Source organism: Pelmatolapia mariae, linkage group LG7, assembly GCF_036321145.2.
Source record: "Pelmatolapia mariae isolate MD_Pm_ZW linkage group LG7, Pm_UMD_F_2, whole genome shotgun sequence".
NCBI lineage: Eukaryota > Metazoa > Chordata > Actinopteri > Cichliformes > Cichlidae > Pelmatolapia > Pelmatolapia mariae.
This window is the reverse complement of record NC_086233.1, coordinates 31,402,391-31,474,479: the sequence shown is the minus strand read 5'-3', so window position 1 is coordinate 31,474,479 and position 72,089 is coordinate 31,402,391. Positions and strand designations below refer to the sequence as shown.

At 37.1% G+C, this 72,089-nt stretch overlaps 3 protein-coding genes across 3 annotated transcripts in view; 2 read left to right on the top strand and 1 right to left on the bottom strand.

Annotated features, from left to right (window-relative positions):
* lpar1 (lysophosphatidic acid receptor 1) overlaps window positions 1-23,459 on the top strand; it is a 33,763-nt gene extending 10,304 nt beyond the window's left edge. Inside the window, exons 2-3 of the mRNA XM_063478811.1 lie at window positions 7,653-8,408; window positions 20,250-23,459. Of these exons, the coding sequence (XP_063334881.1) occupies window positions 7,670-8,408; window positions 20,250-20,572 (1,062 nt within the window). The 5' untranslated portion in view covers window positions 7,653-7,669 and the 3' untranslated portion in view covers window positions 20,573-23,459. The remainder of the gene's footprint in view (window positions 1-7,652; window positions 8,409-20,249) is intronic.
* A 6,428-nt stretch (window positions 23,460-29,887) lies between these two features.
* Window positions 29,888-57,883, bottom strand: musk (muscle, skeletal, receptor tyrosine kinase). Its single transcript, XM_063480291.1, has 17 exons — window positions 57,814-57,883; window positions 51,739-51,865; window positions 51,047-51,198; window positions 50,765-50,892; window positions 50,316-50,457; window positions 50,106-50,230; window positions 47,167-47,326; window positions 46,615-46,621; window positions 44,603-44,866; window positions 42,934-43,127; window positions 42,402-42,425; window positions 42,157-42,245; window positions 37,130-37,304; window positions 36,731-36,917; window positions 36,440-36,634; window positions 34,161-34,309; window positions 29,888-30,594 (listed from the first exon to the last, which is right to left on the bottom strand). The coding sequence occupies exons 1-17, from the start codon at window positions 57,881-57,883 to the stop codon at window positions 29,888-29,890; spliced, it is 2,895 nt and encodes a 964-aa protein (XP_063336361.1).
* Window positions 57,884-60,590: 2,707 nt separating this feature from the next.
* rassf6 (Ras association domain family member 6) lies at window positions 60,591-70,937 on the top strand. The gene is made up of 12 exons (XM_063480837.1): window positions 60,591-60,711; window positions 63,652-63,778; window positions 64,538-64,612; window positions 64,791-64,869; window positions 67,018-67,178; window positions 67,618-67,709; window positions 67,963-68,162; window positions 68,247-68,348; window positions 69,890-69,941; window positions 70,031-70,149; window positions 70,293-70,390; window positions 70,751-70,937. Exons 3-12 carry the CDS (start codon window positions 64,554-64,556, stop codon window positions 70,824-70,826), a joined length of 1,038 nt encoding a protein of 345 aa, XP_063336907.1. The 5' UTR covers window positions 60,591-60,711; window positions 63,652-63,778; window positions 64,538-64,553; the 3' UTR covers window positions 70,827-70,937.
* Window positions 70,938-72,089: the final 1,152 nt, after the last annotated feature.

The following is a 72,089-nucleotide window of genomic DNA, read 5'->3' as shown; positions in this document are numbered from 1 at the left end:
TCACCCCAGCTGTGCACTAAATGACTCCCTTTTCTTTGTCTGATAATTTATGCTTCTCTGTAATCATTCTTACATGTTTCGTGACTTTTTATGAAAATAAATAATTCTTCTTCTCAAAGTTAAAAACCTCAGAGCCAAGAGCTCACTCTGGAGTACAACACTGATAAACTGCAGGGATCCTGTTTGGAACATTAGCTTTTTTGTGTGTGACCTCACATATAAACAAGCTTCAAATGGTCATATTTTTGTCTGAACTCCAAAGCTAGAAGATGTATCCTTTTCTCCATAAAAAGAGAAGAGAAGTTTCCCGGTGAAATGCTACATCAGTGAGACTCATTCAAGAAAGAGACAATTTGTAGACTACAATACTTCATATACAGCCTTTAATGCACATGTGAGTTATAGATCACTATGGGTGAAACAATGTATGATACATAAAATTTTTCTTCTCTTTCATGAGTTCCACGAGGGCTATATGTTCCTTAGCATGGAATCCCAGATCAGTGATTGGTCTCAACGTGTGTCTAAATAAATATTAGTTAAAACAGACTAAATTCTTGTTCTGTGTAAGAATAACATCATATCTGAGGGTGATTTTCTTAAAGGTACTTCTCTCAGGGGTGCATTTCAATAACAGCAGCCAGAAGGCTGGATGATGCATTATCAAGAGAGTGGGAACAGACTCTACTGTTAAGTGTTTAGTGGACTTCTTGTCTGGCAGTGACTGAAGTTGGTTTATCTCGGCACTTGTCAGAACAGTGGTTAAAAAAGTGCAAAATACATTCACAAGCAACATTTGTTTTGGAGCCAATTAAAAACAACAACAACAACAAAGCAAAAAAAAACCCAACAAAACAAAGTATCAAATTTGCTCAGCTGTTCAGATGAGCATGAGGCAGTGATGCATAAGAACTCAATTTACAGTGGATAGCTCTTCAGATAATCCAATCATAATATGCTCATCTATGAACTCGCAGCCACTTTAGTTCAATAATTATCAGCGCAATTAACCAAGTATAACACAAACAAATGGGTAGCAAAAGGATGAGAAACAAGATGATTTTTGCATATTTGTTATTTGACAAGCTGATATATGCATAGGTTTCAGGCAAGTATTTCTCTCAGGAAATATCAGAGTGAACCACGTATGGTCGGAGAGGACATGTAAAATTTCCATTTTCTGATACAAGAAAAAAATTCTTACTTTAGAAAATGAGTACGTTCTTCAGCTGATGCAGCTCAGATGGAGTTTAGCATTAGGACTGCATTATTATTCTGCTGTATAAATCTCAAATCTGTGTGTCACATGTGAAGACAGCACAAAGCAGCAATATTTAGAATCAGATCCTGACCAGTCTGCTGTTATTAAACTTATAATTTTGTAAGTGGATGCTTTTTTCTGTGCGTGCTATGTGAAGCTGCGGATATTTATTAAAGTCAAAGGAAAGAATTTGACACAGCCAGCTGTTTGCAACAAGCAAGACTAGACACTAAAATAACAAGTATTGAGGAGCTCAAATATGGAGGATTGCATTTAAACATGAAGTGCAAAGTGCAAATGACTTTATGTATTTTTTTTGGTAACAATGGTAACAACCTGATAACAACCTTTATTTAATTTACATTTTCCTGCAAATGTAAATATAAAAGGCCAGTAGAAAAATCGCTAAATTGACTAAATCTTAAGTGCATCTTCTTTTATCTTGACAGAAAAGAGCCGTGTTAGCACAAACTGTTAAAGAAAATCAACACCCAAGAATTATTTCTTTATAGTCCTCATGTAGTTCAAAAGCAAAAGCAAAGGCCGAGTGCTTGATGTGTCTGCCAGGAAACTGTGGTTTGCTTCCTGTTTGGAAGCTTTGACTTTCTGAACTTTGTTTTGCTTGGTTTTCACTTGCTGATTTGTTTGATTTGAACTCACTTTTTTCACTTCAGACACTAAAAGCTACTTAGATTTAGTAAAAGATTGTGGTTTGAGCTCACAGCATTAAGTCAACACATTGAAATATGGCATTTGCCTAGTGTATCTGACAGATGTAACAGATCTGCGTGACTATTACCTAAACCCGGTCCACAGCCACTCGTGTGAAAAGACGCCCTGTGTGTAATTTAGAGAAAATGACAGATTTAATGTCCTTGCAATGAGAATGGGCTGGATAAACAATTTCCTATGTAGCACATGCTGACATAGCAGTCCTGATTCAGTGCTTTTCTACTAATACCATAAAGTGTGTTAACAGATTTAAATGCCATGAGCCCGTTTCTATTACAGCTAACCTAAAGCAAAGTGTTGAAGATTTCCATAAATCTTTTAATAGTAATAAAAAAAAAATCTATGGTCCTTTGTTTACCTCATTTCAAGCTATAGCATCCATTGTATGTGGTAATGAATGCATATTCTAGGAACCGTGTGGTTTTGTGATTGAGTATTAGTAGCTCAATTTTTCAAAGGTGAAAAATTATCTCACCCTGCAAGGCTGCATCATTTATTGTCAATTTAGCACTTTATTGCAGCGTGAATAAGTAATGGTGAAGAACAACTAGCCCCTATGCATGTGTCAGTTAGGCGTACATTGACAATATACGGATGTAGCCTTGCTGTTGATCCTTGAGTAATGACCTCACATCTATGGATTCCAGGGTGGTCCTTTCATAGCCTGTTAGACACTTACACACACAAAACACACACTGAGTCTCTCACTCCGCACAGCCAGACTTTATCACACATTACTAACAAGCATGAAGAGTGTGTCGACACACACTTGGGCACAGTGAGCATTTTGTTCTCTTCTACACACTTCCCAAACGTTCCTCTCTTGCTCTCAAACACATTTAAATTCTTGAAAAATAAGTCACTGCACTGTTCTTTGTTTACATACTTTTTGTTCAGGAACAAAAAACGAAATTCCCCTCATTCGATGTCCTTTTTCTTACACAGTCTTGTACAATATTCAGCTATCAACTGTTGTATGCAAATACATACACATACACAATGACAGGATCTCCCTCCACAGGCTCCGAAGGTCTGATGAAAGTGTTGGGAATGTGTACTGAGAGGTCACTGACACTTCCTCCACTTTCTTTTGATAATGACTTGTCTCAGGCATCTAATGCCCTGTTGATTGCTCCCTCCAGACATTTAATGGCCATAAACTGCAGACGACGACATGGGCATCCGCTGTGGTCATTGTAAATGGAGACTCGATACCTGTGACTTTCTTTTAAATTAGTGTTGCTGCTGTCATTTAGTTATTCCTCATAATGCCTCTTCTTATTGCTGACTGACTGCCTTACATGAGCAATGAATAAAATCTTAATAATTAGATGCAGGAATGATACTGTCACTTCTTTAAGAAAAAAAAAAAAACTTCCATAGACACCAAAAGGAAATAACACACCCATTACAAACAGGAAAGGGGATAGTATTGCAAATTTAGCAGTTTGCTTCAAAAACAGATGTGTTCTTTATTTTCACATGTCGTAATAACACTCTTTTGCAATGAGGCCATACAGCTTTCTGTTTAACCCTCTGGGGTCCAGGGTAAAATTGGCCGTTTTTGACTACTTTTGATTTGACCTCTACATTTCACCTTTTAAAACTGTTTATCTTGCCTTGTTTGGTATCATTCTTTTCAGCACAACCTCACATATCTGAATTTGGAGTTATGTTTTCATTTTGACATAGTGTATTAGCACAATTGATCTAAATTCAGACAAAAAACTTAAAATCAGAGTAGAAAAAAGTTATATTTCTTACTGTAAGAACCACAAATATGTTTAACGAATCATTTTCAAAACTTGAAATGCAAATACAAATTGTACATTTTTTAAAAATTATGCACAAGTTTTGCAAACAACGAAGTTATATAGTACTATTTACCTAAAAATGCAGCAAATGCCTCAGGTTTTTTTTATATAACCATTTAAAACTATTTACAGAACAATCAGGTGTGCTGCATCAAATAAGATGCCACATAAATTATTTGTGCCACTCCCCCCAAAAAAACAAAACACTCAGAAAAAAACATTGCATGTATTTTTTTTATCATAACTCCGGTTTTACATGGCCTATCAACATAATTTAAAAACTGGTATATAGTTTGAAGTCCGCACTTTCTACCCAAGTTGGAGACTCTGGTTTGCTGCATCTTGTTGCTGTGTCGTCTTAAATTGGTCACGTGATTTTGACCCCAGATGGTTAAATGAATCCTGGTTTAAAAAAACATAAACATAAAAAAACAAAAAAAACAAAAACAATGCACTTTCCTTACAGGGCTGGACACTGCGCATTATTACATTGAAAATGATTTGCTCGCTGGACTCCGTATACTATAAACCTCTGCAAGTTATCTCCTGTTGTCAGTCATTTTAAAATGTTGGTCTTTGTATGATTTCCTTATATTATTTCTTTTAAAATTTTTATATTTTAATTTTTGTATGGAAGAACTATGCAGGTTAATTAGAAAACCCTCTTTATTAACAATAATATATTTATTTAAAGAGTGCTTTCCATCATAGTCCTTTAGAAAACACAGACCAGAGCTAACAGAGCTAACCACAACTTAATCCAAGCTGGCAGCAGTGAATGTAAAGAGTAGTAAAACTGGAAAACTTGTAATCTATACTGCCATTGTTGTGTATTTGGAACTTCCTAAATAAGCCATATGTAGTGCACTGACCAGGCTCTGTCCATGACTGCGCTGCAGCAAACAAGCACTGCACTATAGTAATCATGAATGAATGGCTCTACCTTGCTAAGGGGCAAAATAAATCCTGTTTTTTTCTGGCTTTTTCAACTTCCAAGAAGAATGTAATGCAGATATAAAGTCTGCTCTTGCATAAATAGGAAGCCAATTAAGAGAGGCAAAGCGCAGAAGTATAATGATCATATTTAGATGAACCAGTAAGAATGCAAGCTGCTGCATTCTAAACCACGTTCAGACCTCTAACATACCTCTTCTTTGGGTATCCTAATAGTAAAACAATACAATAATCCAAACTAGATGCCACAAAGGCATAAAATAGATCCTCATCATATTTGAACGACAAAATACGTCTGATTTTAGCAAAACTTCTCAGGTGAAAGAAAGCTATTTGAATGAATAAAAAGGGTTTTCTTGAACAATAAATAAATAAAAATAAATAAATGCTTTCCTGTCCATCCAAGTTTTAGTTCAGTAATACTTAAGATTTAAAACCATCTTTTCACCAAAATTAACAGGCATATCCATTTCCAGAAATATAACTTTTTTCCAGAAATTGGTGTAAATAATTGTAGATCATCAGCATAACAATGGAACACAATCTCAAAGGACCACATGAGTTTACATATTGGTGGTTAATGTAGTGAAAACAGCTGTGAACCAAGGTCCAAGGGTTCCATAGTTAATCAGTTGCGAAAGAGTTTCATAAGCCTCTCCACAAGTGTATTAAATGACCTGTATTAACACAGGGAATGATCGTTGCTTACACATAGACAAAACCATTAAAAAAAGCAAAACAAAACATTGGTAAATAAGCATAAGCATGTCTGAAAAAGGAGGCCCTACTTTCAAACGCGGTCTGGTTAGTGTTTAGAAATTAAGAAGCAGATACATCCCGTAGGCCTGGAACAGTCCAGTACTAGCTATAATTCAATACTGCTAATACAATGTACCACTGCTATTTTAGTAAACAAAATAACATTTTACTGGTGCTTCAGGCAAATATGGCTGCAGCTGGAGTCTTTAAGAAAATAAAGATAAATAAATAAAATGGAATCTAAATAAAATCCAGAAAAGCATTTGCTTAACTGATTTCAACTTCCTTTAAGTTGCCATTGGTGCACTCCAACGTCTAATACACACCTAAGCAATGTAGGTATATCACACACTGCTCATTTTGCTGCCGTCATTCTGCTGTTAATACCAAACTTATACTTTAACGCATGAGTCACTATGGAACAATTGCACAGTCTTGAGCAAAATTATTGGTTAGACCTGCAGGTTTTCGCTCTCCATTATATAACATTCAGAAATGCAAATTACCAAGTTGAGTTGCAGAATTTGAACAAATAGCTTTGGCAAGCTTAAGTTTTCAATGCTTTCAACATTGCTTCATTTCCCAGGATGATTTTTGATTGTTCATGTGGGGGGGGGGGGCTTCTTCATGTTTGCACTTAGGTTTTGGCAGAGTGCGTCACTGCAAAAGGAAAAGGGTTTCAAAGAATTTGGATGATTACAGAAGAAGATAAAGAAAAGAAAATTTAAAAGATAGACAAAAAAGAAAGCACCAGCCTTTGACCCAAAACTTCCAATACTTGTTCTTTCAGTCATTGTCCCCTCATCTTTCTCCAGTCCTCCTTGTGTCTGTATCTCTAGCACACACACACAAACAGACTACTCATGCCCTGAGGTCCTGTTTCCGGTCTTAGGTGCATGAGAGAGACTAGCCAGCATCCGTGTGGGACTTGAGCTTTATTACAAACACATATACTCATGTGAGTATTGTTTGTGTGTGTGTGTGTGTGTGTGTGTGTGTGTGTGTGTGTGTGTGTGTGTGTGTGTGTTTGTGTGTGTGTGTGTGTGTGTGTGTGTGTGTGTGTGTGTGTGTGTGTGTGTGTGTGTGCGAGAGAGAGAGAGAGAGAGAGAGAGAGAGAGAGATGATGCTGTTGTTTCTACGTATTTTCTCAGTAAATGGTAAAATGGTAAATGGCCTGTATTTGTATAGTGGTGTACTTAGTCACTAAGGACCCCAAAGCGCTTTACACTACATTCAGTCATCCACCCATTCACACACACATTCACTCAGTCTCCTCCTCATGCATTTTTTTAAGCATAAATACTCGTAAACCTCAACCAGATGAAAAAAAAAAAAACATGTTTGAGGCTTTTTCACACAGGACAGGACATACAAACACACACGTCTTCTCACACATATCAGGCAAGCCTGCAGGCACAAAAACACAGCACCTTTGTGTAATGTTTCTGTAAACTTGTAAACTTCTGTGACTTGTAGGCAACACAAGCTTCATTTTGCACATGGTTGTATAATTGACACTGTATGTTTTCTATGAGATAATAGTGACTGCTAGAGATGACAACTAACATGGAGCATGCTTATGATGTAGATTAATATACTAGATTGCTTCACATCAAAATAGTAATGAATAATCCCAGATTCTCACATTTAAAGCACACAAAGGCGTTTTAATCACACTGCATCTACTGTTTTGTAACAATTTCTAGCAAAACCTCTGTAAGTATCAGCCTGTCAAGATAAAATCTGAGAAAAGGATTTATGTTTCACTCACACAGCAGTGCAATCAGATAATCAAATAAGGTGAAATACTCACATATGCCACATGCTTTTGAACCTACCTACTTGAACATTCAGTGGAAGTGTTTCTTTGTTTAGTTTAATGCTCCTTCTGTGATGATTTAACATCACAGGTGTGATTTACACGAGGTGATCAAGTAAAGGAAACAATAAAAAATTTAAACAGCACTAACTTCATAATGCAGATTTTGATTTGAGGTGGTGCATGTTGTTTCAGCTCCATGGATGTGAAAAATAAACCTCCCTTTTGAAATTAAATCTATGGTATTCAAATATACATCAAAAGACTGTGTTATATGAAAATTTTATGTATTTCATGTCTTTTCTCATTTTAGTAAACACCACTACAACCATGGATGAGGAACAATGCTACTATAATGAGAGCATCACCTTTTTCTACAACCGCAGCGACAAGCCTCTTTATAACGACTGGGACACCTACAGCCGGTTGGTGATGGGCCTTGGCATCACTGTGTGCATTTTCATCATGCTCGCCAACCTTCTGGTAATGATCGCCATCTACGTCAACAGGAGATTCCACTTCCCCATTTACTACCTGATGGCCAACCTGGCAGCTGCTGACTTCTTTGCTGGATTGGCGTACTTCTACTTGATGTTCAACACGGGACCAAACACAAAACGTCTGACTGTTTCGACATGGCTGCTGCGTCAGGGCTTGATTGACACCAGCCTTACTGCATCTGTAGCCAACCTGCTTGCCATCGCCATTGAACGCCACATCACCGTGTTCCGCATGCAGTTACACACACGCATGAGCAACCGGCGCGTGGTGGTTGTGATTGTCATTATCTGGACTATGTCCATAGTCATGGGGGCGATACCCAGCGTAGGTTGGAACTGTATCTGTAGCATTAAGTCTTGCTCCAACATGGCACCTCTCTACAGCAACTCTTACTTGGTCTTCTGGGCAGTGTTTAATCTTGTGACTTTTGTTGTCATGGTGACACTATATGCCCACATCTTTGTGTATGTGAGGCAGAGAACCATGAGGATGTCACGGCACAGCTCTGGACCACGTCGCAACCGAGATACCATGATGTCTCTTCTGAAGACTGTGGTCATTGTGTTGGGTAAGAGCATTCACTTTCAGTCTATGTACTGTAGCTGTTGATCTCTTGATAGTCACTAACCTAGACTTTCTAGCAGGATGCCACTGCCTATATATGTATTTGTCTTTGTAGCAATGACCCAACATCTGAAGTCGTCAGCAGCAGCAAAACAATGCATGTGTTAATCAGTTTAACTATGAGGCTGTTACATTCAACACTGAATCCAAGCACAATGTCCTCCTAGCACTACTGCAGACCTCATATATAGTAAATCATATTGGTCAGTGGTGCTCCCCATGATCATTATTAAAATGCTCAGATTTTTAGTTATGAAGTCACCTTTAAATTTATGATGGCAAATAGCCTAATGCAGATGAAAATAATTAAATATATGCAAGCAAAATATATATAAACATAGTGCTTTGAATAATGTGGTTTTGTTGATTTAAAGTATAGTAGATTATGTCTCTTTTAGAAGATGCATATACCAAAAGTACCAAGGCACATGTCCATGCAAGTGCCTTTAAGGCTTTATGCTTCACTACAATTGTGCACAAAACAAAAGAACTTTTCTGGTAGTCTGTAAGCAACAGCATCTGTACTACCAACAGATTATGAGGAAATTTGATTAATCCCACATCCCATCTTTTATAGTTCTGAAGAATTTTTGTAGTGCTAACGTGTCCTGTTTTCTTGGTAAGAATTGTGAAATACCCTCAATTACTCTCCAGCTGTACTTTCATTTTCACCTATAAAGAACACTAACGGATGTCTGAGGTATCTAGGCTGTGCTTAAAAAAACAGATTACAGTTCTCTTACAGATACAGCAGGCCTCAGTCCAGCTTTCCAAACTAAAACTAAAAACACAGTTGCAATGAACAGCAGCAGTTTTTTGTTTTTTTACTGTAATGCTGCAGTGTGGTCAACTTTTTTGGTGTCTGTTTATATGCTGCAGATGAAACTCGGCCTGTTTAACCTATCACCCAAGCTGCGTGTGCAGTCTTGACAGTTTTATGTGTGAGCATTAAGCACAGATATGTTTCATACTTTGCAGGACTCTGTAATAATCAGACTCTACGCCTTCTTCTTCTTCTTTTTTCATTTAAAACTAGAACAAATTAGCAGACCAACTCAGTTATGTTTATAGTATGTTAAAAATTGTGGGGGAAAAGGCTTCTTAGTGCCTGGAAGCAGGATGTGTTGCATCCTAGACAAAACATACCACAGGATTGCAAGTGATCTCTCTCCTATGTGCTCTGCTATCTCATCCTGTTGTTGTCTTTACTCCAAACTTAACTCAAAGTAGTGGACAGGAGACTATGATCTGGAGCCTATAGTATGGGCTAAAGAGGCAGAGAATGAACATCTGCTGTGTAGAGATGTTTTGTTTATTTCTTTACCTCTTTGGTAACCTATGAGGTAAACAGTTCTGAAATTAATCTGCTAACTTTGGTGTATGTTTCCTAATGGCCATAGGGTGGAAGCTATATACCATGGTATGAATTAAATCTAACTGTCATAGTTTTCTTTGCAGATAATGTGATTTCTCTAGGAGGAAGCAGGACTAAAAAAAAAAAAAGTCAAAACAAAAGACGCTTAATCTGCTTTCTCTGATTCTTCCATTGCTATAAATTATATTACATGTGTAAGCACATTTTTAGCAGTAAAATATCAGTAGCGAATATACAACTAAAAAAAAATAAAAAACTTTTTTTAACAATAGAAACCAGCATTATTGCTGTCTTTATCTATTGTCTAATGGATAAATAAAAATGTCAATTCTCTGGTGTCGTTACAACTATCCTACAGCTGCTTTTTTCTATTCAGCTTCCCAAATACTAATACAGGAAAAAGACCGAGTCATCCAAAAATGAAAGCTAAGTGGATGTAAGAACATTCTAATAACTGGCTTCATATGAACTTTAATGATGTTAATGCAAGGTTGCATAGCTATTTGCAAAAGACTCACTCTATAAATCTAGGTAGAAAACACAGGTTTTATAATCACATAACAATAGTAAGCATTAGGATTCAGGAATTAACGTTAAGAAACAAAGTTACAGTCATTTAGCTTCATGTATTTCGGACTAGAGATGAATGTTCTTTACCGAAAATAGAAAAATAGCTTTATGTTTTTACAGTTTCTTTTCAGTTTAATCAGTAAATCATTAGCATAAATTTGAAATATTGTTTTAAAATTTTTAGAACAAGCCACATTTGTTCTTCTCTACTCAAGCCGACATGTTACTGAGAAAGTAAGTCTTTTGAGTGAGGGTGTGATCTATTTTGGTTTAGTCTAAATGAGGTCATTTTGAAGCACTATCAAGAACACTCAATTCCATGTCCCAAACTAAGTCTCTCCCTTGTATTGCTTGCCTGTTTCATTGTACACGCACTGAAAACCTTTGGACTTCTCTTACTTTTCATTAAACAAAAAAACTAATAAAAACAAATTTGTTTTTTAGCTTCAGCTGATACGCATATCAGTACGTGCCAAAAAACTGACTATAAAGGATTTTTCCATCTCCAGGAAAGAACATGTAAAATTCCAGTTGTTTTTAGTCTAAAGCACCCATAACTGTTAATGCAGTCACAGCAACCAATTTTTAAAGCCCAATTCTTCAAAATTTAGTACCACACAAAAATCTCAAATCAGCAATATGTTTAGGCTGAGCAAGAAGTGAAGCTCAGGAGCAATCCTGGCAAATACCAGCTCACATCATCTAGTGGAGCCAATATACTTCCATGCACCCAAATGGGAATCTACCATAAGGGAAAATTCTCTAAGCTATTTCAGAGTGCATATAATTGTTCTGCATCTCCAAACCTCTTTGCAACCCACCTCCGCCTTATGCTATCCGAATAAGTGAAAGTCTGAGAAAAGAGTCTCAGTACCAGTTAGTGTAGATTAAAAAAACGAACTTCCATTACCAGTTTGATTGAACAGCATTGGAAAAAAGCCCACAAAAGAAGTTCTAAACAAATGATGCAACCAGTTTTTCTCTGTGATTACTTTTTTTGATTTGCAATCAGATTGTCTTTTTCCCAGCTAGACAAGTACCAAGTGTTTACACTTACAAAACAACCAAATTCAGTGAACTGGCACTCATCATGAAAAATTGTAGTGCATCAGATTATAGACTTGGTTATTGTGATAGCCTTGCTAGTTTTACCCACTTTGTGTTTATTTAAAAAAAAGTTTTTGAATCACATAGACAGAGATTCCCTTCATTATTCTTAAATGAGCCAACAGCCGTCAAATTGGCCATGTTCCTTGTTCAGCATGTGTGCGTGTGTGTGTGTGTGTGTGTGTGTGCGTGTGTGTGTGTGTGTGTCAGTTGTTGGCAAATGCTGGAGTCTTCTGTGAATGATTTGATTATCTTAAAGCTTATGGTGTTGTATGAGGTCACATCGTCAGACAGCATGGAGTGCCAAGCAATACCATGCCCAAACAAATGCAGATGCCATATCACAGACTTGTACTTGTCTCCAAATTACAGTGTATAAGCTGTCAGTATTTACCCCGAGGACTTATTTCAGTATCTAGATTTCAATGGAAGGACAGAAATTAATGATTACACACTAACAAATGTGCCCTACTCATACACAGACATTTCTATAATTTTCTGCTATAATGCTAGTGTATTTTCTGGCTGAGCAGAACCAATCTGTAAAAACCGCAAGCCGAACGCTCCAATCTACTGTCAGCATGAAAACACAACTGGCATGCATCTCACAGTGTCACCTGTTTTCTGTGTGTTTGAGTTTGTGTGCATCTGTGTACGTCACTTAATGTAAGAAATAATTGTAGCCAATACAGTCTTTGTAATCACTCCCTATGGCAGGATCTACACCTTACAAATGTGGTTTCAGCAGCATGGGGTTTTACTTTCAGGCAAACTTTAAACACTGCTTAACCCTTTTACATTTGAGGCCATTTAAATTTGTATAATATTTGCTACATAAGGCATTTTCTTTTTCAATGCATTCCTCAAAAATGAATTGTAGATTTTATTTGGACTTTTTCTGGGAAAAAAGTCACACTGAGTATGTAGAAGTCTCAGAAACTCACAAAAACTCATATATCCAATATGACACACTTGACTTAGAGTTAAACAGTTAAATATATAAGGTGTTATAAATTGCTTTTAGATTGTGTTCAAAATAATATAGTTTTCTTATTCTTTCAAATTAATTTTTATTTATTTCCTTTTTTGTTAAAACATATACATCTTAAACACAAAACCTGCTGCTCATTTCAAACCGGGACCTTCGTTTCATTCCCGCCTTGATGTCTGTTGTCTTCTGTATCTTTTTCTATAATACAAGTTACAATACGTCTCCAAAAACGATCTGATCCCACAAAATTTGAAAAAGATTTTCATGCTGCATTTGTTAGGGTGTCTGCATCTTCAGTTAAAAGGTTAAAAGGTATATCAGTTGTTTTAGAACTAAAAGACAAGAGAGGCTAACCATCTTCACAAACCAAAATAAGTCCAGTTGCCTTCTTATCAAGCAGCTGAGAGAACCTAAGTAGACCTTTTGATGTTGATGTTTGATTTTTTTTTTTATTCCAAGTTTATTAAAAAATGACAGATTTAAAAAAGTCTCAGTGCCTACACATGAGTCACTGCTGCCAAGCAAACATGTCTGCAGATAAACAGATAGGCTATTTTTGTGTGGGTCAAGCAGGAAAGAAACGCCATTATTTCAAAGAACTCACTGTGTTTCCGGTCAAAAGCTGGTTTCTCTAACCATTAGATCACTGTGAAACCACTACAAGACTCCATCACTGTGTACACCACAAGCATCTTTGTGGACTCTGTGCTGTGGACTCTCAGCTATTGAATGTGAACTTTAATCTAATCTTCTGTGTGGAAGCACTGATGTGGGTAAGAGGGGAATGGGAAAAGAAATCCTTCTGTGGAGAAACGGGAAACTAATGGGCCCTTTTAGAAATATATATAGGGATCATGGTCATGACCACAGATAATGATTGGGTTAGAGAGACAGTTGAGACAGAATGTTAGATACAAGTAAAAGATGAAGCAGGGGATGGCTGACAAGAATACAGGTTGCAGAAAGGAAAACATGACCACGATCAGAAAGAGACGTGCAATGAAAACAAACCCCAAAAAACCAAGATACAAAGAAAGGATAAACTCAAGATTTTAAAATTCATAAAGGGATTTTTGAAAAACAATAGATTTTAAAAAGGAAAAGAAACTGAGGAGAGCAATAAAAAATGATACAAATAGATTAATTGTAGGAAAATGAGTGAGACTCACAGAAGATGAAAGCAATAATTCAATTTGGGGTGTTTTTAAGAGCCACAGAGAATTCACATTAGTGGAAACCTAAGCTGGCATAATGAGCCTTCCAAAATAATTGAGTGATGAAAATGTAAGACAGAAGAATAGGAAGCTGTTTCTTGAATGTAATATTTTACTGGATGTAGAATATTGGATAACTAAAATTGTAATGCAAACATGCAATTGTAATGTTTGCACAAAAACTTTTCTTTTCTAGTGTTAGCTTAGTCTTCCTAGCTTGTGAGTACTTATGAGTTTAGCTTTTGAACAAAAAAAGAAAAGAAAAGAAAAGTAGCAGGGGCGGTGTTAGCAGTAGAGTTTGTTTTAAGTATGTGTGTTTCAGTCTTACTGTAAAAAAATATCAGCCCATAAGTGCTCACTTGAAAAGTAAACACATTTAACATCTAACAATGTAGCCATCTTCTTTTCTAATTTAGTCATTATGACCATTGTAAAGAAATCGAAGTAACTGAAAAATCAACCAACACTTTATTCACTTTCACCTAGCCAGCCTAACAGTTGTCTGATTGGCTAATGTAGTCGTATTAGTCTCGCCAGTCTTTCCCAAATAAGCATAGCATTAGAAAAACAAACAACATGAATGAATCTTGGTGACAGTAGGGTAAAAGCACTCCATATTAACAAGAACATCCTGCCAGCTTTATTCAGAGAGAGGCAGCCTACTGCCTGTTGGAGAATGAGGAGAAAAAGAAGACATATAATCACAGATGTTATATTTTTACAGTTCTTTGGTTGTTCATTGTGTGACTAAGACCAGCATCTTAATAATGAAAAATAATAGAAACCTGACCAGTTTTTAGAGCAAACGTGTTGCTGAAATAAAATGCTAGATTAAGAACCAGACCCACACTTACTAATATGTTTAGTGAGATAACGTGCTATGACACCAAAGCCCCCTAAATGTCATCACATAATAATGATTACAGTGTTTGGTGTGAGGCAACAGATTCAAGGATGGAATAAAGTTTTGTGAGTGCTTTCTCAACATCGTCAAAATATTTAACCCATCTGTCTTTGTGCCATGTATAATTAAGTAAGTGAGTGTTTGCATGTGTTTGTGTCTGCACATGTGAGTGTTTATCTGCCCTCAGTTCTACATGTGTGTTTTGCGTGCATGTGTCTTTGTGGGAGTGCAGGGTTCACTGCCATAATCTGGCCTCTATTATTTCCTTATTTTTGTTCCCATAGACCAAGGATACTTAATTAGAATTTAAGGAGGTCGGGATAGAGAAAGTTTCCTCAAACAAAGGTCCACAATATGCTAAAGTTCCTTATGCATTATAATTGAATGCAGTATATTTACAAATAGCCTAACACTTGTCTGTAAACAGGCAACAACTGGTTGTGAAGTAAAAGAAAGAAATTACAATTCACCATTGTTGAACTAGTGTTTCCTATTTATTTTCACTGAACTGGAGGGTACTTTCATAATAAAATGTTCTTTTTACAAGTAAAGCAAGCAAGGTTTACATTCAAAATTTAAAAATAGCTTTTCAAGAAGTTGTCTTTAAATAAAGGGCTTATTTAAAGAAAAAAAAACATGAAAAAGTGTAGTTTGAGTTTCCCCTTTTCTTCTTTTTTCTTATCTATCAGGATTAAAATAACCCTACCATAAATACGACAAAGGTTGCACAGAGTAAAATAGAAATGGTCTGATAAATATGTAGTAATAGGTATGGGTGCATAAAGAAATGCATCTGTGGTCCACCTATTCGTTACCTAGGCCATAGATCCATGTTCTTTTTCTAATAAAAGATTATTTCTGTAAGGAAAAAAAACAGAGGATAAAAGTTGTGGAAAATAATGGAAAAGTAAAAAACATGTACCATACTTACCATTCATGCCATTACATTGCCATGTAAGCATTAAGAAAAGTCTTAAGATAAGAAAGAGAGCATGGTGGTGGTTAAAAAACTGTTGCTGTATCATACACTTGGATAAAGCAATCCATATTAATATTAGCAGTTCATGCTATAGGATAGAATAGTCCTAAGTAAACATTTCTACAAATGCACCATGCAAAATTTCTTTTAAGTAACTAAATGATAATCTGAGAAACTGCATAGTTAGAAAGTGTATAGGAACAACCTCTCATACTTCATTAGGCTCGCCTAGGACGTACGAAGGTGGATTCCCTTTTCCCCTTAGTACCGAATTAATTGGTGGCATAGATTCAACAAGACGACTGAAGCATTCCTCAGAGATTTTGTTCTATATTCATGTGACAGCATCACACAGTTGCTGCTTATTTGTCAGCTTCACATCCATGAAGCATATCTCCCATTCCGCCACATCCAAATGGTGCTCCTTTGGATTGGGGTCTGGTGACAGTGGAGCCCATTTGAACGGTCATGTTCAAGAAACCAGTTTGAGATAGTGAGAGATTGGTGACATGGTGTGTTATCTTGCTGGAAGCAGACATCAGGAGATTTGTATATTGTGGTCACAAATGCATAGATAAGGTCAGCAAGAATACTGAAGTAGGCTGTGGTGCTTGGATAATGTCCATTTGGTCCTACTGGGTCCAAAATGTGCCAAGAAAAAAGTCTCCACATTATAATATCACCAGCATCAGCCTGAAGTGTTGATATTACGCATAGATGGATGTTGTTTACTCCACATTCTGACCTCACTGTCCAAATGCCTGCAGAAATTGATACTCATTGGACCAGGCAACATTCTCCCAATCCTTTGGTGTCCAATTTTGGTGAATGTGTGTGAATTGTAGCATCAGTTTCCTCGTCTTAGTTGACAGGCTTCTAAGTTCGCCATGTTTTGCATCCTGAGGTGCTCTTCTGCATACCTGGGTTCTAATATGTGATTATTTTGCTCGAAGCAGTCTGGCCATTCTCTTCTGACCTCTGCCATCAGTGAAATATTTTTGCCCAGAGAACTGACACTCCATGGGTATTTTCTCTTTTTCAGACCATTCCCTATAAACCCTGAAGATGGTTGTGTGGGAAAGTCCCAGTAGAGCAGCAGTTTCATAAATACTCAGACCAGGCCAGTATTTCAGAAACTGTATTTATGGGAGTGCAGGCCCATCTGGCAACAACCATGTCATGTTCAAATTCTCTTAAATCACCTTTCTTTCTCAGTTTGAAGTTTAGCTAGTTATCTTGACCGTGTCTGTATGTCTAAATGCCTTAAGCCATTTGATTGGCTAATTAGATATTTGTGTTGAGAGTCAGTTGAACAAGTAAAATTGCAGCTCAGTCTTTATAAACCCCCTCGAAGCAATACATTTTTGATATGTTGTTCATGAGCAATGGCACAGTTAATCCATTGTGCGCTGCTGTTTCTAACAATTGGTTTGAGTTATGTAAATCTTGAGAATCATTCCCCAAACTAAAAATGTCTCCCCTAAAGCTCTTTATCAGGTTTTTGACAGCAAAACGATTCCTTTGAAGGTTTATTTACTGCATTCTGGTGACACATGAGCCATTAACAAACTAATAGGAAAATGTGTCATTTATGAAACTGTTGCAATAGTAGTTTGTCATTGCAATAGCCACACACATCTTAACACATTTCTATGTAATTACTTATTTTTATAAGACAACGAGTGTGCCAAAGTAGTTTTCCTACGTTTCCATACACTTTCCAGGCCTGCTTCAGAGCTGTGTTTATTTACCTTCTTCCAGTGACTTTCCATTCTCCAGCCTCTTTTCCCTCCATGTGGCATTTTTAAGTAGTGACGGGGCAAAAAAAAAGAAGAAAAAAAAAATCACATGTTGCTTCCATAAACAAAACTCTGGTTTACCCTTTGTAAACCTGGCATGGTAGTAACACTGTACACTGTGGCTATGGTAAACCAGCCATATTCTTTTGGGGTAAAGAGGAAATTCTTCAATAAAGATAAGTAATGAAGGTAATTATATACTCTAGGATTCAGGGAGGAAATTAAAGAATTTGAGGGTTAACCTCGAAGGCCATAAAATCACAAAATGGCATTCCTTTCTCATTTTGAGTGGAAATAAAACAAATTTCCTTTACATATATGCACATATACTGTTTTATTATATATTTTTCACTGGACGTGATCAGATTATTTCATTTATTATTTTTGATGGATTTTGATAGATAGATTGATAGATCGATAGATAGAAGATAGATTGGATGACTAATAAATGTTTACATCAACACTGACACAGTAAGACAGTAAAAACAGAAAATACAGTAGCAGTCATAGTGTTAGAGTCAAGGTTTTTCTTTTTTTCTCTTGTTTTTCAGACTGGAAATTCTAAATGCTTCCTCTGAGCATTTTTTGTGCTGAGTCTGGTCCTGCTCCGAGTAAGATGTTTCACTGAGAGACAAATAGTTGAAATAGTTTCGATGCTGGGCAATGAACTGCTTGAGAAATTTATCCAACTCTGGAGAGTCCGCTTGCATAGTTAGGAAGTGAGGTCAAGCTCCACTGCAGCTGCCGCCTGCACAACACTAACAGATAACAGACCTTCCTGTCAATACTCTCTCGCTTTTGCTCTCCCTCTCTCGCTCTCTCTCTGTCAACTCTGCTAATTTCTCATCAAGACTCTTTGTTTTACCATCTAAGTCCTATAGTTGTCGTATAGTTAGGACAAATATCGTCTGATGACTGAATTCACAGCACTTGACATGCACGAGTAATGTCAGTGACCCTTTCCACAGCGCTAACATATTTCATCTACTCGGGGAAGAGTCCACTTTAATGAACAAAGTGCATAGCTGATTTATTATTTATATTTAATATTTAATATTTATCACAGTCATTCAAATCACTTAAATCTAAGTTATTTTTCATCAATTTTTAATGAGGTTTTTGACCTTATTAACCTTTTTTTACTTACATTTGGTCATAAAGAGATATTGGCACTTTGTTTTCTTGACTAATGGTGGTGTGGTTCATAAGTGATGCTAATGTGGTTGTAGAGTGATTGTTATTTGTTTCAACAGATACACAAAAAACATTTGAGAAAAAGGACAGGAAGGCTATCAGTGGGGTTTACGTGCGCTCATTATAGAGAGGCACTAAAACAACGCCATAGTGCAGTGTTTAGCACTGTTGCCTCACATTAAGGAGGTATCTGGTTCAAACCTCCTAGTGAGCTGGGGCCTCATTTGCTTGTGAGAGAGATTTTCTGTGTTAGAAGACTATTATACTTCGTGAATGGCACTGTACGACAAAAACAGTGTCATAGGGTTGCGCACCTCTCAGTTTTTGTGACCTTCCATGCTCAGCCACTGCTGCTGCCAGTTTGTAGAGTGAAACTAATGTGTGATTGTGCTGGTTTTTACCACCATTGTATTGATATCAGTATAGAAGCCCTGAAGGAGATGTTACGACAGTATAAAAAAAACAAAACAGGACTTTGTGGCAAAAGCTTCTTCTGCTATACCAGCACTAATGATTAGGGTTTGCATAAGTGGCAACACCTATAACTCTTGGAAATAATGTAGTTGATATCGCCACCATAACAGCAGAAATAGATGTGTGATGACCTCAGTGGTGGTCTAAAAGCAATCAATGCGTCAAATTTAATGGGGTCCCTGGCCCTGTGATTGGAAAAGGAAATATCTATCTGATTCAAACACAGGATGTTGCATTGTTAGTGGATTGATAGTGTTTTGTTAGAATTATGAGAGGTGGTGGGATGAATTCTAATGTGGCACCGAAAGGACCCATTTCCAAGTTGCCTGTACTGACTCATTATTATTCAAGTGTAAGTTAGCAAAAGCCCAAACCAAGTAATCAGTTCCCAAATGTTGCTCATGAGTCATGACCGTTACTTACATGAATCTTGCATACTTAGATCAAAAACTGCTATGTGCTACAATTTTAAAATCCTAAAACAAACACAAATTACTTTGTAAATTCATGGTGCCATAATGAGATGAATCTTAGTGTCATCATCTGTGGAACTAAACACTCAGTTGACGTGGCCCACTTCCAGAAAATGGAAGAAGTCAGCTTGATTCATGTGAAGAGACAAGTAAATAAAATAAATAGTATTGAATTGTTCAGTCTAAGGCAAAAAGGTTTCTTTCATACATATCACAAAATTACACGTTAGCTCCAAGTATGTAAGTATTATACTTATGACAATTTTAAATAGAAACAGAATATAGAAACAGTTGTGATGTGGATTACTTTTAAGGTTTATATTCCATTATGAGGTGGCTGTTACTCCGGAGTTAGTGAGTGGTTCAATCCCTAGCTCCCCCAACCTTTATGTCGAAGTACCCTTGGGCAAAATACTGAACCCCCAGTATCCACTGATGCATCAAAGTGTGAGTGTATGAATTTGAATGTAAAAGTGAAATAGAAAGAAAGCACTTATATGAATGTGTGTTAATGAATGAATGAGGCTTATATAAAAAGGAGTGCTTTGAATACTCAGATTGAGTAGAAAGGCATTATTAATTAAGAACAGTACCAGTCCAGTTATCATTTATGTAGCGCAGTGTATGAAAGGATGGAGTAGGCTTTGGTTATCTGATGGGCATGTCAATTACCTCAACTAATATGTACAGTTTGTATTTTTTTAGGTGCGTTCATCATTTGCTGGACCCCTGGTTTGGTCATCCTCCTCCTTGATGTTTTCTGCGCTAGCTGCAATGTCTTGACCTACGAAAAGTTCTTCCTGCTACTCGCCGAGTTCAACTCAGCCATGAATCCTATCATCTACTCCTACCGTGACAAGGAGATGAGCGCAACCTTCAGGCAGATCCTGTGCTGCCAGAGGCAGGAGAATGTGAATGGGACGGCAGCAGAGGGATCTGACCGATCTGCATCTTCCATCAATCACACGGTGCTGACTGGCAGCACCATGCACCACCATCACCACCACAATGAACATTCGGTGGTATAAAAAAAAGAAAGAAAAAAGAAAAAGCCCAATGTCTTGGGTATGAATCCATCTTGAAGGGATTATTCTCTACAGGAGATACAGACTGAGAGAAGGTAAATGAGTGTATGTCAAGAAGAATATGGCAACTAGAGTGAAAGCTGAAAAGACTCAAGCTGCCTGAAGACAGAGCTGAAGAGAACTCTGATAGGCTGTTATTATTTTGTTTTGTTAATTTCCATTTGTGTTAAATGTGTTGTCACAGGTAAAGATGATATGATCTATTTAAAATCTGTGAAGTAGAGTATTGCCAGTATAGCCCATCCTCTTTATCCAATCTTCCTAACTTTATGCCTGGTAGGTTTGTACTATTACTCGTCTAGAGTCCCATCATTATAAAAAGTATCGAACTTAACATCCTACATTTATGTTATTGTTGGTTGCTGACTCACCTGATCCCAGATTTACAACATAGTGTTTTTGATTTTCATCTCCATTTGTTGGGCAGAAGCTTTAACTTTAAATGGATGTGGTGTAGGCTCGAGGCAGGATATTGTTACCAATGTTATATATATTTCAAAAGATGTCATCCAAAGTGAAATCCTGCCTATATTCACTTGTTTTCCATGTTTTACAATCTACCAAAACCCTGTGACACTGTTTCATCCATGAATTCAACACAGTATTTTAATAACCTCAAACATTATCATTTTCTGCTGTAGAGTTGTCATCTATTGTTTAGCAACAAGTAAGTTACAAAGTACAACCAGATTTGTTTTTTTTTTCATTCTATTCTACCTATCCTCTTTTATGAACACGCTCTTGTGAATCCATTAAATCAGGTTTTTGCTTCCATTCAGTTTAAATAAAGTAAGGATCCAATGTTTGCTACAAATCCTGGATTGTTTACTCCCTCTAAGGATTTAAAGGCAAGCTGTTCCAGGGAAAAGAGTAGGAGGAGGACAGTTATGTGAAGACAGGATGAGAGTCATGTTTGGTGCACTTTCAGAGACTTCATATTATGACACCAAATGTGCTGAGCAGACTGCCTCTCAGTGTTTTCCTTGGTCCCCTGATGCTGACCTCGGGAGGGAAAAGGGGGAATTGTGGAAGTGAATGTGAAAGTATCGCCTGAGTTAGTACCAAATTGCTTTGTGGTACCTTGAGAATGGGTTCTTTAACAGAACAACTTAAAATTAAAAAAGAAAATCAAAACTTCCTTCCCCCACTCTATTTTTACCAGCTTTCATGAACTAATGATGATACATGAGCATTTACCTACCTCACTTCTGGTGAATTTATACCAAGCGGGGTAGAGAAATAGCAAGAATGGCTGGTTTAAACCTTTATGACTGATTCTGTAGCCATGCTAGCCACTGTGTCACAATGCTATGACTATGCTGTTAGGATGGTTAATGACTTACAACATAACCTTAATTAGCAGCAAGCTGTGCAGTTTGTTGTGTCAAATTCCTCAGAGGTTTACACTTTTAAGGCAGTTTGTAATTTGTCAGTGGTACACAGTGAAAGCTAGCCAAAAGCAGTGCTCTTGAGTTTAGTTTAGTTTTTGTGTTTTTCACCTCCATTGGAAAATACACATTTTTCTTTTAAAAATAAAGAATTTGAACTAATTGTTTAGAGAATTCTTGAACTAAAACCCCACAGACACAGAAATGCACTAAGCTTTAGCAAATGCTGCAGTTGTTTAACAAAATCTGAATGACCAGCATAGATTTTTACTTGCTGTAACATTGGTATCAGTGATATGAAGTAAGCAGATATCCAACCAAAACATGTTTTATTTTGTGTCTCTGTCAGAGAGATAGTTGACGCTTACATTAAAAGTATTATTGGTAGCTTATTTTGATTTTTATGACAGCAATGACAAATTAAAGTCTATTCTTATCTTCCCGCCTTAGGGTGCCTTTATAACTGACTCACTTATGAGCCAGTGCAGTTCGAATGGTGTAATATTTCCACAAGTGCTCTCATTAACTTGCGATTTTGTGCCAGCTGAAATCCAGCATGGCAATGCTATGATGCACATTGTTAAAAATTGCAAACTGAATGTTTTAAATCAAAACACATTTTGGCCAAAATACATAGACAAACCTCCCAAAAACCGACAGCGAAGTGAGAATCACTGCCAAAAGTACAGTCAAACGTTTTCCAGGAAACCAGATGTTTTTCAGGAATTTCAGCTGCAGAGTTAACATTAAGTCACCAGGTATCTTTGCCCAGATGTTTGGCCTATTAATCAGGCAATTTATGTTGTGATATACAGACAAAAAGTTTTTTTCACCATCACTCTGCAACACTTGCATACATTTTTGATGCATGTGTGAGATAAAGCACTGTGGTCTAGGGCACCTTAGTCATCACTTTTATTAGTCATTTCCTTCCTGTGCCGGTGCTTTTTTTTTTTTTATCTCTAGCTGTACTTCTACTTGAGACAAAATGAGAGAAATATTCTAAGGAACCAATCCCCCATAGCAAACTTCTTGTATTAAATTTGTACAGCTTTCACACTTTAATGTCATAAAAATCTTGACCAGATTTTGTCAATATATGGCTCTGGACCCAACGCTCCATATTTGAAATTCACTGTAACATTTCTTTTAAGTATTAATTCAGGTTATTATATCAAACCAACTAAACATTCAGTGTCTTTGTTTACTAGTGTGTCAGTCTTTGTGTACCTTTGTAAGTATGTGTGTACAATATGTATATATAAAATATATTATGCAAAGTTAATCACCAAAGGGAAACATGTTTTGTGTCTGTAAATTTCACTGTGTTATACTCTGTCCAGATGTACTGTAGGGTTGTTTGTATGGTTTTTTTTTAAATGCCATTTGTATTGTGATCCTAAATAATGACTTTCCCATAAACACTATTACAGCAACATTAACTTGTTTGTGATGCAAAATTCAATATCTATGAGTGCAGTGCTTTTCAGTTCCTGTCCATAAAAAGTCAATTAACAGCAGAAAAGCAGTGATTCGCCCTCTTCTGGTTGAAAGTTTTAAGCTTAGAACATGTCCAATCATACCCAGAAGTGTTTAGCCGTAACCACACCCATCAGTGCTGTCTGTATGCACCTGTACAACACTGCAGCAGTGAGAAAAGTAAAAAAAAAATGAGCGGTGTTATGTTACTTTTTAAGCTTGCTAATACACCAGTCCTGCATATGTTTCAGAAGGACAGAGTGTAGGATTTAGTGGCATCTAGAGGTCAAGTCGAAGCATGCAGCTAACACAGCTTGTGGCTAACAACCTACCAAATTAAAAGTTGTTAGCCAATGTAGAAATGCAAGTATCAGTATGGATACAGTGCCTGCCCTCTTTTATGCCAGTGTTTAGTTATATGTATGGAGAAAGAGAGAGAGAGAGAGAGAGGGAAAGAGAGCGCGAGAGAGCTACAGATGTCAACAACAGGCCTCCTGAAACTGCCCAGAAAATGGTGTGATGACTTTTATCTCCTTAGATTATAACATCATGGCCATTTTACCCTGATTGCTTCTTATTTTGTCTGAATGATGTATGCTGTGTTTGCTGTGGCCTTCAACTGATGCTGCTTGACACAAACACTGTGTGATGCAGTTCAGAAACACTCTGTAATACCAAAAAAAACTGATGTGTTTAATAAAAAACAAAACAAATAACAAAGCTGTAGATCTGAACATTTTGTTTTTCCAAAGTGAAACATAACAATAAAATGATGTTGAAAGTTTCCAGGCAAAGAAAAAAACAAAACATGCACCACATGTTTTATATTTTTAAGTAATAGTGAAAAAAAATCAATGTGATTTCCATATTATCTCTACTTTAGAGTCCAATATTAATAAATGTCCAACCACAGTCATGGTGTTGATACAATAAAAACATCAGTCTGACTCCAGGTGAAAGTGTGTGAAAGTTATCTATATGAAATGAAGGACCTATGTAAAAAACAAACAACCAAAACAAAGACTCTATCATACTATGGTTTTTCTGTTTGATTTCATGCCAATATTTGTGCTTTTGTCCAAACAGAATGGGGAACACAGAAAGACACAGGCTTTTATTGTTGTTGTTGTTGTTGTTGTTGTTGTTGTTGTTGTCATTTTTTCCCAGGCCATTAAATAGTTTGTGGAAAATGAGCCTGCTAACATAGTTTGGGCAGCCTTAACTGTTACCAGAAATTTTTGTGCGACTGTGTATTTATTGTTGGAGGAGGAACACATTTCTTCTCAATGCTGTCTGTGTGCGACTGTTTTGCATAGTGAGAAAATGCTGAATGAATAAGTTCCCAAAGCTTACACAGTCTCCTGAGGCAGTGTTTCTGGACTTGGCTCATATTCGGCAGACAGTTTGGGATTGGTTTACACTGAACTTTTGTCAGTGAAACAGGAAAGAAGGCCCACCCACCCGCAGTGTTGACAACAATTCATTAGACACATGTGATGCCATAACTTGAAGTCATCTTAGATGATTTTGGAATGTAAAATGTGTATTAGACAGGCATATTTATTTATAGCATATGTGTATACATTAGGTTGTATAATCATGAAAGATATATTTGGGACAAGCTGAATAGGGGAAGGGACTGATAAGCATATGCTTCCTCCTTCTGCTTTTTGAACAAGACATTTTTGGAGTAACATTTTACTTTTGCTTTTCTTTATTTCCTCATTAATAGGATGGCTTTCAGTGATTTCATGTTTATTTTTGCTATATGTATTTACAATCATTACTCATATTTTCAAAATAAAGATTCGATTGACTGATTGATAGATTGATTGATAAATGGAACAGGTTTTCTCATTTTTAATAAAGTTATAACGATGTAGAACTACCATTAAACTCTTATGACTACTTTATGCTCTATCTAGTCTATACTGGCCTTTGGCTTCTGTAGGCTGATTATTTTGGAATACAAAAGTTAGTGATTATCTGGTGAATATATGGAAAACAATTTATTTAATTTGTGACAAAATATTCGATTGACACAATGCCAGTTCCCAGTCTAGAACCATCTCTATATGTTTCCACCAAAAAAACAATTTGCTCAGTGGCTACAAGATATGATACATGAGAAATTAACCAGATGTAGCCCACGGATTCTGCTCAGCATGATTTGCCACAACTTCTGAAAGAAAGACATCATTAAAGAACTAGCATTGTACCAGCACTGGTGCAGCGTTGGTGGAAAAGAGGTCAAATTTGCATCTTTAGTGTAGCACAATTAATGCACCATGTGCATGTGGTTACAGGTGTGAAGCAGAGACAACACGGAGCACAAATATGGTATTTCTGTATGTTTACTAACACTGTAAGAGTGGTCAGGGTCTGTGTCATGTTTGACATAAACTATGCAGCAGTCCTTGCAACAGCAAAGAGATGTTTCCATGGAAAACAACATTGTCTCCCCTTCTGTGTGTGTGTGTGTGTGTGTGAGAGAGAGAGAGAGAGAGAGAGAGAGAGAGGGCATTTGCTCTGTTATGTTTATTGTTCCACAACTTTGGAGTGGTAGCCTCCAGTTGACTGATATACGTCTGTTCACGTCCTGTTGCTGCCCAAAAAGGCCAATCAGGGCCAGTGTGGCCACGCAGGAAGTTCTCTGTACGGTTGCTGAGTGAGGGGGGATGTAAAATCTTAGTCACAAAGTCAATATAGACACTTTCCATAGTTCCTACCATGGTTTGCTGAGTGAAAAATTTGTCCCATTAGTCAAATGTCCTACTGCCTGTTTGGATAATGACTTTAATGAATAGAGTTGAGGATCATGTTGCCAGCTACATTTATGAAAGATGGAAAAGTCAACAAGACATTAAAAATCTGCTGAACAGCTCACATCCAGAACATTTAGAAAATACCAGCTTCCTCTGTTACACTAACACAGAGTTTTGACAAAACAGGAAGTGATTCTTAGCTATAATAACATATGACTGCCAGACGTGAAGATCTGTTTTTCATGAGGCCACAAAAATAATTCTATTTTACTAATTTACTGTGAATAAGTGTTACCTCCCAGTAAGGATCAGCTGCTGGATTTGCAGCACACTGAAAACAAAAACACTAACAAAACAAAGAAGATGGAGACAGGACAAGGAAATGACTGCAACGGCTGCAGATAAGAAGCAAAACACCACAATCATGGATTCACTCTTGGAGGAAAATAGGAAGGAAATTAGGAAGTACATTCACATGGCTCTTTTGTATAGATTTCAACTTCAGTGAACTTTGACCTGTGAATACTTGTTCAAGAGTTCCAAACCATCCTGAAAGTGTTGACCTTTGACAGAATAGATAAACCTACAGGATTAAGTGCCAGTGTTGTTTAACGAGTACATATCTTCTGCAGAGGCATTTTTATGGCTGATAGAGTTGCCTGTGAAATAATTTTAATCTGCATCCTTGGACAGCACACCAAAGAAGAGCAACAAAATGCTTTGCTTCTGTTTTTTATGATGTGGTTATACACACACACAAATGACACAAATGACTGTTTAGCATTTTATAAAACAAACATTTCAATTCATTAACAAAACTGTTTAAGGATGATTAGGTGATTAGGATTAAAAAATAAAAATACAAAGAATGAGTAATGATTATGTATTCGGAAGTAGCATGTTCATAATGAATGTGATCACCTCATAATATTCATGATAGCGCCACATGGAGAGCGTCTAAAACATACTAACATACCATTGTACGATTCTCTCTGTATTGTATTCATTGGTGGAGAAGTGATGGAGATAGGATTGAAAGACTCTGAGCCAAAGTGTAGATCAAGAAAAAGACGGATGAAAGTGCAAGGCCAGACTCCATACAGTCTAATCTAAACAGTTTACACTTAGGCATCCCCCACAATGCACATAGATGTCCTCCATTTAACTTGTATACACACACACTTTTGCACTGTGATGCAAACACAGACATTTTGATGAAGTTGTACAAATGCAAATAAACAGGGCTTATTGCAGGCACATAGAAATTCATGGTAAAAATGCTTTGTGTAGCACCATTTCTCTAATGCATCCTCTTGCACTGAGGAAAAACAACAACAACAACAACAAAAACTGACATAATAAGATACTAAGGGCCTTGTATAAAGAGAGACGTGCAATGAAATAAAATAAGATATAGTTTGGGCTTAGAGAGAGAAAACTCTACCAGTGATAATGTCAGTAGGAGCTCCTGAACCAGAGCAACACACCTTTGAAAGTGATTGTGGACATTGTTGGGTTTTCTTCTTTAGAGAGGTGCTTTGGGTTAGGTATGATGGCAAGTGTAAATATCCCTTTCTAACTTCCTAAATTCAGATGCATGCAGACCTTGTGAAAAACGATTCATTGTACTCTAAAAAAAAAAGTCACATTTAGATCTGACGTACAAACTGTTCAATAATTCTGTTTATTTGCAAGCAATACAAAGAAATATACTTAATGTGAATTATGTATGGCAAAAAAAAGGGGAAAAGCCCAAAACATTATTGATATAATGCAACAAATACATCAAAAAAAAAAAAGTAACAACATGGCAAATTTTAAAAGAAGACAGTTAAGTCAGCCATTCTTAGACAAAATCAACTTTTTTTTAGATATCAATATGTTAGCTTTTTTTTATTCTATTAATGTAACCAAAATGGAATTTTTACCAAAGAAAAAAGGTTAAAGAGTACGAGCACTAAGTATGATCTCTAACCTAGCTGACCTAATAAGCTTCCATTCTAGATTTATATTTTCAAAATGAGGATGTAAAGACATGTTGGCAGTTTGTCACTTACAAGAGTCTATTTAAGTCAGTAGAATGAGTCCCATTAATAATTATATTCATAATATGTGAGTTTTAGTGCTTCAGTGAGGAACTTTATGAGAAATGTAAATGAAAGTGAGGAGAATTAATGAACTTATGCCTACTGTAATTTGCTCATATGTGCAAGAAATATCAATAACAATCTAAAACACATCTATAAACCAAAACCAAAGAAACACAAATAAAAACAGAATGCCCTGTAGTGGAATACCAACTTGTCTACAAAACAATCATCAGTGATTTAAAGTGACTGTGTGCCACTGTGGAATAAGCAAGCTGACTTGAAGAGAAATGCTGTGTACAATCTTATAATAAATATATCATCAATCCCTTTCTATGACACTGTTAAAGAAAAAACTTTTCAAGTGTAGATTCTCTCTTTCTGCCCAGCGAACTTTAGGGTCACATTGAGCCTATTCAGAGCATTTGCTAAATTTTCATCAAAGTTTACAAAAAAAACTCTCAATGAGAAAAAGAAAAAAAACAGATGAATGAGGTACAAGAGCAACTACTGCTAAAAATGTCCATGGTATATCTGTATGGTTAGTTTCCAAGTATTTCAGAGACTTAGGGTCTGGGGTGAGTTAATTGATTCAGGTTTAACATTTTTCAAAATTAAAGTGAGCCTGTCAGATGGACAGCTCCCAGTAAACAGTCAGAAACTGAAATCCTGAATTCTGAAGTAGCAACATACAAATGACTACAATATGGCCATGTTCAGTCTCCTGAACAGACAAGCTACAAAAAGAAAATGACTGCAATTACTTAACCAGCTGAGCATGCAAAGTACAGTGCTGCTGTGGACTGCCTTTTTATTTTAGTTTTCTCTCCTTATCTTATGTACGGAGGTCAGTTATTGCAATTTGGTTATTTATTTTTTTGCTTAGGTAAGTTTGATAAATATTTCAGATTGTTTCTTTTTGTTTGTTGTTTTGGTATAAAGGCCACCCTGAAGTTACACCCAGCTCCTTATTAGTGTTCCATCCTAAAGAAATAACATATTATAAAAAAAAATAAAAAATCATGTCCTGACACTTACCAGGAGTGGCCAGCCCACTGAGAGCACATAGAACGAAGGTTTTGGAGTGGTATAGGATTGCCTTAGACTGCTCATACTAGAAAACCTTCCAATAAATTAAGTTCTGCAAAGAAAAGTGGGTAAAAAAATTCCTCCACAGTGTGTCGTACAAGTTCTTGCAGCCAAAGGTGGTGCAACCAGTTATTAGGTTTAGGGGGCAATTACTTTTTTACATAGGGCCAGGTAGGTTTGGATAGCATTTTCTGCTTAATAAATTAAAGCATCATTTAAAAACTGCATGCTTTGGCTATTTCTATCTAAAATTAAAATGTGGTTGATCAAGTGAAATATGTAAGTATAACAAATATGCAAAAATGAAATAAAATAAAGTAAATAAAATAAAATAAGAAATCATGAAGGAGACAAATAATTTTTCCCCAGCACTGAGTGCTTGGGCCCAATGTAAGTATTCATTAAATCATTAAAACAGCAAATCAATGCCTTTTGTACAGGGAAAACCAGTTAACAGTCAGCATCAGCTTCAGTGTGAGCATTCATGCTTAGTCTGTTTTGATGCATACGTTCTAGTATCCGATGTATGCTACTGAAGCTGGGCCTGTCTGATGGGTGTGTACTCCAACAGAGCCTCATCAGATTATAGAGCTCCAAAGGACAGTTCTCAGGACAGGAAAGGATGTGACCATCCCTCACATAGTAAATAACCTCCTCATGACCCATACCATAATATGGCTGCATCCCATGGGAGAAGATCTCCCATAACACCACACCATAGGCCCACACATCTGACTCTGTAGTATAGCGATTGTAGAATATAGACTCTGGAGGCATCCAGCGAATGGGGATGGCATCATTTTCATTGGCCTTGTAGTAATCAGCTGAGTAGATGTTTCTGGAGAGGCCAAAGTCTGCAATCTTTACCACCATTTCCTCTCCAACCAGGCAGTTCCGTGTTGCCAGGTCACGATGGACAAACTTGCGCTCAGACAGGTATGCCATTCCTGCAGCAATCTGCTTGGAAATCAATAACTGCTCTGTACAAGAGAGAGGCCCGGCCTCCAGCTCAGAGGAGAAACTGCGACCCGACAAGCTAGCACGACTGAGGGTGCGCACTGACTGGGTTGGAGATCTGCGACGCAGGAACTCATTGAGGTCACCATGGGCCATATACTCAAACATCAGACACATTGGTTTACCCACTGCACACACACCTGAGGAGAGAGCACACAAAAAACTATTTGATGGCCTATGATATAGATTATTGCTTTTGATTTTCCCACCACAGATGTTTTTAAAGAACAAACACAAATATTTACCATAAACACATCAGTCCCATCAATGAAAACAATTAATTAAATTGAAATTAACAGTTTTTCTTCTACAGTATCACATAATGAGTTCATTCACCTTAAAATGCCAAAAAAAACCAAAACAAAACTATTACCCAGACATAAACACAGATGAGACCTTCTCCGATGGGCATGTACTCACAAATAAGTCATGCATAAGTTTCTACTTCTACTTTAGTGGATCTTTGAATTAAATATGATATATTTATATTTGGCAAATTAAGTTTCTACTTTTTCTGGACTTTTTTTCCTGAGCTGGTATTGGGGAAATGATGGCAAATGAAGGCAGATTATTAAATTGAGAGAGTAATGACTGAGGCTGGTCATGATATAAATATCACTTGTGATAAATACAAGTTATTTGAAATGTTGTGTTTACATTTTTAACAGTAAGGGCTTCCACAGGCTTTGGATGTTTGATGAGGACAGAACAAACAGTGCTACAGTATCTTTAAAACGACATGGATTTATTTGTTAAATGCCAATTTATACTGAATATAGTGGGCATTCAACCTTTATTTGACAGAACTTCCATACTTATTGGACAACAACTTAAACTGCAGGAGTGAGATGTCAACTTTAAAAAACAAAACAAAAATCAAGCATATGATTGAGGTCTTTGGTGAAACAGGATCTTGGCAAAAGTGACAAAATTCATTCTACTTTATTTCCTCCTTATTTACTGCAACTCTATAAAAGAGTGTCTGTCTGCTTGTTTGTTCTTCCATTCCTGTAAGTACTTGTTGCAGCTTGTGAGCACACACTGCCAAGACTTTGCAGAGCCCCGATAGCCCTCCGATCTGCCATCCGTATGGTTCACAAACAAGTTTCAGTTCTTTTCAGCAGAAGTTAAAAAATATATTGCTAGATGAACAGAAATACACCACTTTATTCAAACAGTGGTTTCAGTTCACTCTTCTTTTCTTCTCACTTTAGTGCATGAATAGTGTAATTTATGCAGTTAGTGCATTGAAATGTACCAACTTGTGTTTTTCAGTGAAAGAAATTGGAAGCTCAATGGCCCATTGGTAGGCCAGTAATTTTAAATGTGTTTAAACTTTGTTCAAACCCAGTAACATTTATTTCCTCTCCTTGTTGAGGTTCCAAAGCCACACAAATTATGAAATGTGTCATGCTGAATTCTGGGGAAATCAATGAAGGGCCTTATTTAGCTTGATGGAAAATCACTGCACAGTTAGGTCTTGGACTGCATTTGGCACTGCCCTCCAGGGATGTCCACTGCAAGTAAGGGAGCGCTCATATAGGTGCAGCTCAGTGGTGGAACACAGAGTTGGAACACTGTACTTCAGCGCACAGTTGATCAGACATAATCTAATTAGATTTTTTAAAATCTGATTGGATCAAAAATGTTAAAATAGATTCAAAATTTTCAGGATTGTGGAATGAGACAACCTTATGTAATCCACTCTTTTATCATTACTATTATTATTACTCTGTTATTTTGAGCACACAGTTATTTCAGGAATTTAGGATTGAGAAAACTTGGATCCAGTTTTATTTTATGTAGCATCATTTATGAAACATCCATTAATCACATCATTCTAATTATAATGACACCATGAACTGAGATAATCCCAAGCACAGTTTCTCTTCCTTAGCAGATGAAAGTGCACTGAAGTCATTTTCATCTGGTAAAGATAAAGAAAAAATTTGTTAAATGAAGAAATCTGAATCTTTTTTTGTTTAATTGAGTGATGAACCTTTTTTTTTTTATACAAATCAAAAAGAATTTTAAAGTATGCACTCATTTGTTAGGATAATTGTACAGGCAGAAAAGTGGGATTGAATACCTGATCCTGGATCGTGAAATGTGAGATTTCTTGATCCAAATCCAGATTATTCTGATCTATAGTGAGCTTTCTGAACAACTGAAGCCAGAAGCTAAAGTATTTGTATTTAGTTGTAGTTCACTTTTTTTGCGATTGCAACATGCTTCCAATGAACTATAGGGGCGAGGAGGAGGTTGGAGGTCATGTTCACTTAATTCATATCCTGTGGGTCACTAGATAGAACAGCTCACCAGAGAACAATTATCGTGTGTGTGTGTGTGTTTGTGTGTGAAGGTGGCTGGGTGTATGTGCTTCTGTGTACAGGGTGGGGGGAAACAAGTTGTAATTTAGTGCTAATGACCTTTGCTAAAGGACGGTAGCTGGATTAAAATGTTTCCCTCATTGCTAAATATATAGAAGACAGAGGCCACACACGGCACAAGACACATGTAGACTTATGGTATATCTAATTCTGACGCATTCGTGTTTTGGATGATGCATATATTCCTGCACATGATTTACGGCTGTATTATTAGTCTAGAGGGTAATTAAAGGTTAAGGAAATAATCTAATCAACTCCAGTTTCATGCACACCAGAGTCTTTGCTGTTAGTGTGTCACTCTCCAGATGAGTCATCTAAAATGAATGCCACTCAGAAAATAACAAAAAATACCAGATAATGCAGTGATTGTGAGTGAGGGAGTGACTGAATGCTAATTTTGAAGAAATATATTGCACAACGACTCGAGCTGCAAAAGAAAACTTCTTTGAGCACAGCCAGTAATCAACAGCTCTGTTTACTCGCTGACCGCACCAACTATGCTGTATCTCCAAATGTCTTTCTGGAAATATATTTGGATGTGAGCTGTTTGTATTAGATTAGATAAGCTGCATTAGTGAAGATACGGAATTTTAATAGAGCACATTTGTTTTATGTTGGCCAACAAAGGCACATTAGTTGTCAGTCAGCACTTGTTTACTGGCAAACAGCACTATGTGGATTATTCTCGGACTTTGATAGGTCCACAGTGGGAAACAAACAAAAAAAAAGCATCTGAAGAGAGTAAATCCTTTCAGAAAAATTGCTGTTTGGAAAATCAGACTCAGGGAAATACTAAGAGGCAATCCTTTCTTTTTTATTTTATTATTTAGTTCTTTTTAAGGAAAGCTCTACAGTTTTTTGAAAGTTTATTGTTAAATTGTTGCTTAACATAAGCAGGTGAAAACTAACAACTGAATAGAAATGTTATTTTAAATGACCCAAAAGACTCTTCTATGAGTTGAAAAGCATTCTTTTCAAAAGCTCTTTGTTTGGTCCGGCTTCTTTTAAATAACTGATTTATTTTAGATACCTAAATGCACTTTCAGGCCATAAAACTCTGAAACCAAATAATAAATGTTGATTTCTATCAGTTTTTACATGTCCAATTCTGTCTTTTCAATCTTGTTTGAGTTTTTTTTTTTCTTCCTCCATTTCCATGTTTCTGTTTTTCCACTTTACTTTACTTCTCCCTGAAGTAAACTCAGGGATTCGGCAATTATTCAATGTAAACTCCATCTGTGAGCGTTGTCTCTTTGGAAATCAGATTTTTCGTTGCACACTTTTTCTCTCTCGTTTGCACACAAGCACACACTAACCTAAGAGTCGAACTATGTTTGGATGGTCAAATGCGGCCATGAGTGCTGCCTCTCTCTGGAAGTCATTCTGCATGTCAGCTGAAGCTTCCTCCTTCAACATCTTCACAGCAACCATTGTGAAAGACTCCATGGGTAGCAGGCCTGGAGCTCTGAAACAGACACAAACAAAGATATTCATGAACTGAGCACGAAACTATTATATTATCAGTATTTGTATTGTATTGTTAATGTTTTTGTCACTAATGCATAAACCAGACTTTTGTTACCATATGTTTCAAATGTGTATTTTAGCTTTACCCAAAAGTGTCTAAGTAAACAACACAGCTATTTAAGTGTTAGAAATATGAATGAAACACTTATATGAACACATATTTATACATACATACAATAGGTCTACAGAGAAATACTTCCTCTTTTGGCTCAGGTGCAAAATGATGTTTCCTAAAGTAGATATAGTTGGGACAATAATATTGATATAAACAATGATATGACACACACACATACTGTAGAGTCACTCAAAAAACAGACTGAAGCGCTGATGTCAGAGAAGAAGTTATTTTTTCCTCAGGTCTATTTAAGTAACTATCTTTCACGTGGCTGTGTGTGTGTGTGTGTGTGTGTGTGTGTGTGTGTGTGTGTGTGTGTGTGTGTGTGTGTGTGTGTGTGTGTGTGTGTGTGTGTGTGTGTGTGTGTGTGTGTGTGTCACAAATGATTAAGTGCACTCTATAGTCATGTATTTACTGAGTGAATGTGCACACAGGAAACAGCTTGTATTTGCTTTTGATTTAGATTGAGATACATACACTACATTGTACTAAAGAATGCACATACATACTGTGTACTTCATGTGCACATGAGTTTATTCCTGTGAAACGTCTGTTTTGGAGGTTTCATATCATAGTTGTATAATCATACAAGTGTGTGCGTTAGAGTATGTATTTGTGTTCATGTAAGTCAGTGTGCGCATTATGGTCCCAGAGGTGTCTATATACTGCACCTTTCTAGTTTTCAAAGAGGGATTATCATCTAGCCCTAAGGACATCTCTCAGATTTGACTGACTATGCACTACAGGTGCTACTGTCATAATGCTGCATGCTATTATTGTACTGCTCTGTGATCAAGCTATCATATGATGTGATTTGATGCCTCCGTTTATCTATTGCATTATATTTATGTGGCTTCTTAAATGTTGTCTATCATGTGTTGCTTTGAGTTGACTTGTTATAATCATGTTACTTACAACACAATAGGAAATTCTGTTTAAATTGAGATTCCTTTTTTCTTGTATTAATCAAATATTTTTTTTATTTTTCAAAATAGGCAGTTGAGCATTGAGCTTTACATTCTTTATTTTGTAGCACAGTCATGGACGTCATATGGGTGACAAGGCTGTGGTGCATGAATAAGAGGGAGTCTAACAAAGTTGAAAAACCTATATCTAGAAGATCTAAACTGATTCACTTCTGCTGTCCTGAATTCTTGGCTGTGACAGCAAACAATTATAGATAGCTGCGATTGTGAAATCCTGTATTCAGTAAACCTTGTAAAATACAACCAACAAATAATTAGATTTGGGTTATTTTAGTAAACTACTAAAAACTGTCAAAGAGGTTTGATAGGTTTCAGTGGCTATGCTTTATTTTTGCTTCATGGAGTCATGCCACTGTATGTCATAATGAATTTAAGCAGATTACACCAATATTACAACATTCTGACTGATAACGAGCGCTGCAAACTTCTGACGACTGCTATCTATCAAGCCTAAAAAAATTAGATTCATGCTCATGACAGATTTGTGACTTTTTAGAAATAAAACTACCATATGACCCAGCTCTGGTATTGAGTGTGATTAAAGAGATACGTTTGCAGCATTCATGTCATGCTGTAAACAGGCTCAGGGTGCAGTGAAAGTGACACCTGTAACAGCTTGCCTTGTGACTTTGTGAATGACGCAGCAGTTCTCAAAATGACCAGTGACCTTGTTTAGCCATGTCATCCTTCTCTCTGTCTCAGTCCTGTCTCATTCCCTTCCCCTTTTCCTCTGCCTTAGACATATCAGCATCATCAGCTTAGCCCCTGGATGCGATTATGATTATGACATGGCAATATTAAATATTAGTGTGCAGAAGCAGTGCTGCACTGGAAGAAAACATCATTTTCAATCTCTAACCATTTGATGAGAAATACTCTTGCTTCCCCTTAATCTCTCTTTTTATCATATTTGTTCATCTCTTCTTTTGTCCATGCTGTCCTTCCCCAGTTCTCTCTTCTTTCTCACCTGGCTTGGAAAACTCGTCCAAAGGCTCCTTCCCCGATATCTCGGACGTATTGAATATTATTTCGGGGATACTCAAGGGCCAACAGTTTTGAGTTCAGCAGCAGGGGAACACGCTGGTACATGGGGTTAGGGTGGAGTCGATCGAGCAATAGCTCTGATGGAAGGGCGTTCAACATCGGGGTCTCTATTACTCTTCTAATAAAAATAAATAAATATAAGCGTGAGCATTACAAGGATAAAAACAGACACTAGATAAAGAAACATATTCCATCTTTATCATCTTTCTTTTACCTCTTTCGATTCCTCAGTTGCTTCTTCCATCTGCGGCAGCCAAGAATGATAATGGCAAGAAATACTGCAGTTGCAAGAGCAGTCAGGATAACGACGATGACAGACATTGAGTAAGCTGGAGATGATGTTGTGGTCACGGGAGGGAAACGAGGGGTCTGGAGAGGGTCTCTAGACTCTGGCTTCACTACTTAAAAGCACAGATATAGGAAAAGTCACTAAACTTGGACAAATGACAAATCTAGAACTTGGTTGTCTAAAATCCAGATTGTGCAGTCAAAATTTTGGCTACTGGGTAGCTTTTAGTCTACTGTAGGTGAATTGTTGGTTTCAAGTGTAAGAAAAACAGGACCTGTAAACAGGTGAAGTGGGGGAAAAAGTTCTGAATGCAGAGGGCAGTACCTGATGCTATGCTTGTTTCCCCACACTGTGGAACAGCACAGTACTCCCAGCGTATGTTCGGATTTAAGGTATAACACCAGGGCTTGTCACTGATTCCTCCTGGGTTCCTGCAGTGATTGCCTGAATTCTTCAACTCTGGAATGACATCCACTGACAAATGGTGCTGGTGGGGGACCTGCAGAATAAAGCACAGTAGTGAGGATCAAAAAAAGAGATACACTTTATCAGGCCTTTCCCACTAAGAGGAATAAAATATTACCAAAAAAGAAAAATCACCTACATAAATACTGCAATAAGGAAGGTTAAGTATATTAATTGGTGAATAAACATAGTTTGCAGCCTGTGAGTACAGGGCTGGAGTCTGTGTAATGCATGATCTATTTTCTGTTCTGCTGCTGACCCTGTATTCCGGGGGGGGGGGGGGGGGTAAAGAGGAAATCTACCTTTGCTGAGGGATCAGTTCTAGAGAGTTTTCTATGAAAGAAAGAATTGATTTGGATGGATAGTTTTTAAAACTTGTGAGTCTCAAATCAAAAGTGAAGCTAAGATGACCTTCCAGGTTCTGTTCTGTGTAGTAAGGTTACAGCTCAATAACCATGGGCTATTGTGAGGGACATTAGGGGTTGCGTGACTGTTCCTGGAATCTAGACTGCCAACTTAAATATGGAACATCTGGTGGGCTTGTATGTCATGAGCTTTAATCATGAAAAGAGCAATGGCCAACTCTATCCCAAGAGACATGAAGACATGAACTGAAAATGTTGGGTTCAACACATGTTGCTGTAGCTGAACGTGTGAAGTCAACAGCATGGGGTTGATTCCTAACTGGTGCCAGGAATGCTTAAAACAACAGGTCTTCACACTAGAATGACAAGTTAGGCCATTTGTCGTCGCCTTTCAAGATAATACACTGACATTTGGCAGGAAATGGGATGCAAGCCTCCGTTGTCAAAGTGTAACACTTTATACAACCAACCATCCTCCCCAATCTTCTTCCTGCAGGCATTTTGCATTTTGCAACACTATTCTGCAACACTCTAGATCCATAGAGAGAGAAGATGTCTAGCAGAAAGGGGGTTTTGGAGCATAAACAAATGATCTCTGCTGGTAAGTAATCCCCAGCAGTGGATCAAGTTGCATTTCCTGCAAGAAAGAGAACTCGACCCTTTTTAATGTTTAATTAGTGGCCACTGTGTTATTATTTTATGGATGATTCTTAGGCCGAGTCATATATATACCATGAGAATGATAGTGTTGTATAGTATGTTTAGTTCGTTAGCAATGTTTTTCCCTGCAATAAAGTTGTGAATCATCGTCTGCAGTATTTCTATGACTCAGCACAAAATGGCACCAAAGTTACTCCATTCATGTATCATGTACTTTTACAGTTTACATGTTTGTGCTGAACGGAAATGTGATTTTTATGAGAGACAGAAGTCATTCTAAGCAGAATAGCATATGTTGTGGAACGTTACAGTGTTCTGCTCATTTCCTACAAAACTCATAGAGCTGATTAGGGATCATTTGTATTATGAAAATATTTATGTAAAGCATATGCTCTCTGATGTGTAGAAGATAGAAGACAAAGCATGACTTTCAACTCCCACATCAGTTAGTAATCTCGAGTTGTCATTTTTACAAATACAAAAAATGAATGCCTAATGGTCTCATGGCACGTTACTGAAAACTGTTAAAAGCTCCTACCTTCACACAGAAAGTTAATGCTGTTACAGCCTGTGAACAATATGTTTAACAGAGTAATTTTACTTTAGGTTGTGTGTGGTGTTACTTTCAACAACAAAAAAGAAAAAAAAGATGGCTAGTGAAAGTAGATTTTGGATCATTATAGTTATTAATATGATATGTGAAAACAACATTTTAAAAGTCTATAGTTTTGAAACCCATTCAGTTATAAAAGGGAGAAATTCGTGGCACAGTTATGATTGATGAGTTGCTCACCCAGAATGCAATGTTAACATAGCTCTGTAAACATTTATATTTGTGGTTAAAGCATGCGCAACTTGCTGCAGTCGTCTTCTAAACAAAAGGTGTCGAAAGTCAGGAAAGAAAATCATGAAAGTAAACAGGAGACAAAGGAAACAGGCGGTAAAATGGGGGTGGGGCTAAAGGCTAAAGCCCCCATTTTTACAATTATGGGCAATGAAAGCTACTGATTAAAAAAATAATTCACAACATTTTTTTATTTTTTGTTTTTTGTTTTTTTGAATTTTGAAGGATGGACTTTGGCATATGTACCTCAGTGGTTTGGTCAGTTGCCTACCATTCTCTTACTTTCCAATCTTTAAACAAAGGATGTGTCAGACCATACATACTGTTGTAACCAGTAACCATTTTTATTTATTAACTCCTTACTCTGCGTCTTGTACTTCGGTGTGGCTGTCATTTTGTTATGGGGCAGCTACTTTGCCCTATAATGTATCACACTTTGGGTGTGACTCTTAGTTTAACACCCTCTGATTTCACTCTGATGTTTATATTTAACACAAATCTTGTGTGATTTTCTATAATAAAATGACAATGAGATGCAAGTAAATTTATGAACTTGTAAAGTACACATCCCCAACCACCTAGGTCTATCTGAAAACATCTACTGAAAAAAAAATGGTTGTTGAGTTCAAAATTGTGCAATCACATTAACATTGCCTTGGGAGAATTGTTACAAGAGACATTACCCCAATAATGCTGGTATTATATCCTGCTTACAAGGAGGAAATGAAAGCTTTGGTGCTGGCCAGGAACTTCAGCTTAATCATCAAAATGATTCCATCATGTTTAACAGCTCACCTTCTGACTTATGTTCAGCCAGGACATTATATCAGAAAGCAACAGTCTTTTCCTGGAAGCAGCATGGGCTAGAGCCTAACTTCCTGATGTCACTCTGTCTTCTTAATAGCTTCAATCCTATTGTCCTAGTGCAGACAACACACAGCACTGGTTTGCTAAGCCCTGCTCCCTTTAGTGCTTCTGCACTTACCACTTACCAAGCCCTCTGTTTTCCGGTAACACTTATGAAGTTTATGATGTCAATTCAGACCTGCTTCTCAAATTTCTGAGTAATTTGATGAGTCTGTGGTCACAATTCAAGACTATAGTATTAAAAAACACACTCGGAAAATCCAGGCTTCTTCATTTGTACAATATCATGTCCAAACAAAAGATTACACTTAGTCCAATCTGTTCTAAAAGGCTATGTAAAGGAGCTAACATTTTCCCTAATGTCTTAAATATAATAATTTAAAAAATCTTCTGGAATGAATCTAGAATTTAAACAAGACTATCTTAGAAAAGGAAAAATAAGGCTGGATAAGCACCAGACTTGATATATGTGGAATAGACTGTTGTTCTTATCATAGTGCCATGCATAGAGCTTAGATGATTAGAACATTCTAATTGAAAGGACGGTGTGCATTGTTATTGTCACTATGCTATAACAGTGCAAAGTGAGCTAATTTCAATTCAAATTAGCAGATAGGATGCAAACTAAAGGGTATTTGTAAAGTCTTACAGTTCAAATAAAAAAATAAAACAGTCAATGCCACCTTTTTACTTTCAGTATTCAACATTCAATTCCACGGGATTGTCTGCATTTTCCTCCACAAATGATCACCCTTCATACAGTGCAGGTAATCTTATTATTCCTACATAACTCTCACCAAGCTCAGGTGTGATGCGGCGATTCTGTTTTTGACATACACTGAAATTTACCACGAAAGAAGATGAGCTCATATTGCAAGTTGACACTTGTTTGTTGAATGTTTCATGAAATGAGCCCTTTACCACAATAGGATTTTGGAGAAGGATTTGTTCTTTTTTTGGTAATGTTTCCAGTGCCTGCCTTTAATTAAAATACATTTCAATTTTGCAGAGAAAGGGTGTTAACATTCTGAAGCTAAAATAACTGCACATTTAGTGGTATAGTGGTACTAGTCTTGACTTTCCCATAAATACATGTAATATACAGTGACTATATTTCCGCACAAACCAATCCATGCACACAGACACACAAGCATCTCTGGCAAATGTCATCCAGTATCGAGAACAGTAAACATGTCACTGGTTTTAAGAGTGAAGATGGTTGAACTGAATATAATTCTTGTAGAATACAAAACCAAACCTATGTGTTTATGTTTACTTGTTTACATCAGACACGGTTAAATGTGGTATTCATGTTGTCTTCATGTGGTCTTATGCTGGTGAAGAAGAAAACAACAACAGTTCAGTAGTAAACATAAGTGTAAGTACTAACATTTGAGAACTGCATTAGAAAGCAAGCTTTTTCACAGTTAGCAGATAGTAGAGTATATGTGCGTGAGCAAATCCAATATGCTGAAGTGGGAGTGGGTGTCTGTGTGGGTGTGTGTGCGTGTGTTTTAGTGACGGAGCATGTGGAACATATGCGTGTGAGAGCTAATTGCTTCCAGAGGCAGGATGTGACATAATGAGTACCTCCCTCTCTGCTGACCTGGCACACACACACACACAAAACACACACACACACACACACTGCACAGGAGAGTAGTAACAGTTCACCCAAACAGACCCTCTCACTGAGCAAAGCCATAAAAACATAAAGGGGCTTTTGGGCTACAGGAAGAGTGTGTGTGTGTGTGTGTGTGTGTGTGTGTGTGTGTGTGTGTGTGTGTGTGTGTGTGTGTGTGTGTGTTTAACACATTTGTGTGACTCTGTATTTGCTGGTGTTTGCACATGTAAGCATTTTTGTATGCTTTTCTGCTTCTGAGTAAGGGAAAGGAATGTTTTAATATAAAACTGAACATACATAAAACTGAAAACACACACACACACACAAAATATCAGTGAAGCATCTTTTCTTGGTTAAAATCAGCTGAAAACACTACATGTCTTGGTCATCAATCAAGTGTGTCCTGTTTTTTGATTACATGTGGTTATTTCATACTTTTGCTGGTTTTATACTTTAGTTATAAAATATCTAAGTAGTTTTGTAGCTCTAGGAACATTTACACAAATGTACCCAAAGACAACAATACCTGTTGGTTCCATGGTTGACATGGTGTCCCAGACCTGGTTACATTCACACTACCCTGGTAGAAATAACCTCGGTCATTGTAACACGTTCCTGTTGATGTCAAACAGAACAGTTTACCGTAAGATAACAATGTTAACTGTAGCAATTACTTTTTAAAATAATAAAGTAATTCGTTTTTGCATTGGACTAATTATGGCAGTTAGAAACAAATTCATTGTGATGTACTGAAAAACATTTTGTACTTACTTGTAATTAGATCTTTCTTGATGTCTGAAATGTAGAAAAGATTAAGAAAAATGAATCTAAATATTGAGAAGAAGAGGAACTATGAAGTCATTTGAACCAGAAGATCAGTACTGATTCACTGAAACACACAAACACAGAGATACACACACCTGCAGCTATATATTTTGGCTCAATTCAGACAAACCCTCTTAATGACCTCATCAGTATCAATGACCTGCAGTGTAGCAGACCATGCTTTATTTGGCCCTTAGCACACGCAGCTGTACCCAGCCAACTTTCTTTTACATAATGCTTCATTTACTTTTCATAGCTGCGTTTTTTTAGTTTAATGAAAGCTGAAGTCAATGTTCTTTTTAAAAAACAAAAACAAAAAAAATCTTTAATTTAACAGACTTGTGCAAAAGAACACAAGGTCAGTTTGCTCTTAAATACGTTAGTCTTTGCCTAACTTATTTTACAACTAACAAACTAACAAATTTTACAACTAAAGTGGTTCAACAAACTAATTAAACTTCACTTCAGGTTGTCTTACCTGCAAAAGGAACATATGTACAACCATCAGGGTCTGTGTGAAGACTTGGTAAGGTCTGACATTTTGGCAGCAGTGAAACGGGAGCCTGGGACCCGGTGAGAGAGCTGAAGAGTCCAGACTGGACTGAACTGCTGCCTTCTATTATCAGCCACTCCTTATGGCAGTACAGCTCCTTCACTGCCAGGCAGCTTTCTCTGTTTATGAAGAAAAAGTGTATCAGATTCAGTGATTCTTTCTTTTGTTTAATAAATCTGAATGGGTCCAAAACTATGGAGGGCCAAAAGTGCCAAACTGAAATAAATAAATACTTACTTAAATAAGTAATTAATTATGCATCATTAAATAATGAGAATTTGAAATAAGTAAACAAGCTATTAAATGCATAAATAATTATTTAGATGTGATTAAATGGTTTGTGTTCTGCAACCCATCATTAATTTATTTTCTCATTATTATTTTGAAAGGTCACAGACCAGACTGATTTTGAAAAATGTGACTGAGAACTGTACAGCAGTATATTAAATTAAATTAAATATTACTGTTTAATCAACAGACTGTTAAGCAGCTCTTTCTTAAAAACATCATGCATGTATGTATAACTCTTACTGAAAAAAAGATGCATATCACTTGTTAATGTTAGTTTATTAATTTTTTTATTTTTACTCTAGCAGGCTTTTTCAAAACTTTCAAAACAGACAGCTCATGTTCGGAATTTAGTTGATTAAATATTAAATATAGAAAAATGTATCATTTCTGGAGCTCGCTTGAGATCAGTCACCAGTCACCATTATGCTAGTCCAGGTGTTTCTGATCCTGGTGAAAATGCTTGCGTTCCCATATTAAAATTTTTATTTTAAATTAAAAATAAGTTGTTCCAACTCATCTGAACATCTTGAAATAAAGATGAGATAATGAATCAGTTCAAAATATACTGAAAATGAGACATTAAAGTTCACTAAAACTATAAAGTTATGAAGTTTAATTTTAATGTTAGCCTAACCAATTTGCTTTAAAATAAATAAAACACCAATTTAAACCAAAAACAAGACAAGCATTGTTAGACTTTAGAAGTGAATTATACTACCCTTCACTCAGAGGGTCAGTGGAGGTTGAAAACAGCCTGCCATAACCAGGCTGGTCTTATCAGGTATCATGAGCTGACTGTCAGGTTAGGGGGACCTGACATCTCTGAAAACATTGGAGCATTTTCAGAGATAGTCTCTATTTTAATCAAAAACAAATCAAGCTAACTACTTCCTAACTAATATTATCACCATTATCTGGGATCAGTCTGTCTAGATTCGTTTTCTATGGTAACCCACCAAATATTAGGGCCTATGGTTGAGCTTCAGTGACAGTTACAGATAAGATACACTGCAGCACAGGAACCATAAAATAATTAAATATGTTGTCAATAAAATGAGTTGGTTTTTTAATCAATTGATGACATATTTACATAATTAAATGTGATTTTTTTTATGTATACACGTATTTCCAATTTTAATTAATTATTGAGACATTTAATGAAATATTTATTTATGTTTTTCTTTCAGCACTCCTGGCCTTCTATACAACCATATGTTGTGCACAACTTATATCAACCCATTCAGTTTTATTTCTACACTGTGCAAAGACAAAGTGAAAGGGAGACCACGGAGAACAATACTACCTGCAGACAGGTTTTGGTGCAGGTCCTAGCCCTGATGGGTTGCAGTCAGGAAAGGAAGCATGGCAGAGCAATGAGCGTAATGCAGGACTGCACACACCACTGAGCCCTTCTACCTCTGCCCACCAGCTCTGAAGAAAGTACTCCTGCGTGTCCTCAGGGTTTGAGAAGGACGAGTTAAAGAAAACCAGCAAATCGTCGTGCAATATTGTGCGGCAAACATCTCCACGATATGCACTGCAGTAGCCTGCGATCCCCTTATATAGTCTGTTTAAAGGAGACACACATACAAACATTTGGCAAATTAAAGGCCAAATGCATTAGAACAACAAAATAGTTCTAATGCATTTTTTTTTTATTTCTATACAGCTCCACTGTAGGCGTGTTATCTAACACATCTCTACCATACTAATTCCTGGGGAGTAAATTATCCTGGGGTTTTTTTTTGTTTTGTTTTTTTTTGCTTTTTTCAAATCTCCTACATATCTAAGATACCCCTTCTCTCTTAGCAGTATGTGATGAAAAGGTTTATAACACATGAGATCACTCCCAAATCACCATTTTTCAACATCTACCGTTATGGGGAGTGACCATAACCATGATCCTTTACTAATCATCGAATACCACATCATCAAACAGATTTAAGAGCCTAAACCTAACTAAGAACAGGAACTTGCTAAAGTAACTTTAGTGCCTAATTCATTAATATGTATTTGGGATAGCATGTTATTTCTAATAGAAAAAATGCCTTGTGTAATTCAGTCATGCAGCAAAAACTGGAGTTTGACCATATTCCATACCGTTTTCTAGTAATATTTCCTTGTGTAATTTGGGTATTTATTATTTGCATATTTTAATTTAACAAAATGAATGAAAAGAAAACCAGTAAGAGTTGCATACTAAAAGTACAGAGTGGTCTGTTTTTACTGTCTTGGCTTATAGCAAGTGTCCACTAAAAAAGTAAAAAGAAATCATCTTTCACTTGAAATATCTTCTTTAACATCATCCAGATGCTGATCATGAAACAGGTTCGAGAAAGTTTAAGTGAGATTGCATCCTGTCTGTTCAACTTCCTTGCTGGAGCTCAGTCATACCTACTTTGCATAAACCTGAATGTCTGTGGGACAAAGTCCCTGTATTCCTCTTTCACCCTATGTTTGCCTCCTTTTCTTAATGCTTTCTCATCTGTTAGTCCTCAAGCATTGCTATGATCCACATTTATCTCTGTCTGCTCCACACTGCTGTCTTTCTGACAGCATGTACTCTGATAACCTTCACTCCAGCATCACTGCTGCCTGTCTGCATTCTCTTACAGACTCCAGATGTTCCCTCTTGGGGAGGTTGGTGCTTCAGCAGAGTTCAAGCCAAACTATCAAACTCAAAGGTGCCCTGTAAATCTATCAATTCACTCTTTTCTTTCTTTCTTTTTTCTCTTTCTTCCTCACCAGATCTCTGTGCATCTAGTCCAGATGTGGTCACAAGTGGGCAGATCAAGATAAATGCAGCCATTAAACCTGCCTTTCTGTGACCTACAGCCCTCTATCCTTAATGTACTTCATTTTTCATCAAAGACCCTGAGGCCAACATTTCCTTATTTTATTTCTATTTTAGTCTCTTTCTTTCTGCTTCCTTCTATGTGCATCTTGTCTCCCTCTTTCTCTCCCTCTTCACAGTTACATAGTCCAGATGTGGCAACAGCAGCTGTGTTAAGGTTCAGAACAGTTCAAATTCAACTCACACCATATGGGTGATTGAGAGACCCACTCTCTTCTTGGCATACGGGCATGTTCAGGAAAACGAATAGAAGCAGCAACACAGAGACAATTATGGTGCTTACTTTTAAAAAAAAAATAGTGGCAGGCAATGTACTGTGAAATTATTCTGATTCAACATGGGTCAAATGAGCTGAAACATTTTTTATAATCAATTCAGATGTAATATATACAAAAAGATGTAACAAAAGAAATAAAGCTTAGACAACTTCACACAAATCTGGCACAGGTCTTTTCTCTTACCTCCACTCTACTGGGAAGTGGCAGTATCCAGAGTACACGGGATGAATAGGAGCAAGTAGAAGAAGAGGGAAAAAGATGAGAGACAGAGTGATGAGAAATGGTTCATAGATGAAAAATAGTCCTAGCAGGATGAGAAAATCAACCATGATGTTACTCTCTGCAAGTCATCTCTAACTGTGGAGAGACTGAGGGGCAACCAGGTGGAAGGACAGTGTGTTTTGTTGGGGAACAGGTGTGTGTGTGTGTGTGTGTGTGTGTGTGTGTGTGTGTGTGTGTGTGTGTGTGTGTGTGTGTGTGTGTGTGTGTGTGTAGGAGTGGCTTTGTTTGAGGAGTAGTAGCCAAATGGGGTAGGCAACAAACAGCTGAAGCCACACAAAGCACAACCAATATAACTGGCAGCTAGCATAACAGCAGGTAGTACTGACAGTAACAATAAACACCGAGATAGAAGCTAAAAAGAAAGCAGACATTTTTTCTGTAATATAGCAGCAGGTTGCAGCAAATTTGAAACATGTAACACCATAGTATAAGCTGGAAATCAAAACTTGCCACCTGCAACAGTGACTTTTGCAGTTGCTTTGACAGTGTTGGCTCCAGCATTGTGTCTGTTGGAAGCCAGGCACGTATATAGGGCTGGCTTAGTCACCGTCACCTTAAGAACAGAGAGTATCACCTCTCCCACTAATGTCTCCTCTACTGAGGCTCCGGAGATCTGGAGGAAAATGACATTGAGACAAAAAGATAAAAGTTGTAAAAATCAGTCATTTACATGCAATGAGCAATTTGCATATAACAGTGCAGAGATGCATGAAGACTTTCTGTGAGAGCATCCTAAGCTTAGATGACAGAGCTGGAAAAAATAACTGCACTTCCTGGAATGGCCACTTGAGGCTGAATTGAGTCCTCTGCTGAGTTAAACATAAATATCAGGTTTTGCTTTCTCTGCCTAGCTTTCCTGTTCATAACTGCTGCATGGGAGGTGAATTTTAACAATAATTTATATAATACAGGGTGCTGCATGACAATTTATTTATATATAATATTACATATTTTATTAAATATTTATATACAATATTGATAAATACTCAAATTCAAATTCAAATTTTATTTGTCACACACACACAACCATACACAGTATGACATAGGGGTGAAATGCTTGTAGCTGTACAATGCCCGACCATTAAATGACAGAAAATAATTGTGTGTAAACTCCTCATACGCTGATCATTATAGCCTTTGTGTTAAGCTCATAAAATGAAATGCATTCAGTACGTGTCTGGCACTGATATAACCACTTGTATTATTTTAGCAGATTTGAAATTCCCAAAGTATTCACACATTGTAAATCTAGCCAGATAAAATGTATCTGTTGTTTTTAGACGATTCATGTATGTACTTATATATTTATAAATGATATGTGAGGACCACTAAAGTGTGTGCATGTGCGTGTGTGTGTGAGAGGTGCTATTAAGCGGCTATGTCTATATTTGAAACTGCGTCTGACACCGCCTGCTTTTAGGACAAGCTCGATCCATCCATCCACTGAAATTAATGACCATACCAAGCTGCCAGAAAAACAACTCTCACAGTCATTTTAATCAGCACATGCCCACACATAGTATTTACAGGCATTAAGAGCATGTAATCACTTTGTAGCTAGCACCCAAGACTATTAAATACCCAGACATTATGTGGTGTATGTCGACCGCAACAGCATGCATAAAAAATGTCTGCTGCTTGATGAAAAAAAAGCCCTGTTTTAAAGGTGGTCACATACACGTTCAAGTTTGCATTGTTCCAATTTGAATTTCATGCATTTTTAAGGTTCCAACCCCTTAAAAACGTTAAAAAGCAACCCCATCTTTCAATACCCCTCTCACACTTAAAAAAAAAAAAACCCAATTAACACTAATAACAGAGTGTATTATAAGCTAAATGCAAGATCATCTCTTCAATCCTCTGTCACCATCATGATAATTCCTTTGCTGTGATCTCAAAGCCATTAAATAATGTCTGTGTGTGTGTGTGTGTGTGTGTGTGTGTGTGTGTGTGTGTGTGTGTGTGTGTGTGTGTGTGTGTGTGAATGAAAGAGACAGATAAAGACAGCAAAGGTTAAATGTGTAATTTTACATATATATGCATACAATCTCAGGTAAGGTATATTTGCTAATGCTCACTTTGCTTCATGACTAATTATTTTGTTGCCACATGTACAAGGATTGCACAAATAAATTTTTCACTGTATGAGTAGGTCTCGGGCAAAGCTCAAAGAAAAGGTGGAAGCTACTATAGTATATGTTCTAAAATTGTAAGTTAAATGTTTATTTTTTACTTTGCGCAGTCTCTAACTGATTTCATTTCTGATAAAGCAAAAAAAAAATCCCAAAAACAAGGAGGAATCCTTATGTTCACTCAAACTGTAAAATGGACAGTTGCTTTTATAACCATAGAATATTGCTTATGACAGCCAAGACAAAACCCACATTTAGTGTTGATTTTTAAAGTATAGCTTGTGTTCAGTTTCTTACTAAATCATTAGTTGTTTTATGTACAGGAGTAGCAGAAGTAGCTGCTTAATATAGCAGTACCATGTTTTTTTAGCTTTCCAGTGTAAGGGGTTTTTTTGTTTGGTTTTGGGGTTTTTTTTTGCTAGTGTAGCGATAATAAGGCCCAGCTGCAAACTTTAAACAGTACTCCTTTTACTTTTGTGTCATTTACTCAGTCATCTGCAGATGGACATATATCAATAAAACCGCTCCTATTTTGCAGAGCTACACACAAGCAAGCTTGTCTAAAAAGAGAAAAAAAAAATCACTTGGCTAAAACTAGAGAAGAGCCCATGTCGTTCCCATAGACTAAAAAAGGCAAGCCCACTTGGATACTATAATTCTTACTGGAGAACTGAAACCAAGGAATGGATTTGTTTCCAAGAGTGCCTCGTAAGCATTTGCATTTACCCAGTGAACTGTCATCTCTTTAGCTATAGTCAAAAAAGTGGGTAATGATAATGTGTTGGATTTAGACAATAACTATTTGTGTAGTTCTATATCTATGCCTACAGCCGAGAATACTTAACTATTAATTTGCTTTTGATATGGGGTTATAATGAATACAAATTGTAATCGTAACATCACTCTCTCTTACATGACAGCTTGGACATTTAATCAATTATTGTTGCCACTTTCCCATTATGTACGGCTATGCAGCTGACAATGTGTCACTATTTTAGCTACGTGCTAGAATTTCTCTTATGTTGGCAGTGTGTGACTGACATTTGAGCCAAATTCAACCACTGTTGCAACCACTGTGGGGGAGACAAGCATATTCCTGGTAGGATCACACAGAGGCCAAGGAATGGATATGTATAGCTGGCTGGATATTTTGATTAAATTAGATTCTTTTTGTTAAAAAATCAGTATATATTATAAAAATATCAGCATCAGCAGCTGTACAGGTACCCAAAAACACACACACACAAGTTGAGTACTCACAGTATTCCCATTTTCCAGCCAGGTAATGGTTGGGACTGGATTTCCAGTGGCATTACATTGTAGGGAAATCTGGCTGCCATACGCCACCCTTTTGTCCTTTGGAACCCGCAAGATTCGTGCTGGAGCTGAGGGCACACACAAACAACAATTGCGTAGACAAAAAACACACATGGTTCCACTGCAAGCTACAGCTTACATTAAAATACATACCTTGTACTTCTATGGTGACAGGCTTTGAAAAGGCCAAACCAAAGCTATTCCTGGCCACACAGCGGTACTGTCCTGCATCCTCTTTCTGTATGTTATGAATTTTCAATGCCCCATAGTCGAGAATAGTAACACGGTCATTGACCTGGAAGAGTTATCGTTTGTTTTAAAAATAGAACTGATATATTAGCATTATATATTAGCAACTATTTGTCAACACAGGCTATGAGACACAAGAAAGCAAACTGAAAAACACATAATGGATAACTTTCCTTTTTAAGTAATGTCTTGCAGTTTTGAACACCTGAAAACTATCCAGCTATTTGCAGTTCTGGTCAAATAGTGAAAACATGAATTACTCATGAGTATACGGTACTCTCAGACAGTTATTATTAACTCCATACGTCAGTGAACTGCATGTATTTTACCTAGAAAACTTGCAGCAACTGTACCTTGATAAGCTCATCATCTTTGAGCCACGTGACATCTGGTTTAGGGTTGCCAAGGGTAACACAGGGCAACACTGCTTTGGATTCTACCAGTAGTGTTAGATTGGTGGGATGCCTTTTGATCTGTGGCTCTGATGACGAGACCAACAAGACATAGAACAGTGGCTTGGAATGTGTTTCTTTTAATGATGCCTTGGTATGAGGTTATATTTTTTCAAAAATGTGAACTAATGATCAGATTTGCTCAAACTCCAGTCATACATCCTCGGAAAAAAGTAAACATACTCATCTTTAGCTGAAGCGCTCCACAGCTCTTGGCAGGTTCTCCAATGCCATTACTGGCAAGGCAACAGTACTCCCCATTGTCTGACTCTCTTACATGTGGGATGATTAACATCTGACCCTTTTCCTTGGTAAGGTACCGTGTGTCATAGTACCTAATGGGACAAAAAGGACAGTGCAAAGCAAAGAAGTGATCACTGGATATATGTTTTATATGTAATACTCCTGGGTTAGACTCCAGCCCCAAACCCAACTCTAAATTGGATCAAAATTAAATAAATAAAAAACAGGGGGGAAAAAAGGATGGATATATAAATATAGATAGAAACGTATATTTAAGATTAATCAGTGCAGGCACCGTGTCAAGAATAATATGCATTGCAGTTCATTAGTGAAAAATAAGCTGTAAGATTAAATATATATGCACACGCACACACACACACACGCACACACACACACACACACACACACACACACACACACACACACAGGTGACATCATGGTGACAGAGGATTGAAGAGATGATATATATATACATATATATGTATACATATATATATACATATATATATATATATATATACATATATATATATATATATATATATATACATATATATATATGTATAAAAACTATCATAGCAAATTTCTTAATTAAACTACAACAGTGAACTTCAATAAAGCTGTAAACTTACATAATTTGGTGATTATTTTTGGTCCAGGTGATCTCAGCAGGGGGGTGTGACTCCACCTCACAGATGAAGGTGGCATTGTGATCCAGTAGAACGTCCACTGTCTCTAATAATGTGATGATACGAGGTGCTACGAAAAAAAGATCCAAAGGAAAAAAATCATATATATATAAAAATTATATATATGTAAGTTATTTGTTGTTGTAGTTGCAGCAGTTTGTGTTTGAGCTAATACATAAACATAATATGCTGAATTATGTTTTATGCTACATAATACACTGTTAAATGTTTATTGGTTATATGTTATTACCCTTAAAGTCTGAATGAAGAACTGTAAGGATAGTACATTGTATTTGCTGTGATTTTGGGTGCAGAAGCTACAAAACTTGAATTAATTACTTTTTAATTTATAGGTGACTGCAATTTTAGAATTATATTGGTAGTTATTAGTTAGTCATTAGATACCGTATAAGTAAACTGTGTCTAGAAATCTAAAATACTATTACAAAAGCTTTCATATTTTATAAGGAGCCCTGTTGTTAGACAAAAATAGATATTGGACATTTCACAGTCTGTGCATTTTTCTTTTATTTTTTTACATTTATTTCAGCATGCAATATAATGATTCAAGCACATTATAATAAGTGATAAGGAGGTCTCAACAGCTGCATCTTTTTAGCTAAATTATTTGACATTCTTGGCATTCCTCTGTTGGACTGAGTCATCTGTTTTAGTCAGTGAGGATCCAGCTAACACTGCTGACTAATGAGACAGGGTCAGAGGTTTTGTGCTTTGTCACAGTTTTGACCTGAGTATGCAGAAGAATTTGACCTTCAGATAATGAAAGAAAAAGAAGAAGCATGTTTATTGTCAGAATTACATCTGGAACATTTAGGATTTGGTTAGTTTTGGAGGATTAGGACGAGGAAGGGAGGATAGCACAAAAGGAGAGACCAGTATAGAAGCTGAACTTTATCTAGTGTTTAGAGGGTTGCTGTTAGTTTGGTGAGGTTAAAGCAAAGACAACAGAGAAATTTAACATTCAAGGAAAGCCTTTATCCCCACAGCACCCAATGTTCTCCACTATCTGATTTCAGCACATGGTCTTTGTTAAAACTAGGGTGAATAAGTCACCAATTGTGTGTACAAAGACTATGCAAAATATTACACATCTCTTGTGATGTAAATCCATCCAGACTAAAGATGTGATCAATATTTATTTGGCTACTCCATCTTAATAACGGACAGGGAGTTGCAGGGATTTTGAGCTTGTATTTTCAACATTGTTTTGTTGCTCTAGGTTATTATATTGAGAAGTAGAGAATTGGTAGTGGGTTTAAAAGAAAGATACAAAAAGCACACTTTTAAAAGACAAAGAGAAGTAAGGAGATGGAAACACAGGATTCAGTTCAGAGAGTTAGGGTTGTTTTAAACTTTGCATGAACTAAGAAGAGAAAGAGGCAAAATATAAACCAGCGGAGGGATGAAAGGAGAGAGCGGAGGAAGGGTGAGAGCATGGAAAGAGAAGAAGAAGAAGAAGAAGAAAGAAGAAGCAATGATAGGATTATGGCTTACAGGACATTGTGCTTGTTTTGTCTCTGGTGAAACCAAGATTTCACAATAACATAGCTGGGAGAAGCAGCCACATCCCCACCCTCAATTCAAGGTCACTGCTGCTGTGACTTACTACTGACTGATGAAAACAAAATCTATTATAAATCATACTCATGTACTGAAAAAGTCTTGGTCTTTAGAAAAATGATATATTTGTAGCTAAAGTCAAAGTAAGATGGAGGTCTATGAACTCAGTATCAATGAACTATTCTATGTATTGTCTTGTCAATTTGTGTGGACATTCATTGTCCCAAGAGAACAAATCCTAATTAATTCTGTGGTGAAATAACTTTCCATCTCATTAAAGGCAATTAACCACATGTTGAACTGCTGTTACCCTTGTTGTGGATTAAGGACTAGGCTGAATATCAGGAAACACTTCCTCTTAAGAACTTTAATTTCTTTATTTTTTTCAAGTATTATGTTGTATTAAAGTTGCAGCAGATTTGGAGAAGTTTTGCAGACTGTTTGTTTCTGTCTGCAATGTCTTTCCATTGCCAATATTATGTCTGAACAGATGGGTAACATCTGAAGACTGAAGCCAAATGACTCATCACTTAAAGCAAACGAGAACCTCTCCGGATCTGACCCCGTCAGAGGATTTTGTTTTTCCAAAATCTCTGAATGTTTTTTGGATACCAGAAATGACTCAAGGCTGTCAAGGCCTTTAGAGGAGGCCACTTACAGTGATCACTTCTGGCCTTTGCTATTGGCATTACACAAACCTATACAAACTAACAGCAGGTTCCTTTATTATTTTTAGTGTTGCTGTGTTAATGCTGATCTTGATTGGCTGAAGAAGTAGCAACCAGCTTGTTTATGCTAGTGTGCAGCACTTTAGAAATGTGTGTGTAATTCAAGAAATGTCCTGGTAAAATGTATCTTTTCCTAATCTTTATCCCATAAAATGTGCTTTTTTCATACAGCCTGTAACTCATAACCTTTGGTTCCTTTGGAGTTTGCCTTGAATAAAAGTTTATCCTCCGGGTTTTTTCCATGCTCAGAGACAAATTGTAAATACTATCCTCTTTCTCTCACACGCACACACACACACACAACCAGGCATACTTCGATGCTGTTGTGCAGACCAGATAGAAGCTTTTGACTTTTACTTTGGACAAATGAGAACAAAAAAAAATAGCATTGTTCTCATGGTGTATCTGGTGCTCAGATGTCTGCAAAGGATTCTTCCATTGTTTATACTAGTTCAGTTACACAGGCATGTTGAGCAACGTTAAAAGGCCTCTTTAACTAATCAGGCTGCTTTTGAATCCATAAGTGATCTTGATTCTGAGAATAGACTGTCTTACAGCACAGTTAATTACTTATGTGAACAATTATACATTGAGTCTGAAGGTGTACATATTGAAAGTCTAATTTTGTTAACTTGACAGATACAGATTGAAACCATAATCCAGTGTGCAGATTTCTGCTACTAAAAAAGCCTGGACTGGCTACCTGTACAACCACCAACTATCAAGTATACTTTTCGACTGTCAGTGAGAGACACAACATATAAATTCCACGCAGAAAGGCCCCAGCTGACCAGGAGACTCAAACCAGTTACCTTCTACTGTGAGGCAATGCTGCAATGTGTCACCACAGTTGGTTCGCAGTCATTTCCAATTAAACCAAACACAGGAAAATAAAGACAGCATGACATGACAATCAATATTTCTGTGCCAGCCATATTGGCTTTGGTCAATTAATCAGTGTCTCAAAAAACACAAAATAAAACAACCAGTAGTAATAAGATAAACTCTGTCATTAAACACTTGATCTTAAAAAGTGCACCCATGATCATTTAATTTTCACAGATGTTTAAACTCAAATATTGTACGCTATTGTGCAAAAGTCTTGAGGCACCCTTCATTTCTTTATATTTAGCTTCATATTTAGGAAATAGGTTCAGTGATCTATTGAAATATGTACAAACATCCCAGAAATACAGTATATAAGAGAAAAACATAGTTCGTACAGTTCTAACAAGCAAAAGTCAATATTTAGTATGATCACCTTTGTTCTTAAACACATTTTGAACTCTCAAGTTTTCAAGGCAAGTGTTCCAGTACTGTCATTAGGAACTCCTCAGGAATAGTTCAACAGGGTTGTTGAAGGACATTTGAAACTCTAACTTGGATGTTGGCTGCTTTTTGTTCCATTCTCTATGAAGATGATCTCACACTGCTTCAAAAATGTTGAGCTCTGGGCTCTGAGGAGGCCAATCCATGATGGACAATGTTCCATTGTGTTTTTGTGTTTTTTCTATCCAGATTTTTGCTTTTACTGCACCACCAGTGTGTTCGGGATCATTGTCATGCTATAATATAAAGCCACTGCCAATTAGATACTTTCCAGATTCCAGGTATACTGTGGTGGATCCAAATCTGACTGTACATTTCTGCATTTAAAATTCCATGAATTTGATCCTCAGCACCACTGCTGAAATTTACCCCCAAACCATGTCTTACAGATGGGCTGTAGACAGGCACAGTTGGACCTCTCTCCTGACCTTCTTTATAAAGTAAAAAAGATTTGCACCAAAAACTTCAAATTTGGATTCATTACTCCATGATACCTATTGCCACTGATTTTCAATGCAGTTCTTGTCTGGGTTACCTCAGCCATTCCCCTTGTTTTCTTTTCTTAATAATTGCTCCTTGACAGCAGAGTAATCCAATTACAGCTTTACTGTAATCCAATTACTTTTTAAAGTAACGAGTAAAGTAAGGGAGTACTATTGCAAAAAAATAATTATATTACTGTTACTTTCCTGTAAGCACACTGTGTTACTGCGTTCCTAAACCATGATTTTGTTTGTGAAAGTGTCTCTTGACAATGACGAGCGAGCGTGCGACGTCCGTGGCAGCAAAAGACGTGTGTAGATCAACAATGGATAATATGGAGTGCAGGAGAGAGGACGACCATGCAGCGTTTAAAGCGTGGAAGTACTGATATTACTTTGAGTTTGATTCTGTAAAAAGTGACAAAAACATTAGCGTCTGAGCAAGCACCTGGCACTCTGCCACTGGAATGTGAAATTCACAGAGGAATGCAAAAATGCTATTTCAGACCCATTAAAATGTGTTATCTATTAGATTTTTCAAAGCTTCAACTAAACAAAATAGGAGTTCTATGTTTTTGTGAGAGGCTGCTTGTAACAAAGCACATAAAGACACAATTTAAAATTGGTTTCAAAATTTTCTGTTATCTGTCCGTCATCCATTAAAGATGCATTAGATGCATTTTTTATGCTTGTGTGATTCATAGGTCAGTGTTAAGTAGCTTAACGAGCAAACAAACAAAGCAAAAAACATACCTCTGTCAATAGTCAAGTACAAGGATTGGACTGAAAATAATTAAAATAGAAGCCAGTGTCCAAAGAGAAAATTTGAAAGACCTTCAGAAAGCTTGGAGAACTTGTTTTAGACCGCTTTAAAACGTACAAGAAAGTCTGGGTCCTTGGAAGCAAAAGAAAAAAATGAGGACTTAAAGACTTATTGTAAATCCAGTGGAATAGTTTAAGATGTTAATGTGTGGTAGATATTGTTTACATCAAATCTTCAAGAAGTACTTTTCTTTTCTTATTTGACAGTAGTTGATCTGCAATGATGTGGAAGAAGGTATGCACATCAATTCAACCTTCTGATCAATGACTTCCACAGGAAAAAACTACAGTCAAACCTAACCCTACACCATTTCAGTCCACCATGTAGCTTGACTGTTACAATAGCCTCCCAGGCAGAGAGAAACCGCATCTGCACCACCTGTTTCTATGAGACGATTTGTAGCATGTATAGCTTTATGTGTGTAGTCATTAAATAATTTCCAATGTGTAATAGTGTATTATCTATGACTTCATCTCCATCTTGCATCTCATGACCCTGAAGCTGACCTTATTGGTTCAACAACAAGCTCAGGTTTGCTGTTTCCTCCCAATGTGGCTCAGCAGGAGGTGTCCCAATCAGGCTGACATGTGGTGAAGAAGAAGCAGGAATAGCTAGTTCCCCACCACCTCTACCATATGCTTCAGAGAGGATATCCCAAAGTGTAGGAAGGATGTAGATTTAATCACATTTACACTATGTTGACCTATAAACACCTTCTCCTTTTCCCTGCAGGATGTGCAGTGGGAAACAGGTGATTACATGTGCCAGGAAAAACTCAGACTGCTTTCTCTTTGTCTTCTGCACATTATATTCACTTTCACATGTGCACCCATCCAAAGGTACGGTCTTAAAAGGTTTATCCTTGACCTTTTTTTTTCGTTTTGTTCTTCTGTTTACATTTTGTGACATTTATTAGGATTGCTGTTGTTACTTGGCAAGCACATTGCAGCTTTCATGCATAATTAATTCAAACTTCATGTTCTTTTAATTATTCACCACGTTAGTGTAATAAGACACTTTAGAAAACTTTAAAAAGACATGCTTGAAGGACCTCTGGTGTAGGAGTCTCACTTACCTGTCTGCATGTTGTAACATGAAGGGATCAAAATCAGCATAAAGACCAAAATGTGTTCCACAGTCGTCATCCTTGCTCTAGAATTATTGGTCAGACCATTATCTAGCAGATACATAATGAGACTATGGTGAGATTCCCCCAGTACATATAGAGATGTTCTTGTTGTGTTTCTCTCCTATGTGCATCTGCGTGTGTCTTAGCCAGGGACAGCCATGAGCTCTGCGCTCAGCAAGAACCAGCTCAATCACTCTGCGTATGTATCTGTGTGTGCGCGCGTGTGTCTTTTAACTTTGTAACTGACGGCGGCAGCTGCTTGCTGTCCTCATGTACAGTCACTCAGGTTGTGTAGTTCTGCTCTAAGCTCCACAGGCTCCAGTGCTGGTGTGTTAACTACATTTAAAGTAATCAACAAACAGTGTTTATTTATCATATTCATATAAGACACTAGGTACAAGTTTTGGTCAGTATGGGCATACATAAAGACACAGAAATTCTGAAACTTTATATGCAGTGCAAATTACTTTACATTGGCATACTATCCTTTTTCTCATGCACCAATGGCCCCATGTAAATCTGGTCAGAGGTGTGATCCTTAAATACACACGTAAAATAGCCAAAAAGCCACTAAAGAGAAAGCTCATGTCAACCATCAAAAGAAAAATAAGGTATATTTTATCTGCAGATGTATCCTCTTTTAATATTAATACCAAGTTATTAATATTAATATATAAAGAAATTTACAAATACGTATTTTTAAAAATATATAGACAGGCTTATTTTAGCACATTACTTAACATGTATTTACTGTTATATATTGACACACACACACACAATCCAGAAGGAAGCCTTTGTGCCCACCTGTTGCCTGCCAGCCTGTACGTCCTGTTTTATTTTGGGAAAGGAATGGCATTTCAGTTCATTTGCTCCTTATCCATTCTGCTTCAGATACACTCTACTATTGTACTCCATCAGCACACACAGTTAGCTTCAGTCTGTCATCTGTGTAGGTTTAACTGTTGACTTAACGGATGTCACAGGGAGGCTTGTTTCGAAAAATTAATAAATAAAGCGGATTAAATTAAACGTAAAATACAAAGGATTGCTTGTTTGTGACCTTCTTGTTTTGTTTTGTTTTATCATTCTGTTCTTATGGGCTTTTTGGCTAATTAGCAAAAGCCTATAATGTGAGAATTCCTTAACTTACAGTCCATGTAAACGTTGCGTCTGATGAAATAATTCACATCTGTTGATTGTCTAGCTCCATTCACCCTTTGCTATTTCAAAGAGTACATTAGCCTATTATATAGTAAACAGTATACAGTAAATGTTCTGTAAACAGCAGCCCTGCCAAAGCACAGGATTTTATTAGTTTACACTGCTGCTTGACAGAACTGGGCTGTATGTAGTGTAATTAGTCCAGTTTTTTTTTTAAATCAGTTTTATTGTTTCATTAAAGTGTTACAACACCAAAGTAACCCAAACACATCAAAGAGATCAGGTTTTAACCTGGTATCAAACCAGGATAAAACTGAAAAAGATAACAAGATCCCACTGATACTGATAGGCCTGGAATCTCTGACTCAGCATTACCAGATGGCTCTGTTAAATATTTGTACTAATACTCTGACTCCCTCTGCTGACAGAATCACAGCAGTGGCTCCAATTTGCATCAGACTGAGGTTTGCAAACATATTTTAAAGACGTCCATTGTTTTGATAACCTGAAAACTTTTTATGATTTCTCCACATAGGCTGTACTACCAGGTTTTTGCCCTACATTTTAGTATGTATTCATATGTATGTATTTGTTTAAATGTGTTTGTTGGTGCTCACATGCATGTGTATTTGACACAAATTGCTTATTTGAAAAGATCATTGCGAAGGCTTTTGAGATTATGACATTTGAACAAAATGTCTGTTTTCTTTTGAAAGAACATAAAAAATTACATTAAACTCCAAAGTCACATTTTTCAGTTCAGCTCAATTCAATTTTATTTATATAATGGCAAATCACAACAACAGTTACCTCAAGGTGCGTTGTACTATAAGGTAAAGAGCATACATTAATACAACAAAAACCAAACAATCAGATGATCCCCTATGAGCAAGCATTTGGAGAAAGTGGGAAGGAAAAACTCAATTTTAACTGGAAGAAACCTCCAGTAGGAGCATGCTCAGGGAGGGGCAGTCATCTGCTCAGGGCACTCAGAGCATTGTGGGAACCCCCCAGTAGCCCAGGCCTACTGTGCATAACTAAAGAGGGTTTCAGAGTCACCTGATCCAGCCCTAACTATAACCTAATAAAAAGAAAGAGTCAAGTTCTATTTTAAAAGCAAACATACTGAATGTTGACTTGTAGGATTTTGTGGTGTTACATGCTGTAACCTGAACATCAACAAAGTAGATATTTGATCCTGGCAGTGTAAGACACCTGGTCTAAACTTTTAAAAGGACAAATGTGCTGGATGTGAATAAACTCTGTATTTAGAATGTTGAAGACTTTCTAGATGGTTCAGTCCAAATGGTACACAAACATCAACAGTGTTCCAATCCCACTACAATCTCAGTTGATTTGTAATTTGTAAAATTGCCCAGCAGGCAAATGTAATGTGTTATGCATAACCCCCACTCTCACTCTCTCCGGGCATGCATGCACAAACGCACAGTTAAGTCGAGTCATATCTGGTGGCAGTCAGCCACTCCCTATGAATGCTGTCTCAACATGTTCTGTAATAATTAACCAGCTGCTGTGGGGTGCTACACACGCTCACCTCCTGCCACATGCACCGTACTCTGGACCTCCTACCACAAACACACATGTACATTATGCACACATGAGAGCTCGAACATGGCGTGAACTTGCTTCATTCGATAGAAGATTAAAAGATACACTAGTCAGGTAAGAGGAAATTTACTTTTGGTACATGTTTACTTTATACTTTGGTTTGTTAGCGTGTTCTTTGCAGCTGTAAAAGAACCAAAGAGTGTCTGGCTTAACAAAATGGAAATGAAATGCGTTACACCTCTTTCTGAGCAACACTTGCCAGTCACATTAAGAAACTAAAAGACTGTAATAGTTGAATTCTTTATATTATTTGAATGAAAAGCATACTCATTCTATGTTAGCCACATGGGGTGGACACCAATGTCACAGACTAGAGCTCATGTGACTCCAGTCATACAGCAGCCTGATACAGCACAGTTTATTTGTTGGCTGGAGTAGAACAAAGTTGGGTTCTTTTTCACAATGTTTGTCAAGTTTTGCAGCCCAGGTGCAAGAAATAACCAGAAGGTATATTAAAATGACATAATCAGGTCAAATCTAGAGAGAAACAAAGAGCAAGGGCTATGAAGACAGTAAGATACAGAAAGGAGTGGCAAAACGGGGAGGAGCAAAAAGTAAAGTAAAGTAAAGTAAAGGAAGTAAAACAAATACATGGGTGTGTGTTTGTTTTCTTTGGCCTCATTCCGTTTTTATAGAACCACAGCTGACAATTTGAAAAAGGCTTTTACTGCATACACACACAAAATCATCTGTTCAACCTCCAGATAACATCGTACTAAAAGTAAAGTGAAGCAGTCAACTGTGGCACTGAATTGTGTGAAGTGTATATGCCAAAGAGTGATTATCTCATGTTATCAGAACATATGCCCTCTCAAAAGATAAATAAATAAATAAATAAAAATTTCCTGATGGCTTGTTTAGCGGATTAGCAGAGAGAGGGCTGTAAAGTGTTCACCTACAGCGGGATTTTTACTCACCACTAGCCTCTTGAGAGAACATAAACATACGTCGTGGTTCTATTCAAACGTCACATTTGACGCTGGCAATTTCTTTCTTTTCTTTTTTTTTCTTTTTGCCTGCAAACAAGATTTACAACTTCAAAGGTCACTTGTCTTCCAGTGGATGTCCACCCTCAAAGCATGCTTTGTATAGACTTTAAGAGTAAACTTTTGATTATAATATGCAAAATATTTTTTAAATGAAGAATTAATTCTAAAAATGTATAAGCACATTGTAACAAAATGCAAAAAACAAAATTATTTAAAATAATTACATGTTTGTGAATACACTATAATACTGTGAAAGCGGATGCTGTGTGAAATGGTGGTAAATTGCTGTGCATTCTTTATATTCTTGTTTTTTCCTTTATATTACAAAGGCTTATAACAGTCAGTCAAAGAGCTGACATTATTATATGCTAGAGCTTAAATTTTCTGCAGCTTACTACCATGCATCACGTTTTTATGACTAGAAACTGTTCTTGTAGATCACATTAGTGCTATGATTTCTTAAAGCAAATACCATTGGAATGATTTAACCTTTGCATACTGTTCAGGACAAATTTGGAGCATTTCAAGATTAAATATACAAATAAAATACTTAAAAATGTCTAAATGTCATTCTTTTAGCCTGAAGAGTGGCTTGAGAAGTATTGCCATGGCACAGATACAAGATCTGAAATATGGTTGGATTATGGTGGTCCAAAACCCAGTTAGGGCCTTTCTGTGTGGAGTTTGCATGTTTGACCAACTCCAGAGCACTTGGGTTATTCTGGCTTCCTCTCACAGTCCAAACACATACCTGTTAGTTTAACTGATAATTCTAAATTGGGCATTTGTATGGGATATTGCTTGAGCTGCACTATGAAGTGATAAAGTGATATATACTGTATATTAATTTTAAATGGTTAAAACAAAACTTGTAGCTAAAAGTACTTTGAGTGGTCACAAAGACCAGAAAGGTTATATATAAATGAAAGTACATCCTGTGCTTGTTTGTGCTTTGTAACTACAAGCACAAATATCCACAATGTAAGGAAAAAATCTAAAAATAAACAAATGAGAATCTTTTTATTCCGCGCAAACTGAGATTAAACTAACTGAGAGCTAAGATTAAAACAGAGCTCATAAGTGGGGTTGTGGGATCATAAGATTAGAAAGGCACGGGACTTACCAATGCTTTGAATGCACAGACTAGTTTGCAATAGGCAAGTTTTTGTTTTTTTGTTTTTTGCTTTAAGATTTAATTATAAATGTTTTTTTGTGAAACAAGTGAAGACAATGATTAATGATTATAATAGTTCAACACGGTTATATTTGTTCTTGCGATTTTCACTCTCAATAAAAAATAGATAAATTACTATGCTTGTAATGGTTAAATCTCTTAGGTGAGATGATGTTCTCAAAAATGAGTGTTATTAAACTTAAAAAATGAAACACATATTAATATTAATAGGCAATTTATACATTCTAAAAAGAGTTGCTGATTAAAATTAGTTGGAAACCCTAAACTCTGCATGTTTAAGAGGGAAAACATACAAACTGCTGGATTTAACTCAAACTCGGGAGCTGGAGTCAGAATGATGAGCATGATAATACTTTTTTTTAAAACAATTTTAGCAAACATTATTATAAAAGTACATTTGCTCTATGCCATGTACTTCAGTACTTCATTCACACGAACATGCCCAGTTGTTGTTGTTGTTGTTGAGTTGTTACATAGACCCTGGATTTTCAAATGAACTCCAACTCCAAGCTTCTATCATTATGATGACCATTATTATTGTAATTAGTAGGAGGAGGAGTTGTAGTAGTAGTAGCACACGGTTATAAACATAGTGTTTTCTATCAGAAAAGAGTAAAAAAGAGTCTTGACTGATTCTTTGATATATTAGGGATTGTACATTGTGCTTTACTGTTACATTGCCTAAATGCAGTTTTACATTAAAGTTTGTTGCCAGATTCAGTCAAATCTTCATGTGCACATAAGATACAAATACCAACGTTTTTCTGTAGAAACTGCGTGCTTAAAGTTTTGTTATTGTTATCGTTGTAGCTGGCACGTTTCTCTGTGCAAGAGGAAACCGTCAGTCAGAAAGAGGAGTGCCGTGGCTTCTGGTATGACAGCTGCTGAATAACTGAGATATTACTTACCAGCAAACAGGCTGAGGCAGAGAAAACTGGTAAGAATGAAAGAAATAGACATATATGACTGCTGTTTTCAGACTGCTGGGAGTTTTTGCAGGATTCCAGAAAATAACAGGAGAAAGAAGTTTTTGCTTTTTTGTTTTTTAAATGAGGCAACATGAATATTCCAGTAGTCCTCTTTGTCGGTCACAGACTTCGGCGTCTCTGACCAAAGAATAAACAAATGGTTAGGTCTACACTGTCATCACGGGTTGCTGGGTGGAGTGCTGCTATAAAATCTCTTAGAGACGAGCACAAAAAAGAAAGTAAAAGAGTGAATGCATGTTAGAGAGAGAGAGAGAGCAAGAGAAAGAGAGAGAGGGATAAATATAACACAAACACATCAGAGAGAGAGAGACAGAGAGACTGGAAAGAGATATTTAAAGCACAGAAGGAAGAAAGAGGCAGACACAAAGGCAGTGAGAAGAGAGGATAGCTCTGACTCACCATGTTAGAGGAGGTAAGACTCGATTTATTTCATTTGTTCTTGGAAACACTGACAGCTAGTTGAGGATTGTAGAAGTGCACTGTAGCTCCCAGTGTCTTTCCTTGCTCAAGTTGGACATAATGCTGGTTAACTATTTTTATGGAGCCATATGCACTACTACGCAATATTCTTCAACAAGTTGGCAGCATCTGGTGTTAGTCACCTGGTTTTACACTCAAGCTTACACGTATATGTTTGAGTTTTTCGGCCAACTGCAAATACAGAATCTTTTCATTAACTTTATAAAATTGTTTGTTTCTTTTCACAGCAGTAGATGACCAGACATGAATGAAGCAGCTCTCCTCCCAGTCATCAAGGCAGGGAATGGGAGAACACTGTCCAGGTGAGTTACTTTGTATACTAAATGTCATTTATGTATTATGTATTTCATGTTCCCTTAAGTGGTTCCAAATAATCTGACAAAGAATACAAAATATAAAATAATAAACTAATAAATATGACCTGAACATTGTCGGGCTGTGTTGTGCAAAACCTTGCATTTAGTTTTTTATTAATTTTAGAGCGGAGTTTCTCTCCCTGTTTAATACCTACAACTGCTTCCTGAAGGACCAGAGTCAACTTCACCTCACTTATGCTCAGGTATGATTTAATAAGAATTTGAAATAGGTTTCCATTTTGTTTCCCAATTCTTGGGATATTCACATTGCTAGTTAGTAATGATAGTTAATAGGTAATATACAAAAGCACCATGATTCAATGGTTAGTGCTTTGGCTTCCTGGGGTCAAATGCACCTGCCTGTTTAGGCCTGTCTGTGTGGAGTTTGCATGTGTGTGGGTTCTCTCACACTACTCTGACAGAAAAAGATTGTTTGTCCTTGTCTGTGGTAGCCAATAGACTGCAGACCTGAGGCCTGTACTTCAGTGTTAATCCTGGGTTTTTAGTACTGTGAAGGTGTATCACTTCTTACAGGTGTAGATGGTAGCTTACACTGCTAGCCTAACCTGCTCAGGAGCAGGTTATGTTCCACATCATAGATCAGCAGGTATTTAACCACCACCTACTAGCCAGTTTTTCCTGAAAATAGCGTCACCATTCCTGGAAGATCTCCCAGACTTCTTTGCACAGAAAGTAGGAGGGCCTAAAGCTCAAGTAGTTTCTAAAGTCTCCGTGTTTCCCCATTGAGCATCAGTATTAAATATAGATTCCTATGCACAAATTTATTCCTTGATTTTCTGTTTTCCTGTTCACAGTGAACAAATTTAAAACAGTGTTATTATTCTATAAACTTGAATTTATAAACCTAAAACAAAGCACCCATTTGTACTTGCTGCTCTTACTGCGTATTGCATTTGCTTGTAGAATAAGCCTATTTTTTTATATTTATTTGTTATTTGCTTGTTTGTTTCTTAGACCATTAAATAATAACCAATTATAATCCATTAGATTCCCCAATGACATAATGATAGAGCTGTAATTTTGATAATTCTGTTGTCTCATGCAGTCTCCAACTTTATAGCTATATGCAGTCCCGATCAAAAGTTTAAGACCACTTGAAAAATGGCATAGTTGAAAAATTTTGCATAGTTGGATCTTAACTAGGTACCAAGGTTCCAACTGAAATAGGCTGTTTTAGAGTTGATCAAAAGTTTAGGACCAAACCTCCCAAAAAAAACCTGTAAACCCCACCAAAACAGAAATCAAAGTTCCAAACATGAACTCAGTATCGAATAGCTCCACCGTTATTGTTGATCACTTCAAAAAATTGTCTGGAACTGCTGTCCAATTTTATAAACTTCCCTTGCCATCCATCCCCAAAGGTTCTCAACTGGATTTAGATCAGGGAAACACACAGGATGGTCCAAAGAGTGATGTTATTCTCCTGGAAGAAGTCCTTGTCCTGCGGGTGTTGTGTACTGTAGCGTTGTCCTGTTGAAAAATCCAGTCGTTACCACGCACACGAGGGCCATGAGGGATGCTCTCTGCAGCATCTGGAGATGGTCAGCAGCCGTTTGACACCCCTGCACCTCCTGAAGCTCCATTGTTCCACTGAAGGAAAAAGCACTCCAGACGTTACGATGCCCCTTCCACTATGGCGTATAGAAAAACGTCTCAGGTGGGATCTGCTTGTCATGCCACTAATGTTGGAAACCATCAGGACCATCAAGGTTACACTTTTTCTCATCAGAGAATAAAACTTTCTTCGACCTTTCAGTGTCCCATGTTTGGTGCTCTCTTGCAAAGTCCAAACACTCAGTTCTGTGGCTTTCAAGGAGATGAGACCTTTGAAGACCTTTTCTGTTTTTGAAGCCCTTCAGTCTCAGATGCCATCTGACGGTTATTGGGCTGCAGTCGGCACCTGTAACGGCCTTAATTTGGGTCAAGGATCGTCCAGTGTCTTGACGGACAGCAAATTAGATTCTCCAGCTCAGTGCTGGTGAAATTTGGGGGGGTCTTTCACTTGACTTTTTTGTTCCATAACCCTCAGGATCACTTAGGAAATTCCAAATGACTGTCTTACTGCGTCCCACCTCGGCAGTGATGGCGCGCTGCGAGAGACCCTGCTTATGCAGTTCAACAACCCGACCATGTTCAAAAAGGGAAAGTTTTTTTTCCTTTGCCATCAGAACATCATGACAGTGTGACTACCTGACAGAAAATACACATTTTTGCACAGATTTGGCCTTATAAAGGCATGTGGTCTTAAACTTTTGATTGGGACTGTATCTAGCCATATAGCTAATAGTGAAGCTTGTTTTAACATGTCTGTGTATGTGTTTCTGTAACAGGAAGCAGATGGCACGGTGGTGGTGGAAGGCATGCTGAATATCTGCTGGGGAGTACGGAGACCAATCAGGCTGAAAATACAGGATGACAAACAAATGTTTCCATTTGTTCCTAAGACCTCTCCAGAGCCCACCAGTCCAGTCAGCCCACTGGAAAGCAAGAGGTTAAAATCAAATTCTGTACAATATTTTTAGTATTGGTGGGAAACAGTGGCTCTGTGGTTGCCACCATTGCCTCACAGCAAGAAGATCCTGAGTTTGCCTCCACCATCTGACCGCGGGCTTTGCATGAGCTCCCTGCGTCTGCATGGGTTCTCCCGAGGTACTCCAGCTTCTTCCCACAGTCCAAAGACATACAATTGGTGGGGTCAAGTTAATTGGTGACTCTAAATTGGCCATAGGTGTGAAAGTGAGTGCAAATGGTTGTCTGTCTCTCTCTGTTATCTCTGCTTAAGATTGGCAACCTGTCCAAGGTGTACCCTGCATCTCAACCAGTGGTAGCTGGACTAGGCTTCAGCTCACACGCGACCCTACTGCATGACCACAGTAGTTATATAGCTAAAGTGTTTCAGGTTTTGTTTTCATAGTCAATCTTTCTTTCAGAGGAATGTCACGATGGGGAGAATATGTTGACCTCCACCAGATAGATGAGATGGTTGAGACACCACAAGAAACAATCAAAAACCCGTTACCAGGTGAACGCTTTTTTCTCTTCACTATCTCTGTCATTTCTCAAAAATGCTATCTTAACCATTAAATTAGAGTATATTATAGATATTGTTGGACATAAGATTTTGGCTTATGGATTATCATCAAATCTTATTGTTAGCTTTAGTTGAATGTTATGTCTACTTGTTTACACACATTTAAAACTGTCTTGTTTATTGTAGTTACACCATATGTTGAATGTGAACCTTTTTTTTCTGGGGGTGTTTGCACAATCTAAAGGACCACCTGTTTTTGAGACCTCAACCCTGCGCCCTCCAAAGCAGAAGAATCCAGAACAGGAAGCAGAGTCCAACCTGTTCCGCTGTATGAGTGATGCCTCACTGGTTAAAAGAAGGAGGAGCATGGGAAAGTCAGCAGCTCAAAGAGAAAAAGAAAGGCAACATCGCTTTTCAATCAATGGCCACTTCTACAATTACAAAGTGGGTTTCCGCTTAAAACTGCCCTCAGGGCTTCTTTTCTTCATCATGAGTTTAAGGTCAGTGTTGTTTCACTCTGTTCTACAGACCTCGATCTTCACTCCGTCCTTTGGTACACCAACTAAAGTTTGTATCTCTAGCAGAATGACCACAAACCAAGTCATTGAACAGCTGCTGCACAAGTTCAAGGTAAGTTTGGTACCAGAGGTCTAGTACAAAAAATGATTGTAATTTATTTTGTGTACATGCAAGTGCTGTGAGGATTTTCACTTTCTTGAGTTTTTAAAGGTGCAGTAAGTTTATGAGGTTTTTAATAGACAAAAACCCAATTACGTAGAAATAATGCATTAAAAATACTTTGTTGTGGGCACCATTTGTGAATGTCGCGATGTTGCGGCTATCTTGAATACAGTGTCCAACATGGACATCACCAGTCCATCTTTTTATGCATGTGACTAGAGACCAGGCACACATATAATGCACCTCATAACTTTTCATTCAAAGGTCACAAATAGCTTACACACTGTACCTTTAAATACAAAATGCAGTTTTTAAATGATGATTTGATTTTTTCAGGAGGGAAAAACAGCAACCCAAACACATCTCTGCATTGTCCCCTCTTGTTAAATCATTAATTTTTTTTTTTTTTTTTTTTGGAATGCTCATGTTCATTTTCAGCAGCCACACCCAATCCTCATTACTGTCAGACATGTTGAATCAGGTAATCGCTTAAATAGAACCTGTCTGAGAAGATGAAACGGGCTAAAGGAGCTCGGAAAGCGACACACATTGCCTAAACCTAACCTACTTAAGAACAGATAGGAAACAAAGTCAGTGACATCTCAGTATGGAAAGGGTTACAAAGCCATTTCTAAGGCTTTGGGATTCCAGTGAAACAAGGTGATAGCCATTATCCACAAAGGGAGAAAACTTGGAACACTGGGGAAACTTCCCAGGACTGGCCGCCCTACAAAACTTACAACATGACCTCATTCAGGGCATAACAAAAGAACCAGGTTTATATCCTGTCACATCAAAAAACTAACACAGCTTTTCATAAAAAGAACATTATACCAACAGACAATGGTGATAGTGCGATGCTCTGTAGTTACTCACAGAGCAACTACAGAGCACAGAGCAACAGAGCACCTCCAGGTCCTTGCTGCTCTAGGACCTGGATGACTTCTTGTAATTAACGGAATCATGAATTCCTGAAGGAGAGGTTTGGATAGCTTTTGTCCCTTAAAAAATGAAATCATGATCTAAAAATTGTAGTTTGTATTTGCTCAGGTTACCCTTAAATGAAAATTATGAACACAAATGAATATTAAAATTTGCTTGATGATCTGAAATAAATGAGTGTGACAAATATGCAAAAATCTAAGAAATTAGGAAGGAGTCAAAAAAAAGAAATCACAGCACTGTTTAGGGAGGGAGGTACACTATATTGGCAAATGTATTTAGTCACCCATATCAGTCACTGAATTCAGGTGGTCCAATCACTTCCAGGGCCACTGGTGTGTAAAATCAAGTCACTAGGCACATAGAGTTCTTCTACAAACATTTGTGAAATAATGGGTTGCTCTCAGGGTTGCAAATATCTTATTAAACCTCATGGATTAAGTATGGGATGTAAATAATGTATAGTCAGAATTCATCAAACCATAATAACTTCTTCCAAAAAAAAATATGTATATACTTATATATTTCTTTGGCTGTATGTTCATCAGATACAGAACGATCCCCAGGAATTTGCTCTCTACTGTCTTCATCAAAGTGGAGGTGGGTTCATCTTTTCCACAAGAAATGCAATAATTAGACATAGCACAAGAAAATGCTGCACCAATGTGGCACTTGTGTGCTTTGTCCAGAAAAAAGGAAGCTGAGTAACACAGACCAGCCGTTATGGGAGCGCACACTGCAGGGACCCTCTGATGACATCATGAAGATTTTTTTGATGGATGCGGATGAAGAGGAAGTTAGTGATGATGTGAGTGTAGTAGCCATGCCTTAACTTATGGTAACATAATGTTACCCTTTAAGTGTTTTAAGGCACCTTCATTTACTTCTAATAAGGAGTTTTCTGCTTTTTTATTTGTTGCAAACTATATGGTACCATATTTTTCTTTGCAGGTAGCTCAATATCTGAACTTAGAGCTTCCAATCCTTGAAAAAGTTTTACAGAAACTCAAAGACGAGGAGAACAGAGAGATACAAAGGATTGAGAACAAGTTAGTATACAATTTTATTTGCTTAAACGCTCTTGAAATGCTTTCTCACGAGTGCAATTAAGTTTTGAAAATAGAGAAAATAAATAAAGAGCCTAACGGTGCGTGCTTTACCACTTATGCATGACTACATCTTCCTTTACACCAGTCAAAAAGATGTGCATAACCAACATTCACCAGTCACGTATAAAAACTGTAGTAACGTTTGAGGTCAGGTGGTGGCGCCAATATTTAAACTTTCTCATTTATATTTTTGCTTGCTTATGGTGTCTGCATCTCTCTCTTAATCTATCTATCTATCTGTCTCTCCGTGTGTGTGTGTGTGTGTGTGTGTGTGTGTGTGTGTGTGTGTGTGTGTGCCAGGTACAAACACCAAAAGAGAGTCCTGTCCAATATGTTAAACTGTAAGATGTCACGTCACATTGAGACCAGTGTCTAACAACTCACCTGATTTTCTAAAACAAGATTCAACATTCAGTACAGCACCATTTCCATGTTCAACGATGAAAGATCTACAGAAATATGAGGAATTCTTTTCCCTTGTTTTTTTTTCTTCACGCATTCTTTAATGTTATAATTCTGCATCTCTGATACATGATAAAGATGAACAATTTGGGATATGAAGCATGAAGCTGGTGTATATCCCATACAAAAATACATCATCCTTCCAGTCTTATGTGTCTTTTTCTATTTTAAACTGTAAAATAAATTAAAGATGCAAATGTAAGACGTTGCTGCCAGAAATTGTAGTTCACTGTGTCCGTGAATAAATATGGGACCAGCATGGCCACTTCTGTTTGTGCTTTCTGTTTGCTATGTTTGAGTTATGTGTGCCACTGGAGCTTTTCAAGGGTTAATTGGACTCTGCTCAAGGTTAAATTGGATTCTATTTTTTATCAATGATCAATATATGTGTATATAGACTTTTGATAAAACTATATTGATTGTTAAAAACCTGCTGAAACCATAGTGAAATTATGACCTTTACCCTTTTTTCGTGTACTTTGTTATTTTATATGTGGTTGAGTTGGATGGATTTTATTGCTGATTTCTGGTATTTATTTTACTGGTTTGTAATAAAGTGTTGATTGGCTCAATGACCACAATGGAAATAGTTCTTGCATGTGGTGTTCGTCAAATTTTAATCCAGACAAAACTTTCCTTGAGTCTTGACATTTGCACGTTCCTCAGACTCCTGCATTTTCCTCTCTACGTAGTTTTCCCAGTGTGTCTCTATCTCTTCCATGAGAGTCTGCATAATACTTTGTACTTACTGTAGGCCTCTGTTATTTTGTTTCTCTGCCTCCACCCCCTTTTTTTTTATTTGTTTGCCTTCATCTGAACCTCTCAAAGTGGCTGGTGGTTAATTTGTCACTTAGTCACTCTGTGCAGCCAAACATCGTTCCAAAGATGCCACACATGACAGGTTGAAAGTGGGGGAAATATGTCTAAGATGAATCATAAGATGACGAAAATGCCACTTTAATTAAATATAGCAATCATCAACAATGGTACAAACAAGATGACAAAGAGTGAATGCAATAATAAGCTACTTTAGGGGACAGATAATAGGAAAACTGGATGACAGGAGATAAAACCAGTAAATAAAAGTCCTCTCTCATTTTGCTTCTCTGTGTCTGTGTGTGAAAGATGGGAAAATGCTTACAGATGGAAAACCTTGTCATCCTAATAGTTAAATAAT

Bases quoted from the DNA above. Each gene is read 5' to 3' on its own strand.
- musk (XM_063480291.1), bottom strand. From the start codon at position 57,883: ATGACGACTGTGGAACACATTTTGGTCTTTATGCTGATTTTGATCCCT. The intron at 36,635-36,730 runs GTAAAAGAAAGA...TATTTTTATTAG, and splicing joins CAACTGAGGAATCGAAAGAG to AAGAGTAATAGAGACCCCGA. The intron at 34,310-36,439 runs GTGAGAAAGAAG...TGTCTGTTTCAG, and splicing joins GGACGAGTTTTCCAAGCCAG to AGCTCCAGGCCTGCTACCCA.
- rassf6 (XM_063480837.1), top strand. From the start codon at position 64,554: ATGAATGAAGCAGCTCTCCTCCCAGTCATCAAGGCAGGGAATGGGAGA. The intron at 64,613-64,790 runs GTGAGTTACTTT...TATTAATTTTAG, and splicing joins AATGGGAGAACACTGTCCAG to AGCGGAGTTTCTCTCCCTGT. The intron at 67,179-67,617 runs GTTAAAATCAAA...TCTTTCTTTCAG, and splicing joins AGCCCACTGGAAAGCAAGAG to AGGAATGTCACGATGGGGAG.